Source organism: Magallana gigas, chromosome 3 (genome assembly GCF_963853765.1).
Source record: "Magallana gigas chromosome 3, xbMagGiga1.1, whole genome shotgun sequence".
Classification (NCBI taxonomy): domain Eukaryota; kingdom Metazoa; phylum Mollusca; class Bivalvia; order Ostreida; family Ostreidae; genus Magallana; species Magallana gigas.
In genome coordinates, this window is record NC_088855.1 from 27,939,355 (window position 1) to 28,011,443 (window position 72,089).

At 33.3% G+C, this 72,089-nt stretch overlaps 4 protein-coding genes and 1 long non-coding RNA gene across 9 annotated transcripts; 3 read left to right on the forward strand and 2 right to left on the reverse strand.

The window, feature by feature from the left end:
* Positions 1 to 1,266: 1,266 nt before the first annotated feature.
* On the reverse strand, positions 1,267 to 8,196 carry LOC105325209 (vacuole membrane protein 1). 3 transcript variants are annotated; one of them, XM_066079115.1, is made up of 12 exons: positions 8,097 to 8,196; positions 7,255 to 7,499; positions 7,039 to 7,129; positions 6,701 to 6,811; positions 6,405 to 6,484; positions 5,869 to 5,956; positions 5,331 to 5,471; positions 4,287 to 4,367; positions 3,922 to 4,038; positions 3,738 to 3,799; positions 3,438 to 3,540; positions 1,267 to 3,202 (listed from the first exon to the last, which is right to left on the reverse strand). In XM_066079115.1, exons 2-12 carry the CDS (start codon positions 7,461 to 7,463, stop codon positions 3,062 to 3,064), a joined length of 1,224 nt encoding a protein of 407 aa, XP_065935187.1. In that variant the 5' UTR covers positions 7,464 to 7,499; positions 8,097 to 8,196; the 3' UTR covers positions 1,267 to 3,061. The 3 variants fall into 3 exon arrangements, with proteins under 3 accessions (XP_065935187.1, XP_065935189.1, XP_065935188.1); XM_066079117.1 differs by having other exon boundaries at positions 7,975 to 8,109; XM_066079116.1 differs by lacking the exon at positions 8,097 to 8,196 and adding an exon at positions 7,857 to 7,989.
* Positions 8,197 to 10,519: 2,323 nt separating this feature from the next.
* On the reverse strand, positions 10,520 to 19,407 carry LOC105325198 (forkhead box protein J3). The gene is made up of 9 exons (XM_011424657.4): positions 19,042 to 19,407; positions 17,435 to 17,509; positions 17,240 to 17,323; positions 16,847 to 16,969; positions 16,423 to 16,555; positions 15,622 to 15,744; positions 14,664 to 14,804; positions 14,134 to 14,252; positions 10,520 to 13,834 (listed from the first exon to the last, which is right to left on the reverse strand). The coding sequence occupies exons 1-9, from the start codon at positions 19,387 to 19,389 to the stop codon at positions 13,715 to 13,717; spliced, it is 1,266 nt and encodes a 421-aa protein (XP_011422959.2). The 5' UTR covers positions 19,390 to 19,407; the 3' UTR covers positions 10,520 to 13,714.
* Positions 19,408 to 25,662: 6,255 nt separating this feature from the next.
* On the forward strand, positions 25,663 to 31,908 carry LOC117692977 (ninjurin-2-like). 2 transcript variants are annotated; one of them, XM_034482712.2, is made up of 3 exons: positions 25,663 to 25,792; positions 25,961 to 26,108; positions 31,115 to 31,908. In XM_034482712.2, the coding sequence occupies exons 2-3, from the start codon at positions 26,010 to 26,012 to the stop codon at positions 31,466 to 31,468; spliced, it is 453 nt and encodes a 150-aa protein (XP_034338603.2). In that variant the 5' UTR covers positions 25,663 to 25,792; positions 25,961 to 26,009; the 3' UTR covers positions 31,469 to 31,908. The 2 variants fall into 2 exon arrangements, with proteins under 2 accessions (XP_034338603.2, XP_065935190.1); XM_066079118.1 differs by lacking the exons at positions 25,663 to 25,792; positions 25,961 to 26,108 and adding exons at positions 29,409 to 29,565; positions 29,781 to 29,930.
* A 751-nt stretch (positions 31,909 to 32,659) lies between these two features.
* Positions 32,660 to 38,613, forward strand: LOC117692978 (uncharacterized). Its single transcript, XR_010711992.1, has 3 exons — positions 32,660 to 32,796; positions 37,526 to 37,614; positions 38,182 to 38,613. It is a non-coding gene; the product is annotated as an uncharacterized lncRNA (long non-coding RNA).
* Positions 38,614 to 41,489: 2,876 nt separating this feature from the next.
* On the forward strand, positions 41,490 to 43,318 carry LOC105325179 (ninjurin-2-like). 2 transcript variants are annotated; one of them, XM_011424632.4, is made up of 3 exons: positions 41,490 to 41,502; positions 41,787 to 41,898; positions 42,960 to 43,318. In XM_011424632.4, the coding sequence occupies exons 2-3, from the start codon at positions 41,806 to 41,808 to the stop codon at positions 43,311 to 43,313; spliced, it is 447 nt and encodes a 148-aa protein (XP_011422934.2). In that variant the 5' UTR covers positions 41,490 to 41,502; positions 41,787 to 41,805; the 3' UTR covers positions 43,314 to 43,318. The 2 variants fall into 2 exon arrangements, with proteins under 2 accessions (XP_011422934.2, XP_011422927.2); XM_011424625.4 differs by having other exon boundaries at positions 41,491 to 41,502; positions 41,757 to 41,898.
* The last annotated feature ends 28,771 nt before the right edge of the window (positions 43,319 to 72,089 follow it).

Sequence of the window (72,089 nt, forward strand, 5' to 3'; positions counted from 1 at the left end):
ATTTGGAATCCATTAGTGTGTTTGATGTAGGAACAAAAGCTCATATAAGCGCATCTCTTAAATTTTACTAATTGTCACTCATCCATGGCACCTGGCTCTAATTTTGTTTAGAGTTCCGAGTTCTGCTCCTGTTTTTGTATTTCTCCTTAAGACTTTTGAATACTATTCGTTATCACCTCATGTCATTTTTTTTCAGAGATTTCTTTATCTTCGCTAGCCAGTGTCTGGTTTATATGAGAATGCATGTAACAGTTGCGTAGCTACATTGAAGCATTGTAAACCTGTTCTTATACATGTAGTAATACACTTTTCGAAATATTGACTGCGCTTCAATCCGTATCAAAATGAAAGAAGCAACATTGCTTTTGGGTAAGCCACAGGGGCATCGTATCCGCTCTACACTCTATGGCATATATATATATATATATATATATGTCATAGAGTGTAGAGCGGATACGATGCCCCTGTGGGTAAGCATCTCTCCTCCAGTTTTGGAGAGAGAAATCCAACTTCCAAAAACGAAGTTTAGCCAGACCTGTTAATTGGAAAGAAGATTGCCATAATGCTATGAATTTCAAAACAGACAATAAATACGTTTGTGTTGTCATATGGTAACCGTAAATTACAACTTTTATTCCCTTATTATACAAGTATACCAAATATATAAAATTGCTTGAGAAATAAATTTAGTAACTAGTAATCTAAAAAAAATATAGACTCTAGTCGATCGTTAGTCCCGCATTCAACGTCAGTCGTGGTTGTCTCAAATAATAACTTTGACATATTTTTTTTTAATGTATTTTCTTGAATCTTTGGTATCTGTTGGTGTGTGTTTTTCAGTTTCTTAGATTTTTGCTGCAATATATTTGATTTTATGTAGACAAAAGAGAAATAGAACAAAATGAGTATCTAAGTGAGCCTTTTCTCTGAGAAAATTTAAAATATCATGGCTGAAGTATTAAATCTAAAACATACTATTAGAATAAAAATATTGCCACCGTATTTTAAAAATGGGCCCACCTTCTGATATTCTTTCATCAAGAGGAAAAAAATATAACGCCAGGTGAATGTGTGTGCAGAGTACCTACAGCTATGAGCAGAAAACCTTTACTTTACTATCATATTAAGAAAATGGTCTATGCATGAATTACATTCTCATTGACTTATCATTTTGCATCTCAATCCATATTTGAAATTAAATATGATCTATAAATATTTCATTATTTTTGTTGGGGGGGGGTTTAAAGATGAAAATCAAACAACCTCTACTCACAGATGAAATTTATTTGTATATATTCTGATAAATGTACAAATTATTTAAAACTTAAAATGAATGATTCCCAACACAATATTTTATTAAAGAAAAAATTCAGACTTTACAAAGGCCTTTGAAATCACCCCAGTGAAGCACCATACACATAAGGACACCACATTACATACACAAAGCATATGTTTACTTCCCTACACTGCCAGTACACATGTACTGAGAATCAGAACCTCTGGTACCCTAGCCTTCCCTTTAATTTATTTACCCTGTGCAGGATTTTTCAATACATCAAATTAATTGCATACAATACTCCCTAAGCATCTACCTTTGATTTTCATTGGATCTTCATTGGATTTCAAAACAAAAATTTGTAAAAAAAAAAATAACAATAATAATAAATGGGTTTTTCTGATTACATAGTATCTGTAAATCAATAATGCAATTCTTGTTTTGTTCTTGAATGTATCAAATAGAAATAACTACAAAGTATAAAATACTTATCAATAAGTGTATTATTATCAAAATCTTTATTTTGTTCCCCCACAAGTTCAAACTTTCACAAAACCATATTAAGATGCAAGAAGCACACAAACAATTATAAAAAATATGACTTACATGTAACAAATATTCATATTATTATTTCAGAGACTAAGTGAATATTATGATACTTTCAGGGATGGCAGATAATATGAATTTAATACAATGCATTAAACAGCACTGCAATTGTGTCCAAAAAGTGTTATTTCAAAGTACATGTATCATTAATTTGAAACAAAAATAAAATGCCTCAATATAACAAAACTCACTGAAATTGTTCAAATATACATCATACATGTCTTATTTACACTGAAAAGGCTATTATCTTCTTAAATAATTTGAACATCTATTGAAAACACAAATCAGACAGGTTAAGCTTAATCTTGGTGTTATATAACCTGCATTATGAAAAACTTTCTTTATACCATAGATTCACACACTAACTTTATTAAACCTGGATAATTATAGACTACAGCATTTACATGTAATACTCAGCGTTCATTTGAAATGTAAAAATTTTGAAGAAGACGGAAACATGAAGTACCTGGTAACATGAACTTAAAGTTTGATTTCTATGTACCTATCTGATCTCAATCACAACCTAGGTGTACGTTGCCAGTTAAACTGGTTTATATGTCATATAAACTATTAACACTGGTCTGCCGATCTGAACTTATCAGTTTTGGGAAGACATAAATGACAGTGATTTACATGTATTGTTAGTACATTTAATTCAAAATAGCTGAGTGAACTTGTTTTGCAGGTTGCAATTATGAAGACAATCAAATGAACTATTGAGTATACAAGATATACAAAAATCTACAGAACTTTTGTAATAAATATCTGTTTCAACTGCGACATGATATTGCAATTTCCAAGTTTTTGGTCCACATATTTCTTCAATATATACACACATCAAAATACCATTTAAAAAGAAATTTATATCAAACTTGATATAAAGGAAAAGTATATTGCATGAACTATTTTATAAATAGTGCATCAAACTTAATCTATATGAAAATACATGTACACCTTACATATACACATACATGTATATACACTGTACATATATGTAATAACTAATACCATAATATTACATTTACCTGAGACAAAAAACATGAGCAGCAATTAAAAAAAAAGAGCAAAAGAAAGATGATGTGGTTGACTATTAACAGAATAAATTATTTTTCTAAAAGTCTGAAAAAGGCATATGGCTTGTTGAACATTTACTGGCGAGGTCTCTCACTCTCTCTATAGCTAGTGCATGTATTTTTTGTGCTGTGTCTTGCAGAGTCTTTTGTGGTATTTTTGGGCCATTGAGTTAAGGATGGAGAGAAGGAAGTAGACCACCATTACTATCACCACCTTCTCGAATATCCAGCTAAGAAGATTGGCCTCCTGTAACATATGCAGACATCAAATAACAGAGGTCAAGGAGGAAAATATAACTCTTTATAATTGTGAGTCATCAAAGCAAGAACAAACTTAAAGAAGTTATCAACTGTTGAAATCTATTTTCAAGTTGTCAAGTGAGCTTTGCATGTTTATGAAAAATATGTTTTTTTAACTTGAGCTTTCAGCTCAGGTGAGCTAAAAACTCAGTAATTATTGTTAAGTTTTCTTTTTAACTTACTCCTGGAATGTTAGAGCCAGCTTTGTGGTGAAGTTTCTTTTTCTGCGCCTCTAAATATGTCTTGAATGGCGTCTGGAGAGATTCCCCAAAACTTGGAATAGCCCTTTAACGTAAAAGTAAACATCATGATGCTCTAGTTTTACATTTAGAGTTTGAAAATCTTCACCTTTTTTTTTATTATACATACTTCATACAAAAACATCATATTGTAAATTTATTTAACAATCTGAATTATTACTTTTGTGAATTTTATTAGTAAATCCATTTGACAGAATAATATTCCATAGAAAAGTTCCTTACCCTATAAGTCTAACAAGTTGTTCTACATGATGATGACTAAAGATGAAAATAACAAAGAATTTCTGGAAAATAAAACAAAGTGCACAATGAGGTTGTACTTTCATTCACACACATAGATGCATTTAACTTCAAAAAAAAAGGAAAAAGAACCTGGTAGTTTGTGTGGAACTTTTAGATAGCATACCTGTATATGCATTTTAATAATTGCCTTTCCTATTAAAGTTGCACCGAAGAAAGTCCAGAATGGAATGAGGAAATGTCCACAGGTAATGCCAGCTAAATCAAATAGTGGGTTGGGAATCTATTGAAAAGAAAGGCCAGCCACATGTGATCATTAACTAGACTGTCATGCATCTTTATATACATGTACATATAACCAACTCAAAATAAAAAAAAATTTACTTTTAAATATCATTCACATATACAAGAAAAGTTGAAGGATTGGTTTTAATGAACTGCAATTACACTTAAAATATAAATATATATATATTTTTAAAAATCATAGTACTACATGTGTTTTGGCTTTGCATTGAATTTCATTCAACTTACTGATGCACAAGCTAAAATTCCGAAGAAGCCAACTTTTTGGACAAGGTTGTGCACACCAATTTTGGCTCGCTCCAAGAAACCCTAATAAGAGAGATTTACCAAAGTAAATAAACACATGTAAAAATTAATGTCATCTGCTTAATGAATCTATATGGCATCTATTAACTTAACACTCACAAGATACATGTATTTTGTATGATTGTTTCTGTGATAAAATTAACAACAAAGGTTTATTTCACACCGTTTCATATAATTTCTCATTTCCTTTTGTGTATGAAATAATACAAAAAAAGTTTTACTTAAGTATAAACATGTGAAATTTCCATAAAAAGTAAACTCATGCTGCTATAGAAAAAAAAAAAATTAGGTTATCTGCTCTACCAGAGATAAAACTAATTCATTTTAATAAGCATTTTATGCAAAAGGAAAAATAGGGACGAGAAACAGTGATGGTAATACAAGACAGTAGTTCTGACAACTTGTTCATTGAGTGAACACGGATTTTAACAATAAAAACTGCACACTCATGCTTTTACTGGTACCTTTCTGTAACTTTTAGCCTAGGAAATTTTATTCTACATGAATTCAGTAATTCAATGAAGGTTTTCTCAAACAAGAACCCTCCTCCCATCTATTTTAAATACATCAAAAGTTAAAACATCTATAAAAATAGAGGAATGAAATTCAAGAGATATCCTCCCTTTATGACAATAAAAGTATGTGTGGACAACATAAAATAATAATAGAACCATTTTAACAAGACCTTGGACTTTGGTTAGTTGTGTCAAACAGCAATGTGACGTAGGCCTGTCTATTTCATTGCTGGCCACTAAGCCATGGCTCTTTGAAATCAACAAGATTTTTCTGGCTTTTGAGCTAAAACTACGCAATCAGTGTATATTTCACTTGATACCGCGTCATTTTTAACTTGTTTTGAGGCAAGAAATAGATAGCTACGTCCAACCGAACTGCCAAGGTCTTGTTAAACTGGTTCTTACCCTAAAAATATATTCAAGATAATAAATGATATGAAAGTTGACTTACTATTTCTTCTGGATGGCTTTGCTTTTCATGTAAAAGCTCCTCGATTTCCTCAAAGTCATCACTGTCCAGGTCTGCCCCAGACAAGCGGGCCGCACGGGCCATGAAGTAAGGAGGGAGTTCACCGATTGCAGTCCCTGCGCCCTGTCAAAATAGAAGATTTAAATACGTGTAATCTATTTAAACTGTGGATACTACAGTCTATAAACAGCATACAAATAAATGTAAAAATTCATAATAACTGGGATGAAGATGTCCTCTGGTTTATGCAATCTTTTCAATTTTTTCATATCAAAGAGAGTAAGAGAGAGATGCAATAGGATCTGCATGTACATGCATTTCAAATCAAAATTGGTAGATCATGTAGTGTAAATATACTTGCATGGTAGTAAGTTTTAAAAAATTTTCTCAAGCCAAATGAGCTCATGCTTTTATTGTTTTTTTTCTTTTATCAACATACGTACAATCTTTAGCTGGTAAAATTCATTATTAAGAAATTACATGCTACACAAACTGACAGACAGGACTGTGTAACACTTACCCACATAATGGCCTCAATTCTGACTTTACTGATGATGGTCCACATGGTTATGATATTTTTACTTGTATCTCCATCAGGACACACAATACTGAGATGAAAAAATCCAACACAATTAAAGAACAGAAAAATTAACAAAAGCACTACATTGTATTACAACCACATTATAAATCTTTTTAGAAATAGAATAAAATTTATCATATGCTAAAGTATCTTATAAGAAATCCATTAATAAATAGATTACTGTAGATTCCAAATTAAACGCGAGGAATTAATATCCGCGTAAAATCGCGAGGAGCATCCTTTGCGAATTTTAAAATATCGCCATTATTCTTTGAGAGTTGAGAACTATGAGCAATAAGGATAAAAGTTCCGCTTTCGCGATTTTATATTCTCGAATCTGATACAAAACAGCGGATCGCGGAATTAAGTACTCGCGTAATATAAGGAATTTACAGTATTAGTCAATATTTCGTGAGGTTATTTTAAATTTTTTAAAAAATAAATCATGCATTTCAGAACCAAAAGTTACAACATACTCGTTAGGATATGGTGGTTCTGGAAAGTCAATTGAATTGCACTCATAGGCTGCTAATGTAACAGCTGCTATATGTGGACCCTAAAAATTCAAAATGTCAACAATCAATGTACACTTTCATAATAGTTATATGTTAAAATTCAAAGCCTGCTTCTTTTCATCTTCAGAAATGTATGAAGGCTCGTGTTATCATGAAACAACAGATCTTGATAAACAAATGTTTTTCATGTATTGATTGAAAAATTACTGAGGGATTTGAAGATCAATCAAATTATTACAAAAATCAATAAATCTTACCAGATATAAGAGAAATGTATGTAAGCCTGTCCCCAGACCCACTGAGGACAGGATCCCCAGTCCCACCCAGTAACCCCACCACAGCAGGGTCTTCTGGAGTGTACCGATCCCCTGTATCAAAGAAAAAATATCTGTCTTAACTCTTAAGCAAAAATAATGCAAGCAAAAAATACTACAGTACTATGGCATGTGGTTCTATTGTTCTCAGTACAACTCGTATATAAAAATATGCATGTACTTGAGAGCTGGAATAATGCATAGACATACTATAGTACAAGTATATGTATTAAATCTTGAGTGATTCATGCTAAATTTAACTAAGTGAAAATGAAGATTACCTGCTGATGTGGGCCTTCAGTTTTATAGGCTAATGCTGCTAGTATGAATAAAACTAAACATATCACCACTGTCTTTTTCCATTTCAGTAACCTACAAGAATATAAGAAATAAACACTGTCACTTATCACTTTACAATTACCAGCATCAAGTTGTTTCATGCATTATTTTATATCAAAGTAATGAAATGCCTTCAATAAAATGAAGAACACCCATACCTTTGTGAAAATTCAGACGTTAGACATACAGATTCTCTGACAAAATAATGCAGTGTTGTGACTGGTTGTCGCCATAACACAATCTTTTCTCTCTCCTTCCTCTCTTCGTGCAACAAATCTAACATCTTCTCCTCTTTGCTCTCCTGTCTCAAAGTTGCTCCATTTACATCATTAGATTGATTGCGCTTCTTTGCAGTTGACTTAGTCATACCTTTTGTGTTATATTAGGAAACTAGTACATATATCTGTTAAAAAGAACCATACAATTATTACAAGTTGACAATGGAATAAATAAATAAATAAGGAATCATCTATATCAAAATGTTCTTTAAAGTATTTAAGATGAAATCATTGATCTTATGATCATTCAATGGTCAACATTTTATAATCACCAAAATGAATAATTGGACCAAGTTTCACTGTTAACAAACATTCCTTATAAAGACATTGCAGAAATTAATAACAATCAATGGACTATTATTTTGAATTCAGCCCAAGGCCCCCCGAATTCCCTCAAAACTACCACACAAATATCCCGAATTTCCTCTACAAACATCTTCATTTTAAGTATTTTCCCTCACTTCATCGCGATAATCACTTACGTGTACTCATCGCATTACATTGATCATGGTTAAATCCTCTTAATGTATAAATATCTTGATCATGTTAGATATTTAAGTACAGCCAGGCGTAAAAATATAACTGATTTGCATATCAAACCTTTATAAAGGACATGATGTAATTATCGACTCACACATCTATCACTCTTAACAAATAAAGTAAACTTTGGACTATGATACCAATTATTTGTCACTTAGAAGCTAACATACACAAAATACAACCTTGCTCAATGCTCCCGGAAGTTGTCACATCTACTGAAAGTGACGGAATGTCGATCCCGGCCTTACAAACAAGAGGCCTAAGGACATCATTGCTCACCAGCAATAACTCTGATCACTGAAAATCATTTTAGGATAACAATAACAAAATATCATATTTTAGTATAGTAGATTTTATTTCCATAGAATTTTAAATTTTGATAAGTTAAACACTGTTTAAACCTTTTGTGTTATTTCAGTTTTTGAGAAGTTTTTTGAAACAATTTTCTCCATTCAAACCCCCTTCCCCCATTGCTGCCCAAGCCTAACCCAGGGGATCACGATTTAAACAAACTTAAATCTACATTATATAATGCTTTTACTCAGCTTACCTAGCTGGTAAAATGGTTTATGAGAAGATTTTAAAATATGTCTTTTTTGTTTATATCTAGGTAAAAGAATAAATCACATGCCCCACCCCTTTTGTGGCCTAAACTTACCATGTGAATCATGGTTTGAACAAACTTGAAACTACACTGTCTGAGAATGCCTTTACACTAGATTAGGCTTTTCTGGCGAAATGGTATTAGAGATGAATTAATTTGAAGAATTAAATAAAATGTCCACAAAATTTCAATAGTTTTTAATTATCTCCCCTTCATTTTCACAAACTTCAATCAATTATTTTTACCAAGTTTGTTTAAAATTGGCCCAGTGGCTGTGGAGAAGAAGTTAAAATGTGAAAGTTTAAAATTGGCCCAGTGGCTGTGGAGAAGAAGTTAAAAATGTGAAAGTTTAGAAACACACTAAGACGATTGCATGACATATGGGACAAAAATGATCAGAAAAGCAAGTTTGAGCTTTCAGATCAGGTGCTCTAAAGAGTAATAGTTAAGTAATGATATTGAACCAAGGACGTATTCTACTTAGTATATATACTGTGTATGTCCCTGATTAAATTTTCAACTACCCCTACACCCCCTCCTCCTCCCTTCTCCCAAACTCAAGAAGCCCATGGGCCTATTGCTCACCAATTATGTCCTCTACAATGCAAGTAAATGTACTATATCTCAGGTTCCCGATCTATCACTTTTTCCTCAATATTTGTATAATTGGTTCCCATCCATATTTATTATGCAAGATAAAAGACAATGATTTCTGTGCTGAAACACCAACTCTATCTTGCCTCCAGGCCTTTTAGCTCACCTGTAATTAGGCACTAAACACTCACCAATTTTCGTTAAAGTGCCTACAATTTGTGGTATTGATTTTTAAAGTGTTTTTAAAAAATGCATGAAAACCCATAAGCATGATTGTATTAAAACATGAAAAAAAAAAAAAAACAGTTCAAAATGTGTTTAAACATATTTCTTGCCATTCAGATTATCCATTGATCTCCTTAAATTCCTGGGTATAAACATTTTCCTCACTTTCAAATACTATGGTGTCAGTTTCTGTATACATGTATAAGCAAACACCAAATGATGGCATAAAAGTCAGTCTTTAGTGGCTACTTTTCGTTAGATATTAAGAAAGCTAGGCCTATATCTTATCATATTACTCACATTGGTCCTTTTTATTTTAACCCCAAGAGTAACACTGTTAGAAATTCTGAGCACTAGCTGACAGAGTTTATGATACATATATCTGGATTGAACTACACGAGTGCCAGAAACTAAAGCTTTAGTACAGATAACCATCAAATTCCAACAGTAAGCCACATATGGCTTACCGGTACTTTTTAACCACCTTTCATTCAATATATCAAACACCTGACCAGGTTTGTTTAAGCAACACCTTCATAGTTCAAGATGCTTTGAATATGTGGAGGCATAAAATTACAAAATAAGGCCACACAGTATTCCCATGTATCATATCCATCACTAAGTCTGATTGTTCTAGACTTCCCATTGATCAGGAGCTTGCACAAGTAGAGTATTTATCCATTCATAAATCATAAAACTTCAAAATGAACTATGACCTTTTTGGGGGTCACTGCACAACTTAATTCCTCCTCTGATGTATCAGCTAACCAAGATTGATGTTCCTCATAGTATAACAATCCTGTACACAATGTGTGTGTATAGCCAAAAGGGGGAACAGTGACCAATTTCGGGTTCATGACCCACTTTCCCCATCAAATGCATCAGCTGACATAGTTTGATTTCAAAGTACTAAACTCAATACATTTATGAAAATGATTTTTTTTTCATTACAGAACTAGTACCGTACATGTATGCAGAGTCTATATTCTCATGCATCAACAAAACCTTAGTTTGTTTGTTTGATTTCATAGTACCAAACTCAAAACATTTAAGAAAATGATTTTTTTTTCATTACTAGTACATGTATGCAAAGTCTATTCTCATGCATAAACAAAACCTTAGTTTGTTATACTGACACAACAGTGTTCAGAAAAAAAATAATGAAAAACATAAATGAACAAGTTTTTTCCATAACTTGATATTCAACAATTTTATTGATGAAAGTTGCAATGACAACTCATTTGCCATATAAGAATAGAACTACTCTATCCCTTAAAACACTCCGACATGCACAACATACAATGAATGTGTAAACTTGATTCAGGTGGCAAACATGAAAACTTGTCTTCATCTTATAACAACTAAGGGATATTGATAAAATCATCTCCAAGAATGCATAGTCTTTTAAAATCATATCCAAAACTTCTGACATTATCAAAAAAAAAATATTATTGGTCAAGGAAGGAAACACACTGCAAATAAAGAAAACTTGTATTGTAAATAAATGTATTTTGTTTGCTATGAATAAATAAAGCATCTCCCAATTTACAAAGCAGAAAAACTACTTCATAGATTTAAATATTAAATATCTATGCAGAAAAGTATTTTTTTTTTCATATGTACACGTACATGTATTCAAGATTTAAAAAAAAAACCAACAAAATTCTCACACATAATAGGATTACTTGTATCACATTTCGAAACCAGTAAAAGATTTATACTATAAAACACCTTAATTTCAATCAAAGGAGAAAAAAAACCTTTTCAAATAAATTTGCATTTTTCAATTCTTAAGAAATGGTTTATTAATTAGAGCACAAACATAAACGTTCCATAAAAAAGAACTTAAGACATGTAACATGCAGTTTTGCAAACACTGCAAATACAAGTTGCATTTCAGAGAAAAATATATGATATGGACGGCCATAAACCTGAATAAAAGTGCCTTTAAAAAAGCAATAAACGGACATTCTACACAGAGAACATTCCATACAGAAAGATAGGAAAATAGTTCCTTTATATATCAAAGGCAATCCTGTAAATAGCTTTTCTGGGGGGAAAAATAGTAACAAAATTTACAAATCTTATGTAAATACATGCATTCACACATCAATTAATGTACAAGTACATTATTGCATAATAATCAAATTCTCCATCACAATTTGTGTCATCCTCAAATTTGAAGCCTATTCAGGTGCCACAATACCAAAAATAAACAATACACAAATTGATGACCAATTCTCTTACATGTACATCTGATTGGTTACTTCTAAGCTGCCAATTCACTCAAATTCTAACTAAACATGCATTTTTCCTAAGAAAGCAACAAATGTGTACAACTGTCAGATTATATGTCAGATAGATGCACAAAACATTCCATTCAAAAGCAACCAGCAAGCAGATTTGTTATTTACACATGTAAACATAGATTTGAAGTCACACCACAAATTGCACATTTTTGTCATTAATTTCTACTTCACTAAAAGAAATCATCTTGTCATTCATACAAACATGAAAACCTTTCCCTTTCTTTTCTAAGCACGCAGCATGATAATATGTCCGATTCTTTAATAAAAATGAATGCAATTCTATAAAACAAGCTTAAACTTGAAAGAAGGGAATTTTGATTTTACCTTTTGCTCAAAATAGATCTGAATAGAGAGAGAGAGCAATAGATTGTTTGTACAATTACATGCCCATTCTATAATGCTAGCTACAGTATGTTACACAATGCGCATAAAGGGAAAAAATCAAGAAAAAATTATTCAAATAAAAGGTAGCATTGATACTCTGAGCAAGTGAAGTCACATTACAATAACTAATGAGCAAATACAGAAGTAAACCTAATAGCACTAATTTAATTTACACATAAATGTACACATCAATGTCAAATCTATCTATCAATTCATCTGAAGAAATTCGCTTCCATATGTAATTGTTTGTTTTCTTATACAAAGTAATACTCCATGTTAACTGCTTGAACCAAATGGTTTTGTAAATATTACAATTGATTAAAAGCAGGAATAATACATGTACATATTTATTGAGTGTGTAGATTGGATCAATGAAAATGAGAATACTTTAATCTGAAATGTAGGATTATTGCTGTATTGTTCTAATTTAGGGCAAACATTCAACAGATGACCAGCATTAAATCAATATATAACATATAACTCAAAAAATTTGTTATCAAAATATGATCATGTACACTTTACCAAACAATTCAAGGTTTCATTCTTTGCACGATTGTTAGAAAATTACATTAGATATTTACTAATGTATAATTATGATTTTTCATCATTTTACTTGCTGGGAAAATAAAGAAAAATTAAAAAAGAGAACAAATTCAATGTTGATGTAAAGTACAAGTACATCTACCTTTGATTTTTAACAATTTTTGGGGGTTTCATAATTTTCACAGACATTTTTTATTACTTCAAATTGCAATTTCAAACCTCTAAAGACTAGGAGAATCTGAGCCTGCAGTTCAATACATCAAATAAATAAATCAACAGCAGATACACATAGGGAAAGAAATAAACAAGAAAAAAAGAGTCACCCTGCATCAAACAATGTATAAAACAGTCTAACAACAACTCTCAAAAATATAATAATCATATATAAAATAACAATATTGCCATCAGCATCCAATGAGATAAAGAAGTTAGTAATCATTACATAATAGTATAGTGCACAGGTTCTTTTCTACAAAGATGAAGAAGCTAAAAGCAAAAATATCATGAAAACAAAGTGAAAGTGAAAGTTGATTTTTGTGTTTTTTTTACACAACAGGACCACCCCATGGTTATTCACGCTGTCGCTTGATTGTCTCTTATCAACATAACTGGATTTATTTTTTATTTATACTGGTTTTCAAGAGAAAAAATGATAATTTCGTCCCCCCCCCCCCAAAAATAAAATAAATTCACCCATAAATCTATGAAAAATCCCGAAGCAAAACAAGATAATAATACTGTTAAGTGGATTTGACGAAAAAAATCAGCATATTGTGAATCACAGGAAAATAAATAAGGGATTTATGATAGATCTCTTCATATATATTAGAAATATACAGAACATTGCCACATTTGAATGCAATGATGAGTATTCACTACACTGCATGCCAACAAGGAAGTTTTGTTGTCATGAAAACTACATAACAATTCATATACATATATAAGCATTTTTTGTTTTTTCTGATTCAGAAAATAATAATCTTCCAAACATGATATATAACTCTTATGCAAACACAATCCGCAACATTCGTAACCACTCAACTTTCATCACATAATTCAACTGGTGTGCTTGGACAATACATAGTTGCCACAATGATGGATGATGATGATGATGATGATGGGTTTTGCTGCTGGTGGATGACTATAGAATCCGCTCCCAGTTGAATTCCTCGTCGTCATCTTCCACATCATTTAGGATGTATGAAGCAGTTTGTGTGGGTTGAACAATGACATTCTGGGTTGGCTGTGGACTAAATCCACCCTACAACACACATCAGAAATATTAAACATTCCTTGACTAATCATTTTTCACTTTTTCTTCATATTAAAGCAATTACCGATATATTTAACCAATACCAGTAGATAGTGTTTTCAGCTTAAAGCAAAAATGAGTTTAAAATCAATGGTTGTTATGATGAGAGTTTTCACAATATTTGAAAGAAACAAACGGTACTGCAGTGGGTTGTTATAAAATGACCATTGACAACAACCGAGTCAAATACACAGTTTTTAAAGCTTCTTTTTATTTGCTATAATATTTTCAAATTCGGTAGAACTTACTACTGTTGACGTGGGACTCAGGGAGGGGCTGATGGAAGATTGGGGGACTGTTAAATGTGATGTGTTGTTGCTCAATGTGGTCAAAGTGCTTGCACTTGTTGATGAATAACCAGTGTTGGCTGAAAAAAGAAAGAAAAATCTCTATGATTACGAACGAATCCTGTTTAAATATATGCATGTACATGTTGTAAAATCTCTGCAAAATTTTCCCCGTCTTTCAAACATCATTCTTTCCATCTCCCACCAGCTTTCCATTTGTATTCCAGAGTATTATTCTTCATTTATATTGAAACCAAAGTTTCCATCTGTAAAATCATGCACATGGCAGTGCATTCTTTCTCAAATGGTGATGTTTTTCAACCATGCAATGACAAATACATTTGTACATACATTTCAATGACAAGTTATGCTACATACATGTACAATACTCAAACAAGAAAATTTGTGTTAAAAAACTTTAAAACATTTTCTACATTTTTCAGCTTGACTTGAATTACAGTTTAGAAGAGAGCTAAATCGAGGGGCCTTACTTGTGGTGGTGGGAGGGGTGATGGAGGGTACGAGGCCTGACTGGTTGAAGAATGTGCTGAGGGAGGAGGCCAGGTCAGCAAACTGCTCGTGGTTCAGACACCAATTCGCCTGGTCAGCATTCTTCATAGTGTCCATCAGACCTGCTCATCAACATATTTAATTCAATTTATTTACCAATTATTTGCCCACAACAAGCAATAAGATGTTACTCAAACACTCACACAGTGTCATACACATACAAGAGTGAGGAGGCGTTTCATAATTGAAAGAGACTTACACATGAAATGTCACAGATATTCCATCATAAAAGATGAATCAATGCAGAAGATAGCAGTAGGAATTATTCAAGTATTTTATCTTCATATAATGGCAAAATATTTGCTAACCTTTACATGCTCCTAATTTATATGTATTAAAATAATTCAATGATGCAAATAAAAGTGAGAACGAGAGAGAGAGAGAGAGAGAGAGAGAGAGAGAGAGAGAGATAAGAGATAAGACAAATAAGAGACTTGATGAATGATGATATAGATCTTTGTAAAACATTTTTGCAATGAGGAAAGTACCGGTAAGCAGATTGGCTGTTTTTTGACAAATTCATGATATTAAACAGTACTATTTAATTTTATTTACCAGTACTTCAGTAAAATAATTTTTCTAAAAAAAATTGTTATCTCTGTAAATTTGCAACAAGTCTCTTGGGCAAAATAGAACAATTTTCCCTTTCATTACTTCTGATGTGCCTATCCTACCTAATCATAATATCCGTGAATTCAAATTCTACCAGCTTAACACTCAGTTATGATTTTCCATTTATATTAGTACGAGACATGCAAGAAATGTAGAACCAAATAACAAGAATCTCTATATTCTCTAAATATCAGTGTCAGAGCCAGTTGAAAAAAGTAGCAAGTCAACCAATTATATGCCTTGTTATGTACACACTGAAGATTGTACCTTGAAACTGCGCCATGTCAACACTGTTCAGATCTATGCTGCCAGAGCCCGCCAATCTCAGACTCTCTTTTAATGTCTCTACATTCTGTAACCAGTCTGTGCCTGGTAAACTGGGGGCGGGTCCTAAAAAATAATGCAGGCCTTTACTTCTCTCAGTCAAAAGCAAAGATAACATAGGAAGTTATCATCTTTAGAAAATGAAAATTTCAAATTTTTATACTGCAACTGAAATTGTGGGAACAAAGCGTTTGTTTTATTCATTTGAAGACCTAATAGCAAGAATTTGTACCTTTATCTTGATACATTCATTAAAACATCTTTGCAGACAAAAGGCTGTATGTTTTGTTTGTGAATTCATCACTAAAAGATTTACTTGTTTATAATCATTTTAATCAGATATTGTTACTTTGAGTTAACGTCATATAAAACCAATTCATTTATCAAAACTACAGTTCTAAACTGTGCACCAATAAACAGCAATACTGCATCTACTCCCAACTCATTTTTGAATTTCGAAAAACAGAAAACCTCTTAAACAATGCGTGCAGTCATGAATATGATTTCTACTCATTCTAAAGAGAGTAGGTTATGGCTAATCAGAAGATCATGGAGCAAAAAGGTTTGTAAGAGGGTTAAAGAAATTTTTTTTTTTTTCAAATTCCCCCCCCCCCCACCTTTTTTTAACCAACGTGAACAAATAAAATCATTAGGTTTTTTTGGTGTTTTGTTTTTTAAATCTTAATCAAGAAACTTTTGTTTTTAATTCTATTTCTTTGGTCATTGCTGAGAAATCTTTCGGACCTGCTGGATTGGTTTCAAACATGTTCTTGTAAATGGTTCTAAATGAAGCACTGAGATCGTCGATTCCTATGTTGTTGTCGATGAACGAGTTTCCAGGCTGCTGGGTGTGCTGGGTTGGCATCTGGATCTGAATCTGCAGTTAAAGAAAATACCAAATTAAAATCAATTATCCATATCAAATTTTACCTACACACTGATCAAGAAATGGAAAAATACATTGTATCATCAGTTTTTCTAATTACTTTAGAAATTAAAAGAGTTTAGTATACCAATACATGTATAATAATACACCAGTTATTCACTCCTACCCTCATCCCAACCCCTGCTAACTGTAATGGTTTATGCCCTTAATTTAATTGCAATCAGATCAGAAGAACATTTATTTCATGGCCATAAATCAATACATATTAGAGATGACAATGACCTGATTTGCTGGCTGGGCTGGCACAGGAGACACCTGGACAGTGACTGATGAAAGAGGGGGGTTACTTAGACTGTTGGAGTTGTTCAGGTTCAAGCCAGACTCCGGACTATAGGGTGACGTTGCCTGAAGGAAAACAAAATAGCATGTAGAGATATCATAATACATGTAATTATAAATACCATATGATTTTATTTTTTTTGACAGGGTGCTATTTTTTGCTTAATTCAGTGGTACATGTATCATCTCATGTACCATACAAAAAAATTAATTACCAAAACACCCTTCCAAAAAAAACAAACCCAGTTACATGTATATGGCAGAGGTATACATTAATTAAAAATTGTTGGCATTATGGATAATAAGATATGTTTGAATGACAGTGTATAGACTTACAAATTCCCCGATCAGCTTCCGCTTCTTGTGTCTAGATGGCAAGGAATCATCCGGCGGATTATTGTCTATGGCCCAATATGACCCCTGAAAAACGGATACATGTAATTATGACCCAACCAAAAATTAAAAAAGTTTTGTTCAATACAGGTTGTCATGAAACGGTAAGTAGCTTGCATATGCAGTGCAAAGTCTTACCTTTCCAGGGTCATCTTTTGATCTTGGTACTTTTAGAAAACATTTGTTCAGAGATAAATTGTGTCGTATTGAATTCTGAAATAAAAACAAAAGCTGTGGTGAGCTAGCTATCACAATTTTCTATAAAGACCTTCATTTACCACACATTTATAATTTTTTTTTATCAATTATGGAGCAGCAGACTGGATGGTTTTGGCCATTTCCAAACTACAATGTATATTAATCTCATTGAAAAGAAAAGCTCTGTTTATAAAATGATATAAAAAAAATATTCATTGGTATTGGCGGTATATCAATAAAATAAACAACACATTGCCTTATTGGATGACTCAGAGATAAATAAACCTAATCATTGCAGCAGGGACGTATATACGTCCCTCATTGCAGCAATGCTATTTCAATGTCATATTTACAGGTCCTTGAGACTCCATGACTTTTACTTGCTATGACAGTACATTGCAGCATAGCAGTTTCAATTTATCGTGTAAATGCCTACACCGCCATATTTTTTTTTTTTTTGTACACCGCCATAAATGATAATTGGTTGTCTAACTAAGTAAAACAATGGGTATAGATTCGGACTACTGACCTTTAGGTCCTGAGTTTGATTACAGCAGTGACTTTTGTTTTTATAAATAGCAACACATTTTCAATAATAGTTTATTCCAAATTAAAATAAAAAATAAAATCGAAATTAAACTGAAAAAGACAATATTAGAAATAATGCTTCGCTTATTTTTTTCAAAGTGACAACTTATTTCTGAACATTTATGGCAGCAGTTCATGTTATTAATAAGCAGGTTGAGACCAATCACTCAAATAGATCATTAAATCAAATAGAGCCATTTTAGCAAGAGATTGGAGTTTCAGTGGGATGTTTAATACATCTAGTTTGCTCATCAAAACAAACTGTCAAATATTGAGTACCTTCTTCCTGATTTGCAAAGAGAAGGTACTTATTCATAAAATACTCATACATGTTTACTGTAAAATTTGGAAAGTTTTTTTTTCAAAGTCTGCTCTACTGAGTGAAATCCGACACTATTTTAACTGAAAGATACATCCCTGTACAAAGTGAAACATGTAATGTTGCATTGACTGTATTCATATCTGTACGCGATTGACTGGACAGTTAAAGACCTTCATCAAATTGGAATTTGACATGAACTGTTCAAAATATATATACATGTATTTACCCATTTATGCGTAATAAAAATTAGATAATTACCATCCATGATTACCCTGATTTATCTGTACACAAGAACAAAAATGAAATAAACAAGGCTTAGAATGGTCAACACATAGATGAGCAACTTTTATTAGAACAAAACCATTTGAAATATCCTGATAGCCTTCTAAGTAAGATATGCCCTAAAGCGTGGGAGGGGGTCCCAAAGGGGTAAATTTGCAATAAAACACTGTGATACAGATCTTCGTGCAGAATTTTTTTTATAGGGAATATAATAAATATTGCAATTAAAATATTAATGTATCTACACTGAATAATATTACTTTCTTTAAGGACTCTAAGTAAATGAACGTAACATCGAAATGTGATCAGAGGAATCTCGGACGGTGTGTATTGCACCAAATTGCACACTCCATACCTTCCAGCCGTTTCCTGCATCTTTGTAGTAGGGAAACTCGTTACAAATCCACTGATATATCTCACTTAACGTCATTTTCTTGTTTTTCGAACTGTTTATGGCAAATGTTATTAGATTAGCGTAACTGTAAGGGGGTTTTCCATCTCTGTGATTCGACGCCTCTTCTTTATCGAGGGTTGCACTCGTGTCTAAGGGTGAATTCGGGGCTTTTCTCATTGGCACTTGACCCCCGTGAGCTTTCGAAATCTGATTTCCATCTTTATTAGCGTTTCCTCCTGCCATAGCCCCTCCAACGGACAATTCATGCAGCCATTTCATATCTGTCAACGAAGCACCGAGCTCCGCCATCTTGAATTTCTGTTGAAACTTAATATAATGCGGAGTAATATATCAGCTAATATGAGTATACTTAATATTTTCATATATTCTGGTCAAATTTTGTCATCATTCGAAACAGAGGATGAGTAAAATTATAAAGATCGAACTTGAAGTTAATTAACTACAAATCGAAGATACCTGTTAAAAATTATTGCAGATCTATTTTGTTTTGGTGTAGTCTTAAAATCCTAGCACTCAGTCCAGGCTTCTTTACCCCCAACGAAGTCGCATAGCAGCAAAACAGTGCCCCAACAAGGCTTTTTGCCGCGAAATTTAAAATCTTGTAACACCGACCGGGTTGCTCAAACACTGGTTACCTTTAACCACTCTTCTCGTGGTTAAATTTTGACCAGTAGATAAACTCTGTTGCCCAATAGTTAAACACTCCTTAAGGTATCCCACTCCTCAATGTTGTTGTATCAAGACCTTCCTGAGAAGTATATAATTGAAATCTGTAGACAAAATTTTCTTTAAAAATACAAAGATAATAGTGGTTCAGTATTCATTCCTCTAAGTAATGACCCATATATTTTTGACCTTTTTCATCTAAAATGCAATTTCAGACTGATTATGATTTGTTGTCGGTATTTTTGATCAAGCAAACTTATTTTGTCAGCTATTACGTTTAATTATGCACAAAGCCCACGGTCACACTGAATAGAGGGATTACAAAAAAATAGACACGAAGCTGTAATAACTTTTTATAACAGTTACAATTTGATTTGGACTAAAAACTTTTCGATTATCAAAAAATTTATAAGAATTATCCACTTTGCATTTAATTGATAATTATGTATTTATAGCAGTGATAGTATCATTTTGACATAATAAAACATTAGTGATGTCAAATTTTAGATATCGAGCTTCAAAGGTAAAATTCGTGAATTTTTTTTTTTTAAATCCAGATATTTTATCAAATTTTCATGATTTTAGATGCTAACCGTCTATCAATCTCTCAAGATTTAATTTTGTACATGTCAAACATAAAAATACATGTATAGAATATGTGTTACAAACTTATCAAATTTATGTTAAAAATGTGAATAATGAATAAAGTGTAATGAAAAGAAAAGTATATTGAAAATTCATAGTAATGCTTGTTTCTGTCATTTTCGTCTAAAAAAAATCTTCCGCACAAAAAATAGTTCCCCCAAAACTTGTTTGTTTCTTGAATTCCAATGGATTTTCTTAATGTTGTATAATTATGAAATAGTTTTTTTAATTTTTCTGTGATGATTAAAAAATAAATAAAATCTTATCATTTGCACAATGAAATCAAAACTTGAGGAGTGGGAAACCTTAAATTGCTTAACCAGTGGTTAACTTTTGGCTAAAGTTAACCATTCTGAACGGCCGCTATTGATAAAAATAACGCGGTTAATGTTTCTATTCGAAAATTATACGGCTATTAGCTGAAAAATTTGCCGACATAGTAAGTATTTTTTATTTGCACACTGAACAAATACTCATTTATTCAAATATTTTAGCTAACTAGTGTTGTTTGCAACCCTTCTGGGAAAAACACAAATTCTAACACTAAAATATCAGTCTATTTTACTATAAAAAAAAAAATAAGGAATTAATTATCGAATAACTATCGTTGATTTGGGCACATGTCCAACCCAACTAGTCTTTTGAACTTGATTGCGTCATATTTAAAGACAATTCTAAACATCTGATGCGACAGGTTACTTGATATTAGTACTCTGTATTTGCTGGTCAGAATTTCCCATTTTAATCGTTTGTTAATGAAATATAAAGATTTTACTTTCAAGAACTTATATTACTGCTACTATTAGACAACAACACCGGTTTCTATCGGAAATTTGCAGTTCTTTCTTTTAGTGAAGTTAAATTACATCTCTGTAATGCATGAATTAAAAATCATGTTCAGTGTTTCTATATTCTATTGAATATATGATCTATAAATTATGCATCAATAGATTTCTAAACTATTAAAACTTACATCTACCATACAAATTGTATGTATATGTTTTTGCTGTCATTGTTAACGATTACCTTGTTCAATATTTCCATCGTTTAGTAAATTTTACTTTTTAAGGAAATAAATGGTTTGACAAGAAGTTGGTTTATTAGTTTTTTACATGTACATTCAGTGTAACGGAGAGTTAAATTTTTTTCCATTTAAAGCTATATTTTTAAATTCGAATAAAATGAAATGCCGTAGTATTCATCAGACCATAAAAATCTAAATAATTGAAAGCGTGATAATATTCTGTGTGCGATGATTTTAATCTGTATAGCTGAAACTGCTTTAATTAACTGCAATTTGTGTTCAAAATAGCTTAAAATGCCCATTTTTCAATACTTTGCTTCCATGGTAACCCGTCCCCATAGCAACCGTTTAAGGTGGTTTTAGATCTTTATGAACCAAAGGGTATCAAAACACGAAATATGAAGAAAATCTCTGACTATGCGTGGTCACCGAGTTTGATATTTACAGAGAATTAATCTTTAAAAACATGCGGGAATGAAAAAAAATTAAATTTGAACTAATGATTAGGGATCTTATGGTTTTTTTAATGTGTTTATTAATGGAATTTTGCTATCTTTTGTTATACTCAATCTGTGAACACATTTAAGTAAAAAAATACACTAAAGTCTGGAGGATTTTTTCCTGTCATTTTCAATGGTCAATATACTGTAAACGTCTTATATTTAGCGTGTGCGATATTTGGCGGAAAATATTTTTTCTACAGGTTAGCATGGGTTTAAATTGGCGTTTTTCTGAATGTTCCAACTAATACATATGAATGGCATTTAGCAATATACTTGACTTAGCGGAAGCAGCTTTCGCTAAAAACGCTTAAAAGAATACAATTTATGAATAGTACCTGTTTGGGATGGTAAAAGTTGAAATTGACACCCCGAGAAAACCATTGTCAACCGACGCGAAGCGGAGGTTGACAACTGTTTTCGAGGGGTGTCAGATAACAATACTGGTGAGACAAGATTAGACACATCTCCTTGCACGTAGCTTGGATATCTTTATACTGTGCACCTGTCAAGTGTATGGTATAGTATGGTATGGTATGGTATAGTATAGTTTATTACCTCAAAACCGCATGGTTTATAGGCATTTGTATAAATACATTATCATTGTGAACAATTTTTTTTTTTTGCAGTACACAAACACATCTTCCATTATGAGATATTACCACAAATGTACAATGTAATAATTACATAAAAAATAGAAAAGAAAAATGTACATATATGTATTTCATAATACAATGTACTTAAATTATCACTTTAGGACGATAATATACATATTAACTATATCATTTTTATACCCTGTGGCTTTCTTAAGAAAAAAAAACAGTTTGTTTAATTGTTTCTTATTTCTCGAACTCTGCAACTGAACAAGCTTGAAGCAAGAAGGCTTTTACCAGTAATAATTTTTTATATTAATACACCGTAAATGACTGTAGTTTTGACATTCTAGAATGAAGTGATATTCATCTTCAATCCTGTTAAGAGTACGAAATCTACAAAAGCGACGCGAGCGTACAGTTTGATTATACCGACCTTGTTTTATTGCTAGTCTATATGCAGACAATCTATATTTTGTCAAATAGTGAACAATATTTTCTGATATACATTTTTTAAGATAACACTGGAGACCAAAAGGGTCGTACAAATATTTATATACGTAACATTTAGAGGAACATGCAAAGAAAGCGTCTCTTAATTTCTGGATAAAGACATCAAATAGTTTTGCTTAATATCTAAAAACAGTTTCTTTGATTTGGAACAATTTGTGCATACCAAACATTGCTAAAACCAGCAGAGCACAATAAATCTTTTACCATAAAAACCAAGAATTTTCACATTGGGTGAAATGCATATCCTCATATATGTTTTTAATATAAAATTTTGTGTATTTAAAATATTTTCACCCAATATTTCAGTATTTTTAACTTTTTAAAAATAATTCAGGGCAAACGACCCAGTTCCGCCAAGTGTAATCATCTTTAAAATGCCCATCTATTTCAAAGGAGGACTGTGCTTGATAAATTAGGAAATTTTTGCAAAGATATGTGTTATCTATATTCAAAATAGAAATCTTAAATGAAGCGTCTTTTGAGATTAATTCAAAAACGAAAGTATGGAAGAAAACAATAAGGAAACCATGTCGATTGGTCGGAAGTGCGTTGATGGAATATTGACGTGTCTAGATAAAGATTGTTAAAAACATAACGTAAATAGGCTCGTTTCACACTTGAACACTATGTGTTAATATTGGCTGTTAATATAGTTTGGTTAACATTTCCTGACTAAATAAAAATATAATGCAGGGTTTCTCGAATTAAAAACAGGCGAATTTCAAAGGACAACTCTAATTTGTTGCTGTTTAGTATGAAAGGCAAAGAAAACAGCATCAACACCCATTATAAACAAATAAATTATCGTTTATGACTACAATAGTCTAGACGCCTCACCTATCCGGAGGACTGGATTTGGAAACAAAAGCGTCCGGATAACTGAGGCTCCACTGTATATTGCATCTGACAAATAACGAAATGTGAAATACAAATTATCTTTGAACTGAACTCTATCAGATACATGTAAACTATTTCCTAGTTTGAGCGTGCAAGTTAAATATTCCTATTAGTGTCTATCATAGCAATGCAAAAACATTTATACTAGATGATACTAGTATTTAATGAAACAGTGCAGTTTTATACTATCTTTAAAGGGATGATAGATTCTCCCGAAAAATAAAACAAAAATTGAAGAAAATGGGAAAGGAGGACAAAAATATATATATTGTAACAAACATGTACTATAACTTCCAAAATTTAAATTATTTTAAGTAAGTTGGTGGGGTGTTAAGGTAAGAATTAATGCTATTAAAAGAGAATTGCTCAGCGAGAGCAGTATAGGTTGTGGGAAAATATTGTAATCCTTTTTTGTGATCTAAACATTTACACATGCTTTCACAGGTTGAGTAAAATGGACATGATTTGAGAAAATGAGTTAAGAAACTCAAAACAATGCGATCTTGAAACAGAATTTAAGTATATTTATGATTTGCGTACTTAATAGGAAATATATATAAATGAAAAGTGTTATAAATACGTATATGATATTTATTTTTGTACATGTAATATACTCAGTATACGAATTCATTTCTACCATTTCCCCTCAATCTGGGAATCTGGTCTCTGGTGGTCTAGTAATATTTTTTTTAGCTTTTTAAAGATAACACTTACCCCTATCGACCATGCAGCTTTTTAAATGTTTACTCCTTATATGTTGGTACCGTGATAAAACTATATTCAGTGGTTTCCCCTCATGTCACTACATATTGTTTTGAATAATCTGATATAAATAGTACATTTTTATTCATTTATATTTTCAATATTACCGGTGTCATATGATATTTTAATACCACGAAATATTGAACGAACCCGGGTTCAATATATTATGCGATATTGTGAACCTGGGTTCAATATATCGCTGCGAAATATTGACCCCCCCCCCCCCCCCCTAAACTATTGAATCCCGGGTTCAATATATTATGGCGGCGATATGTTGAATGCCCTCTAATTTTCATTGCTGTTGGAGAGAGGGTTCAAAATGTTATGGTTGAAAAATATGGAACCACCTTGATGATTTTCATCGCTATTGGATAAGGGGTTCAAAATATTATGGCTGGAATATATTTGACCCCCCCCCCTCCCATTTCAAATTTTATTGGAAAGGGGGTTCAAAATATTATGGCTGCAATATATTGAGCCCCCCTCCTTTTTCAAATTTCCATTGGAAAGAGGATTCAAAATATTATGGCTGCGATATATTGAACCCCGTTCAAACTTCGTTTGCGTCACTAATGAACTGTATTGAACTATACGTTACCAATTTGATTCGTACTGTACTGTACTATAAAGAAAAAAACAAAACAAACTCGAAAACTAAATGAATGATAAAGGAGATCAAGACTTATACGAACATGTATATATGTTGAACCACCGTACGCGTCCGGAAAGGATAGGACCATAATCTGCTACTTATATATTTAAAATAAAACAGAGAGAAAAATAATTATAACAGTACATGTGTAGAAACATTTTTTTTTGTTATGACTTTCATACATACATGTATTTATACCTACTATATATACAATGTACAGTAAGTGATGAAATCTAAACGTGCATGCGTTTCTCAGCTGATTTCTGGTACGACTATATCAAGCTGATTTGTACGAGGAAGAAAATGTTTAATCCTTACATCTTTGGCGTTTATTTTAAGTTAGACAAGGATCCGTTTCCTTGTTTAAAAAAAAGTTCCTATGAAAACGGATCGAATAATTCTTATATCTTTTAAAAGACTGCGTTTACTGCAACACAAGGTAATACATATTGTTATTCTCTCTCTCTCTCTCTCTCTCTCTCTCTCTCTCTCTCTCTCTCTCTGAGACACACATTCCCGCTGTTATGCCAAATTTGATTTAATTTCGAATAAAACATGAAAATAAAATTCTGTTCATGATTATCTCATTTCTTTCATTTTAAATAAGAAAAAGAGATCTCAATATTTTTGGTGAAGTCCACCTGGAGAGCTTTCCCATGGCCTCCGACAAGACCGAGCTAGTTCAGGATGACATTCCGGTGCCAGTGGCAATGGAAGCTGAACCAAATACCGTGCAGACACCCACCGACAAAGAGGTGAAAAGAATTTAATTTCGTGTATTCCAAAATATATTTTTTTCCTTTTACAAATCTGACTTTATTGGTATTTGTGATAATCCATTTCAACCTAATTCTTCACGGATGTTTGGTTTCTTTGCTGCATTTTTAGCTCTATACTGGTACTCTACCAGTTAAATGAGAGTTCGGGTTTATAACACGCGACAATCCAAGATTTTTTAATTCAGTCGTCTTTTTCGAATAAAGAAAAGTAAGTTTGCTTGAAAACTTTCTTGAATATGTTTTATACATGAGCTTAAACGATCATTGTTTACCAGTGGGGAGAGTGACGTAATAAGTTAAAAATAGAATACTACCTCTTTGTGATACGTTATTATATCCCTTCTTTGATTTGACATATAAAATCAATACATTTAACATGTATAAACAAAAGGAATTCACGAATTTCCGAGAGATTCGTAGCGCAATTGAACGCCTGATTGCACAATTATGTATTGAATAGTATACGATTTGGTGTATTACCGTATGATAATATACACGAATTATTTTATGAGTTTTGTTTATAATGTATCATGACCCCGAATACTTTAGTCTGACCTCACATGGGGCATAATTCAAACTACATTTAGCAGAGTATAAAATCAACATGAACACGGATTTTTACTATGTTATTATCACGAAGCCGTTAACTGGTACAGTAAATCGTAAAAACTCCGCAAATTCGGGGCGTGCTTAAGGTAGTCCTATACTCGGCACTAAATGGGCTCAATCGTTAAAAGCTTAGCTTTAAATGATAAATATACATTCTAGCAATACATATACAAAAGAAAATATGTATGTTTACATGCTAGTTTGTTTGTTATCACCTCTCAGACGGGTGTATCCCCTTGCGAAAATTATTGAAAATTATGAAATTTGCCAGACGTCCGTTTTTCCTAATAATAATTACAAATTTTGGGAAAATTAGAACTGAACATACAAAATAGAGTATAAATATTTATTTAAGCCATATTTCATCAATAATTTTGCGCAAATTTTTGTAAGTATAAAGTACGCTTTATGGACCTGATGTATCAAAATAGAATACAAAAAATGCAATGCTAGTATCGCGTTTGGTAATTTTTTTTACTATTTTATGGACTCAAACTCAAATTCCTGGTGTTTATTCTATAGATTGACATCTTAGAAAAAAGATTTGGTAAAATAAATTATATGTTGACGGATTACTTTTCACGCTATAAGCTCTAAACCAAGTAGACCCTGACGAAAAAATCCGTAAAAATCACATTTGGCTACAGTTTTCTGCCTAGATCTGTCCACAGGGGCTTGGTATTCTTAATTATTTGTTCCCGAAGAATTTTTTTTATTAAGATTGGTAATCTTAGATGTATTTCTGTGTATTGCATTAATAAAATACACTGAAATTCCCCGTTTCAGTCATGTTAAAAAAGTGTATTCAATGTACATTAAAAAAAGTAAAGGGACGACACTCGCCATCTTGGATTTATAGGGGGTCCTCGTTTCAAGCTATGTTTTAAACAAGTTATTCCGTTTCTCCAACGGTTTCTGGCGAGATCTAGGTTGTAAAATGTTAAAATTACTTATTCCTATCGTCTGACTACATCTGTACGCTGCATAATAAACACATCGTTCCGAAATGTACTAGATACTCGCCAAACTTATCGAAAGCAACGGAAGTTGATGCAAACTCTCCATGTAATCACTAAGATCCGAAAGCATTGGATAAACCAAGAGGAATATCTTTTCGCGGAATTTTTGCTCTCTCTCGATTTATCATACAATTTCGGAACATCTCAGTGATTATATAGAGAATTTACGTCACTCAAAAGTAAACTTCCGTTGCTTTCGATCAGTTTGGCAAGTATAAAAGAAGATATAAGCATACCCGAGATCCTGGTTAATAAGAAACTTCGTTTTTCATTTTACTTTAACAGAATTGAGTTTCTCAACATTAATCATTTCTATCTCTCATAGAATACATATATTCACTGGTTTTAAGCCGATATGCGTACCATTTGGTACGCATATCATAAGATGGCGACGACCTATGCAGGTTCGTAAGTTTACACAACTCTTTTTATTTATTCAGATCGTATTTCAGCGGGTAAAACATCAGTGTTTGAAGGGCTAGCGAGTCTTCACATGTAGCAACCTATAAAATAATCCAAAACTGCATATTAATTGATATTTTCTTCGTTAATGAAAATCCCGATGATATGCGTACCTACAAAAACAGATATACGTACCATAAAACAAATAAGAATTTCTAGATATGCGTACCATCGGTAAGATATACGTACCACTAATATACAAATTGATTTGGTTTTTTTTTTCAAGGGAATTGTATCGTAAAATAAAAAATTAAAACATCTTGTTAAATGAAAACTATAAATGAAAAAAAAAATATCTAAAAAAGAAATACAGGTGATTTAGATTGTCTGATATATAATCATCAGATTACCAAAATCTCACTTTAAGTCCAAATTCAACATTCAAGTCCGAATGATACAGATATTTAGAGTCCTTCAATTTCTTTATCAAAAAAAATATTCAAAGTATGAAAAATGATTTTGTTTATAAATACAGTCAAACTTCGTTATCTCGAACAGGGACTGTTTATAACTTCGAGATATCCGATTATTCGAGATTTTGTGGGTACGATACTTCAAAAAATGAGTGGTTGTTAATTACAAATCACTTCGACATATCCATTGTATTCGAGATATCGGTGTTCAATATATTAAAGTTTAACTGTATAAAATTACGAACGAATGAAACAAAAGACAAATAAAAGAATATTTTCAAAAATTTACCATTTGATGTTGAATTCTGTTTAAATGATAAAGCATGAAACAATTAATACTCAGCGTATCTATCATTTTAAAACAATTGACGTTAAATAGGATAATTTCTTGACAACTATTTAAATATTATCTACTTACATGGGATTCATCCATTATTGTTTCTGAATTCTCTGAAAAAAAGTATTGCCAGAATCGAAGTTCAGTATTAAGCGTATATCAAAACCAATTGAACTGACCGACCGAAAACAAGAGATCAATTAGTATGATATATTGAAAATATGAATGTTTATTTCCCGCTACTATAAAGTAATGATGTCCAAGTTCTCAACATACTGACGCTTGGGGATAATGATAATAAAACAATATAATACAAATGCATTCAACGTCTCAAAACCGCACAGTTCAATGAAAATAAGAAAACACAAAATATAATAGGAAAGTAGCTGGTACCCATATCATCAAAATATGGTACGTATGGTACGACTATATCAAGCTGTTTTGTACGAGGAAGAAAATGTTTAATCCTTACATCTTTTGTAATTATTTTTAGTTAGACAAGAATCCGTTTCCTTGTTTTAAAAAAAAAGACCCTTTGAAAATGGATTGAATAATTCTTATATTTTAAAAGACTGCGTTTACTGCAACACAAGGTAATACATATTGTTATTTACTATTTTTGGAAAGTCTCTCTCTCTCTCTCTCTCTCTCTCTCTCTCTTTTTTTTTCTCTCTCTCTCTCTCTCTGAGACACACATTCCCGATGTTATGTTATTGGGAGCAATGCCAAATTTGATTTAATTTTGAATAAAACATGAAAATAAAATTCTGTTTATGATTATCTCATTTCTTTCATTTTTAAAAATAAGAAAAAGAGATCTCAATATTTTTGGTGTGAAGTCCACCTGTAGAGCTTTCCCATGGCCTCCGACAAGACCGAGCTAGTTAAGGATGAGATTCTGGTGCCAGTGCCGGCGGAAGATGAACCAAATAACGTGCAGACACCCGCCGAAAAAGAGGTGAAAAGAATTTCGTTTCGTGTTTTCCAAAATATTTTTTTTCCTTTTACAAATCTGACTTTATAAGTACACATAATATTGGTATTTGTGATAATCCATTTCAACCTAATTACTCACGGGTGTTTGGTTCCTTTGCTGCATATTTAGCTCTATAGAGTTAGAGGTTTTGGTGTTGGTCATTGAGGTTCCATAGCGGACTCTTTCAAACAACTTACTAGTGCTATATAGTGTATGCAGCATTTTTTGTGGTGTAAGATTGAGGGTGTAATATTTTCGGGTGTTGGAAAATATATAATCAGAGCGAGGATCAAGGCATACTCGCAATTTGCCAGAACCGGGTTTTTCAGTAATGGCAAGAGAGTTGACCCATTTAGTCGGCTTCTGTGTGTGTGTGTGGGGGGGGGGGGGTGGGGGGGGGTGCGCTAACATAAAGCCATTGCCAACCATTGCAAACCAGGGGCAACGTTTCGGTGTGTTCCTATTTCGCCTTAACTGTGAAATACAGGTGAAAAAGGGACAAAAATAGTAAGGCGAAATGGGAATTTCTTAATAAAGATACTGTAAAAACAGAACTTCTAGATTGGTGAGATTTTTTGATAATGATAAGTTAATTACTTAGAATCGGAAAAATGAGGAGAAATAAATCTTTAATATATAAAAACGAATAGTGTAAAATGTAGATGATAGAATATTTAATTCATTAATGATTAAATTTTCAGTCATTCCATATAAGAAATCACATGAAACATTGATTAATTCAAGAATACATTGATTAAATGTTGGAGATTCTTAGTCATTTTGCATTGGAATAATTATAGTTATATATATAAATTGAATTTATTTAATTCATTAATACAGCAATCTAAATGAGGTAAATTATAAATATTATAGCTTTTTGTAGTTTGGTGAGGATAATCCAAATTGTCCATTGTTGATCAGCTTGCTTATATTATCAAAAGGTTTTATATCAATAAGTCCCAATTCTAACACATCATGACACATACAACTACTTGTATTTAAAAATATTTGTTTTTACATCTTTATATCAGCTTTTTCTTCACTATATTTTCACAAACTTACTCATAGTAACAATTTCAGATAAATGGTAAAACTGTATTTTAATGCAAACGATTTTTCTGTACCTAATTAGATTTTTCGTTAAATGATTGACAATTGCATTGTAGGATACCACTGTGGAAGTACGAAGAAAATCGACAGGCATTTATTCCCAGGGACTGATCAACATTTCCTTGCTGTCTGCTAACGCCACTCAGTTACGTAGTGCCCAGTCTGATGACAAGTACAAGTACCAGACGACAGTTATCGCTCTGATTGCAACCTCCATCTTTATCCAACTTCTCATCCTGTTGTGTTTGGTCGCTCTCAGCATCATGCCGCGAAGAAAACTGGACCATAATGAACCGTACTTTGTTTTTAAGTGGATACTCAAGAAGAGAGTTAAATCCATCACTTTATTGCTGGTATCAGTGCTGACAGCGGTCAATATTTTCATTTCGACCTATCATCAAGCGGGTTAGATTGTTTGCAAGATGGTGGCATGTACACGCCCAGTAGCAAAACTATTGTCATTTTGACATTTTTTCCGTATCTGAAATAGTAACTGCAATATGGCTTATTATGGCAAAATTTAGCATATCACAACTTTGAAGAATCTTATATAGGATGCATGAAAAAATTACTTCTACCTGTGATGAAAAGCTACGTCGGCATCTTCGATAGCCAAGTTCCTACTGAGGAGCGGCACGGATAAGAAACCCTTGGTTTGCGAGGTGCTATGTCGGCGGAAAAGATACTTTCCTACTCAACTATTCGAAAATGGTGTTTCCGAAAAGATGTCATTAACATAGACTTGTCTTTGTTATTCTATTGTTTCTTTTATAAAAATTATACTTTAAAATGATTACGTCTATTTTTCTTAAATATTAGAATTACGATATATAAAATATCAGATAACCTGCTACTTTTAGCTTATTAGTTTACCCATTTTAAATGATGAATCAAATTAGTTTATCGTATTTTCTACCCATAATAACTTTTCAAATTTTGTATCTCCATTTTCAATGTGAAGAATGCTGAATTAACATTAGCTAATGTTTTATTAAAATATAAATGTCAGAAGTTGAAAATAAACAAGTTTAATTTTAGTTTACTTGGGTAATATATTCATTTGGTAAAATGATTGCTTTTAAATCATATCATACACGTATTATCTTCAAAGTTTATTGTACACAGGGTTTAATAATACCATCCTATTCAGTAAAGTTTAAAAACCGAATTTGATCGATATTCACGCAGATCAAATCTCATAATATGATTATCAGTTCCTTTTAGATTATCTTCCTTATTTTGTAAGGAAAAAAATACAGCAACATTATGAAACGTTCTATTTTTTTATGGATGCGGTTTCTACATTAAAAAAAATAACGCATTTTTCTTGTACTGATAGTACCATCAAGTTGTGTTTGTGTGAGTGTTTTCATAAAATCTCTTGATTGAAAGTGAAACTTTGATTGTTCATTCGATGAGTACATGACAGTAATGACAGGTGGGAATAAAATCTAACAACAATAAACTGACCATCGCAAGCGACAGATTAATCTCACAGTTCCCAGTAATTAGATAGATGCCATTTAAGACAATTAAACAATTTAAAGAGATCAAACAAACATCAAAGTTATTTAAATAAACAATAAGGGGGTAATTAAATTATTTTCGCAGTTGAAGGTAAAATTTACTAATTGTCACTCAAAACTCGGTAAAAAGTGACAAGATTATATAAGACCTACAGAGGACAATTGTAGTTCCGAGCATAATTCTCTGTGTACGAACCACCACCTGGAACCACGTAAGTACATGTTTGCCTTTGTACACGATCTAATATTGAATCAAATTTATATACTGTGTATTTTTTTTTGGGGGGGGGGGGTAATGTTTATTACCAAGAACCATGCGATTATTAATGTAAATTGATGTGTAAATTTGTGCGTTATCAATATAGAAGATACGTTATATACATACTCTGGACAATAATTTTTAGTTGTTAGAGGGAATTATTAGTTGTTAAAGGGAAAAATACAAATATTGATTATGTATTTACAAAATATACTATATATATGTTTTTATGTTAAGATTTAAAGTAATTATCTACAAATGTCACAGAATAAAAAAGAACCCTAGATAGTTGCTTCGTAGCTGTAAAATTGGTTGGGATATAAATGTTCCCTATATTCTTTACGTAATACCCGAAAAAAGCGTGGAGGGGGGGGGTGTTCGTGAAATTTTTTAAATATATGTATGTGATTATACGAAAAATGTAGGTCCCCTCCCCCATCGTGCCCGTGGGTACGTTTCTGTTTATCATGTGTTCGTTAATATTTTTAAAGTTTTGGATGCAATCATTGTAATATCGATTATCTACTATGTCATATTTTAAAAGATTCTTTTGATTTCCTTACATCAGATTTTTCCTGAGGAAAATGAAAAATCTCTCATGTATATATTAATTCGTTTTGCTTAAATGAGTTGGTTCGATTGGCTTGGGTATTTTTGTTTTGAAATAATATAAACTTCTCGGATAAGTCGGATTCCGAGAAAACAGTCTTCTATTTTAACTCAATAGACAATTTAAGTTGTATGAAAAGTCAGAAATTTTCTCATTTATATATCAATGCATTTTATTTAAATGAACATAACGGTATCAGTTGGTTCGATTGGCTGGGGTTTTTATGTTTTGAAATAAACTTCAGAATCTCAGATTCCGAAAAAACAATCTTCCATTTTAACTCAACAGACAAGACTTCTTTCAATGACAACAATTAATGCAGTGCATTGTCATTAGAATTATTTTTTAAGTCAGACAAGTTACTAGCAACCCGGAAAAAAACCAATTTTATTTTAAAAAGTCAATTTTATGAAATAAGATCATGACATTGTACCTCCATATCACTTACATATAGCGTTTTAAATACTACATGTAGTATGTTTATTGTTTTTGGGTTTCACACATAGTAGGAAACTACGGTCAATATGTACAAACCTCTCCTATTTTGGAGAAAGCGATGCTGATTCCTGTCTGTGACTTGAATGGAGAGTCAGACGATGCATTTTTTACCTTTAGCGTTGTTGCCGGTGTAACGAAGAATATTGACCCGGGTTGAAAAATGACCCCGGGGGGTCAATTTTCAACGTTGAAAATTGAGACCAAAATCGTGAAATTTATACCCGGGGTCATTTTTCAACGGTATCAGAAAGATTTTTCTAAACTCTGATGACCTCGACCCGTTGAAAATTGATCCTGTTGAGAATTCACCCAAACCTCAGAGTTTTGATCTGAACTGGGGCTTACTCTACACGGTTTAAATGTACAGTAATGTTTCATTTTTAAAATGTACATACTGTCCGATACATATGCGGACGTGGCTAATTTCGTTTAGGCTGATATGTCCAATTAAACATTAAGTTTTTAGATTGAAAATATGATATCTATTTATTATTACAATACTATATGTATAAAAGCTAAGAAGATGACTGTTTGCTTCGGAATGGAGCAGGCGAGTAGGACTAGAATACTTTTTGACATAGATGACATGGTTTTCATTCCCTCATGTGACAAAAATTTAAAGTTTAAACTTGTCACAATCTCTGATAAATATATCTAACAAACATATTGCCCGTTATCGTCACTTTTAAGGCAATTCAACAGAGCTCTATTCGAAAGGCACCTGACGTTGTATATTTTTCTAATAATTGAAAATATATAACCTCTATACTGCTTTATTGGGTAAAGGGTATATATATTTATATCAAGACAAAAGGATATAATGTCAGATACCTATGCTTAATTTGAAGAAGTCAGAATATTTCACTGACAAAATAAATGATTAGTTGTCATATTTTTATCCTTTTTCATATATACTAGGTTTTTTTTATACGTATATATATTGCATATACATAGTTTTTAAAGTTTTTACGACTTCAAAATAATTTTTCATAAACTTGTCTGATTAACTTTATTGAAGCACCATCCAATTTTCTGCATATACAGTCATAGTTCTTAAAAATGCAATTTATTTCTATTATTTTGAGTTTTCAATTCTATTATTTACCTGTAAATTAGAAACACAGGCAACTGACGTGATATATTTTCTCAAAATTAAAAACATATACCCTCTACAGCAAAAATGTTATCAATTTAAAAAAAAGTAGGTTTGCATCTAAATATACAGTCGGAGGATTGTTGATCTAATTATATTAATGGTATATACATAAAAAGGTATGCGAAAAGTATACAACTGATAGATATGTTGTTTGGAGCAGCTGTATCAAGGAAAAATCCGAATTGCTTAAACATGTACAAATTGAAGTAACCAGGACAGTTACAGAGATCAGAGTTAATTCTTCTAAAATAATTTTATATAGTGAACTTAATTTGGAAACCTTGAAATCTCGAAGGGATAACCATAAACTAATTATATTCTACAAGAATATAAATGGTTTAGCACCACAAGATATGTTAGATTGAATTCAATCATATTTTCTTACTAAACATGCATATAATCATAGATCGAATTAGCTTTTTTACTATCTACCACTGTATACTTATTACAATAGCTTTGCTCCGTCTACATGTAAATTATGGAATAATCTTCATGCACAAAGGAAAATTTCATCAACTCTATCTTTCTTTTAAGTCAAAACTTAAAAAACAAAATATACATACAGCTTACAAACCTTTCAGTTAAGACAATAGGAAATATTATTTTACGTCAATTACAGAATAAAGCTAGTAAAGCTTACTTATTTAAGGATTTTTTTTATCTGATGTGAGTCGATGTTTATACTGTGGGTCTGAATCTGAAGGAAATGTGATTTCCCCCCTGGATATCCAAGATACACTCAACAAAGAGACGAACTTTTTAAACAACTTTTTGAAATTAGTGTACCATTTTATATGAACTATATACTTTATGGTAGTTTTGATTTTTCATATAGATAAAATTGTACATTTCTTTCCCATGTTTATACTTATATAAGATCTCCAAAGCGTTTTTGATTCTCTTAAGGTACACTGTTTAAACCTATTTAAGTATTATACCTGTATATTTACTTGATATACAGTTCCCTTTTATTTACTGTTCTTTTCAAATGGGCTGGATCATGAAAATCTCATTCTTATGTTTGTATCTCTGCAGGTATAAATGAAGGTGATATGTTTGTTAATATAGGTGTGAGTGAACATGTCTACCAACAATATGTCATACAATCATATATGATAAATATTCAGATAATTATTTAATATTCAAGTATACCTCATGTCTTATATACACATATTATACACATTTAACACGTTTAAATTAAATTAATAATGTAGGTGGCTGTGATAGGAAGGTCAATCATCTACTCCAACGCTGCTGTATGATCTTCTACTACTTATTCCTATTCAAAAAATGCAATTTACCAATTTATTGACAAAAACAATTACTGTTAATAAATTTATGATAAATTTTTGTGATCAAAGCAATTTAGAAACTTTAAAGCAGAATTCTATTGTCATCCTGTACAAAAATTAGGTTGCTAACTTGCTACAGATTCCATGAAGCAGAATTGTTAATGCCTAGAAAAATTAGCGATTTGATGATATTTAGTTACATCAAAAGTTATTCTAACGGAACAAATAAAAAACACCAAAAATCGGTTTTCAAGATATAGTTACTGCAGCATTGTTCATGAAAGAGTACAATCATGTTAGCATATCATCATTTTGTAAACTGTTATTGGCTGGATGGGTGTGAATGCAAAATTCAGATAATCACAGTTTTAACAAACTGAGTGGGTGCAAACACAAAAATCTCAATATGACACACTGTAATTTTTTTTATTTACACCCACTCAGAAAATTTACAATAAACAATATCAAAGTTTCAATTTACTGGGTGAACATAAAACCAAAATTAAATAATATGTCATTGACGTATTGTAATTTTTTAAAATTATTTATGTTTGTACACTTCTCCAGCAAATTAAAAAAAAAGCGTTTTACTGAATTGAATATTTTAACGTGTAACCATGTATACTAATATTATTAAAAAACATATGTTTCTTTAAAAATATATAGATATCACACACACCAATTATACGCGAAAAGTTTAATATGAATAAAAAAGTTATTACATGTACATATTTAAAGGGATACTATGTAAATTCAAAAAATAATTATTTAAGTATCATTTTAACCCCCCCCCCCCCCCGTTGAAAAATGTAAACATGTAAATCTAAAGAATAAATATATAAAAACTGATAATTTTGAATTAAATAAACTCAAGTTATAATATTGATTCGTTAATTTGTGCTTCTTTGCTGTTGAATTTTGAACCGGTTTCATGATCAAAATTCCACGATGCGGGTCAATTTTCAACGGATTAGGGTCTTTATTCAACACCTTTGGTCTCAATATTCAACGTGGAAAAATGACCCCCGGGTCAATTTTCAACCCGGGTCAAAATTCTTCGTTACACCGGGACCAGAAAATGTTTAATACAACGAACAACCTTTTCATGTAATTACATGCTTTGTAGTGAAAATGGCAATGGCATCCAGCAGTGATGTAAAAATAGCAATAGCCGAGACGGAAGAAAACAATGCGAACAAAAAAGACTGCAAAGTAGTGAGTATAATTGATTATTAGACAAGAACGTGTTTATTCGAATAGACAATGTAAGTTTCAAATCGTCAGAAAAAACTATACAATATGGGCCTTATATGGCCCCCCAAAAATGAACATCATCAATTACATGTAATTGTAATTCTTTGCTTCCTTTGAACGGATATGCAGTGTACATGTGAATTTTTTCTTCATAATTTTCATTTTGAAATGATATCTAAAAGTTATTACATTGTATAATAACCTTTTTCCCACCATTTTCGCATTTTAAGCTTGAATCGGTTATTTTCCAAGCAGTTTTTCTTTCAGAAAAAATTGACCCATTTTTAAAGCAAACAAGTAATGTAAAGATTCATTCTTGAAATCATGCATATGAATCGATGCTTCATATAGAAAATTGTCATATTGTAAATTTTGAATTTACTGGTGGGTTGTAAATACATGATTTGCAACAAGACAAAGTTTTCATTTTGTTTTTTTTTTGTATTAAATTCAAATTTTACAACACGACAAATGACGGTGTTTAGAAAAACCCATAGAAAATAAAGTCCTTTATATATCATTCATTAGGAACTTCCGGAGAAAGGTGAACAAAATGCTAGTGAATTCGCCGATGCCAGCAAAACGTCAAAGGGAATTTACTCTCAGGGCTTGATCAACATCTCCTTGCTGTCTGCTAACGCCACTCAATTACGTAGTGCCCAGTCCAACACGACTTACCAGTACCGAACCACGGTCATCAGTCTTATCGTAGTCTCCATCGTTCTCCAAGTTGTCATTCTTGTGCTGTTGACAGCTTTAACCATGGCACCTCGAAAAGGAAACAATAAAGACACCATTTGCTTCGTCTGGAGGTGGTTGGAGAAAAAACGACTAAAGTCCATGCTATTGTTCTTGGTATCTGTACTGACAGCTGTGAATGTTTTTATTTCTGCGTACCATAATGAATGAAATCAGAAACATGCTGTGTGTGTGTGTGTGTGTGTGTGTGTGTGTGTGTGTGTGTGTGTGTGTGTGAGAGAGAGAGAGAGAGATTTATTTATTTATTTATTTATTTTGTCATCATGTTAATGACGTTTTTATAACGCGTCACAAACCATTTTCCTGTGCTAGCAAACAAATCACAGAGCAGGGAGATGTATGGCAGAAGATGCAGAGAGTTTACAACGATGGCAAGTACCAATAATGAAAAATAAATACATCAATTCCTTTAATTTCCAACGAATTAGAGATTATTTAGATCCCCAGAAGAATAAGTGGTGAATCATAATAGATTATAGATTGTATGATACCGGTATGTACATGTGACATTTTTCTTTTAAATTTCAGACTCCTTCCAAAGAAAACAAGCTAGCTTGGCCGGCGGTTTCTGAGATTACTAGGACCCAGAAACACAACTTTTTAATACATTTTGCTGGAAAATAAAAAAAACCCCATCTTCCTCGATTTCAAAACGAATTTTATTTTTGCGCTTTATGCTGTTAAATTCAACGCATTGCTTACTGGGAATTCTCAAAAATTGTCCATTTTCATCGTTATAATCTTTTGGTTTTAATTTAAACATGCCAATTGTCATTATGCAATTCACATTTGGTGGCATATTTTATTTTTGAGGTGCCATCTTTTTGCTGGTTTTGTATATATTGTATATAATTTTGAACAAAATATTGTTTTTCTGTATTTTAAGGGGATCAGCATATTGAAAAGTTATTTAACATTTTGTGTGAACAGCTTTGGGTCTGATCCCCTACTATGTTGTTTATATTTTTCTTTACTTTCGTCATTTTTAATAAATGACATATTTCATCATGCACAAGTGTTGAGTTCATTTATCAGACAGCAAAAACCGAGCTGCGGTGGGGTTGTGCAGCATGAGAAAACATAAATATTTTTCGGTCACCTGAGTCACTCGTGTATTAACTTATGTAAATTTATCAATATTATTAATAAGAGAGTCAACTCTCCAGGTTGATGTGTACTGTATACACTCTTGCTTTTTGTATAATAGTGTATGAATTGTATATTTTCTCTATGTTTTATACAATATGAGAATAAATAAAATGAAATGAATAATCATTTCCATTAATACAAGACATAACACCAACAGGAATTAAGCAATTTTTAAACATTGACCTTGAACTTGTCGAAATGACCTTGGGTCTAGGTCATGTCACACCCTCAGATCATAAGCAATCTTTGTGTGAAGTAAGAACTTACAATGTTTCTCCACAAGAAAGGTATAATTATTATTAATTAAATTTTTAATCTAACTTGAGTCATTTTGCTTTAATACATAGATGTGAAAGACCAACAAGTTTCGAGAATATCAATTCCAAACAGTACTTACATAATAAAACAAGAACTTAATGATGAGCATATGACAATTTATGTTCTTAAAGAGCAGCTTCAAAATAGAAACAACAGCATTTCGATGAATTTTTAAAGCTGGAGCAAACTTGGGAGGCACATTTTAAAAGAACATTATATTTAATGTAAGGTCAATGACAGCAATACTTAGTAAACTCCGATTTTCATTTAATACTTCTACACAAACACATAGAAAAGTAAACTTTGGAACCAGATGGTAAAAAAAAAATTGATCTTCCCAATCACACTATTTAATATTTTAATATTCTCCCTGGAAAAAAAATTATGGATCCGCGCATGAAAAGGATACCTTTTCTCCAGTTTCGTTTCATACATGGTACGATTTCTCCAATCTCGGGCCTTTTCGGCAGAGCTCGGAATTACCGGAAAGGCCCGAGAAGTTGCGATTGACGATTTCTCTTGATACCTCTTTGCACGCCATCTAGCGTTTATTCAGTGCATGACTGTTGGTTTTGCATCGGTGATCGTTTCTATTGCATCGGTGTCTGTTGATTTGCAAAAGAGGCTGTTGTTTAACTTTTTTTTAAGCTGGTCCGTTTCGTATATAAGTATGTTTGTAAAAATAAGTTGTTCGTTTTGCATAAACGTCTTTTTTACCCCTTCCACCGCCCATACAGCTGTATTATTGACATTTTTAGGTTATATTTTCATTTTGTATAATTATGCAAAATTATGCTCGCGCCCCAACACTGCGTCATTTGCGTCACTAATGAACTGTATTGAACTATAAGTTACAAATTTGATTCGTACTGTACTATACGCAAAAAAAAGAAAACAAAACAAAAAACAAAAAACAACACCCCCCCCCCCCCCCCAAAAAAAAAACCCCACCCCCTCCTTAAAAAGAACCAAAATAAACCCTGAGTGAATGGTAAAGGTGAGCAAAGAGACATCTACAAATACGGTGAAATACGATACTAAGTTTAAGAGGATCTACTGCAAGAGTGGATCTCTGTAAGTGTTGATATTATAGTATGTAACTTGAAAGTCGAGATCCAAATTTGGGTTACTCATTAGAAATGTTTTCAAATTCCATTACAAAATTGTCACGAGCTTAATTTTAGCATATCAAAAAAGAATATATATGTTGAATCATCGAAAAAGATAGGCCCTTAATCTACAACTTATATATTTGATATAAACAGAGAAAAAAGCTATGATATATCATAAGTAGAAACATTTATTAGTTGACTTCCATACATATTTATACTTACTATATATACACTGTACGGTAAGTGTTGATTTACTATATATACACTGTACGGTAAGTGTTGATTTAAAAGGAATATAAAATATCTTTGAATAAATCTTCATGTGCATGCGTTTCCCGACTGATTTCTGGTACGACTATATCAAGCTGATTCGTACGGAAGAAAATGTTTTATCCCTAAATCTTTTGCATTTTGTAAAAGTCACACAAGGGCCCGTTTCCTTGTTAAAAAAAACTTTTAAAAAACCCCGAATAAAATAATTTTTATATATTTTAAAAGACTGCAACACAAGGTAATGCATATTGTTATTTACAACTATTTTTGGATGGTCAAAATCTCTCTCTCTCTCTCTCTCTCTCTCTCTCTCTCTCTCTCTCTCTCTCTCTCTCTCTTTCTCTCTCTGAGAGACACACATTCTCGGTCTTATATTATAATTGGGAGCATCAGGCATCATGCCAAATTTGATTTAATTTTAAATACTAGTAAAACCTGAAAATAAATTTCCGATTATGATTATATCATTTTTTTTAAAATTTTTTCTATAAGAAAAAGAGATCGTTATATTTTTTGGTGAAGTCCCCCGTAGACCTCCCTTATGTCGTCTGACAAATCCGAGCTAGTTCTGAATGAGATGCCAGTGGCGGTGGAAGATGAACCAAATGCCAAACGGACACCCACTGAAAAAGAGGTAAAAAAGAATTTAGTCTCGTGTTTTCCTAAATCAACATCTTTTTCCCTTTATAAACCTGACTTTACATGTACACATACATTTGGCAATTGTGATAATCCATTTCAACCTAATTCCTTACGTGTGAAGTCTCTTTGTTGCATTGCACAGCTTTATATTTACATCTACATATATTACATTACATGTAATATATGTACTTATAGTATATCCTCGATATTTTTAGAAAAGAAATCTTTATTGAGGGGCTGACTTTATTAAATAGCGAGCACGTACAGAAAAAAGAGTATTGTCTTAATTATTTCTTCAAATGATCAAATCATTATGGATTGTCAAAGGTTGTATTACAAATGGAAAATTATAGCATGGAGTGCATTAAAAAAAATGATAAAAAAACCCAAAAATAGTGGATATTGAATGAGAGTTGTTGGTTTGGCAATAAGAAAACCTGTATAAAAGATTTTTAAGAAGTGACCCGAAACGGCGACGAAATTTTCATTAAAACGTAGAGTTGTGCCCAATTGAGCGCTAGAATTGAAAACAAGATGAATGCAAACCACAGCTATGGTCGTGGGACCCACCACGAGTGCTAAAAACTTCTCTTGTTTGCGAAATAATAAACATGTCTATATGTAATGTTTCAAACGCCACCCGAGCGAATAGAACTTGTAATAGCCTATACCAAATATCAACCTTTGTTTGAAGATTAAATGGTATTTAGATTTAATTACTATATCCAATACTCAACTAAATTTGCAAAATTGATTACCGGTATGATTTTTGTTCTATTTATGATATTACATATACATACATGTACATACGTTGACAGATTTAAATAAGGGTATAATGGTTGAATCAACAAACAGTTGATCAATCTTCAAACTGATTGATTTTTTTCTTCCAGAATTTTTGCTCACACGATCGATCTTCTCAAAAAGCTTTTCTATATAAATACGTGGAAAAAAATCTGACTTGGGGGGAGGGGTAACCATAAAGCCATTGCCAACCAAGGGACAGATCTCTCGTTAAATGATGTAGTATAGTAATTGTGAATTCCTTTGTAGGATACCATTGTAGAAGTGAAAAAAAATTTGACAGGCGTTTATTCCCAGGGACTGGTCAACATCTCCTTGCTGTCTGCTAACGCCACTCAGTTACGTAGTGCCCAGTCTGATGACAAGTACGAGTACCAGACGACAGTTATCGCTCTGATTGCAACCTCCATCTTTATCCAACTTCTCATCCTGGTGTGTTTGGTCGCTCTCAGCATCATGCCGCGAAGAAAACTGGACCATAATGAACCGTATTTTGTTTTTAAGTGGATACTCAAGAAGAGAATTAAATCCGTCATTTTATTTCTGGTATCAGTGCTGACAGCGGTCAATATTTTCATTTCGACTTATCACAGCATGGTTTAGATTGTTTGCAAAATGGTGGCATGTAGCCTTGAACACGCCCAGTAGCAAAACTATTGTCCTTTTTTATATATTTTGTTTCTAGAATAAGAACTGCAATATGGTTAATTGCAAGATTTAACTAGTGGGTATTGTTTTTTTAACAAAAAAACCCACATGTCTCCCCTTCTCCCCAAGGATTGTAATATGGGGCAAATTTAACAATTGAAAAAGAATGATGTCAGCTATATGTTACCCAGACCCAGATAACATTTTATTATCTTTTTCTTTATTTGACCTTGGTTAAAACATGGTCAAAGTCATATATAAATCAATAGTACACCTAAGTGTATTATTATTGTTCTTTGTTTAAAGTTTGAAGTCCTTCTGTCAAAGTATATTCAGGAGTTGAACAAGGAAGTTTTTTTCTAATTTGACCTTGAAATAAAAATTCTAGGTCAAGGTCAAAATGTTGGTAAGGTTAAACCAGGTTATATACCATCTATCCATGATACAAGTTAAAAGTCTGTATGTTAAAGGAGTCTTGTGTTATGGTCCGGACAATATTTTTTATGAAAAGCTTGACCTTGAAGAACAAAATAGGTCAAGGTCAAAACTTTTGGTGGCGTGCACTCCTTCTCAATACCATCTACCTATGTTTAAAGTTTGAAGTCTTAATGTCAAAGGGTATTTAAGTTACGGCATGGACAAATTTGGATGAAGAAGAATAAGAAGAAGAAGAATAAGAAGAATAAGAAGAATAAGAAAGTCGACAAAAACAATATGTCTCCCCTTTGAAAGGGGAGACATAATATATCACAGCTTTGAAGAACCGTATATGGAGGTTTGAAAAATTAACTCCTACAAATGATAAAAAAATATGTCGGCGGAAAAGATACTTTCTTATCCAATTACTCGAACACAGTGTACAGTGTTTCCGATAATATGTCTCCGACATAGACTTGTCTTTATTATTTTCTTGTTTCTTTAATAAAATTCTACTTTAAAATTAATATGTGTTTTCCCCTCAGATATTAGAATAAAGATATAAATTATCAAATAACTTATTATTATTATTAGCTTATTACTTAACCATATTTAAATGGAGGGGAGGGGGGGGGGGGGGGGGTCATAACAAGTGGCCCATGGGGCCACATCGCTCACCTGAACAACAATGGGCGTTCAAAAGATATTGTGCCATATGGCCCCTCGGTAGAATAACAAAAATTAAATATTGTAAATTAAAGTATTCGAATTTTAAACTTATTTTTGCATACACGTAATCTTTGACATTGTACCTTTATTGAATACTATTTTAACCCAGAATAAGAAAATCCTACGCAAGATATAAAACTTAACATTTGGTAGGGGTACACTGTTAACTTTCAATTCCCCATATTTTCATTCTGCCCCCCCCCCTCCCCCCTTTTTATAAAGCGATCAAAATATATGAGAGCATATAGGTGTATTTTCTTTCTCAACTAGTTACTTTTTTAAAAATATAATGTAATAGTAATTGTATTTTACAGTCGTTTTACCGGTAACGAATATTTGCCGGTATCGAATAATTTTTACAAAATGTGTTAAAGAAAAATAAAGTAAGAGATTTAAAAATACCTATCTATGTTATTATTATACATGAATGAATATTCTATCCGTGTGTTATGTTGCTTCACACTTGTACCTTTATTTCCCACATTGTTGACAAGTTAAAAATGTAACCTAGATCATAGCGGTCGGAAATGCAAGGCAGCGAAAACGAAAGTGGAAAAACAATTAAGTTAAAATAAAAAAAAACATGTGTGTTATCAAACCTGATTTAGTAGGTAAGTAGTATTTAGGATATATACTTTAGGATTAAACATCATAATTTACGATATTTGAGGTTTGGATGAAATTACGACTACCCAACGGAACACGTGTACTGGTTCAGTTCGAAAGAAGTGTCATTTGGCGGGGTGTATGAAAGAATGCGGACATTATAAACTTTAAGGTGATTTGTAAATTATTGACCTTAAACTATGCATATGTTAATTATAATTAGTAGATTGTCTTTATTTATTGAATATATTATATTGTAATTTGTGTTATAATAGGGCTAAAGCAATCGAAATCAATATTGAAAGGATGGTAATTTTGTTATACAGTGAATGATATTTATACAGCATTGTAGACCTACACTAATGACATGCTATACAATATATCTGTGCTGAAAACAACTTACTTTTTACAGTATTAAATCATCTAGAGTACCTGTATTTAAATTTTTATAAAGGGAATTTGTAAAGGGAAGTAATATATATATTATATGAAGGAAAACAATTTCATAACTTATGTACATTCACCTGAAGAAGGATGTAAATCCAGAAAGCGCTAATGAATAGAAACTTTGGAACTGTTCATTTTCTTTTTTGATTATTTATACTGAGTGATATCACCTTTCACTCATTTTGGATTTGTTTAAATTATTTGTGTGTTGTTGTGACTTACTTGTTTTATTTACATGGTTTAATAAATCTTTTTATTCTATTAGAATGCAGACTTGTTTACTTTCGTTCGGACTAACCGCCATGCTTGCGGTATATTACGGAATTTGAGCCCGATGTTTAAAACTATTTAAACTCTTTATAACAAAATAATGACAATCGAAATGAACAATAATAATTGATGTTATTTAACTTTATTAATGGTAATTTTGTATTATAATGTTAAAATGTTAAATGTCATGTATTTTATGTCGGTACAACATTATCATATAATTATTATGAGATAAATGCTCCAAGTTAGTTGACGCTTATGACGTTGTCAACGTCTCAGCATCAACATAACAAGTTAGGGCATAAAAACGGTGTTTTGAAAGCAAAGTTCAGTTGACAGTGAAGAGCAACTCGCTTGACAATGGTATGTATTGACATTACCAAGTCTTTTTGCTATTACTAAAGTAATACAACTTTTGTATTAGGGCGTCCTGGATTGGTTTGTCGCTATACTTATAGGAGTTAATAATGTTGTACCAACCGTACTGTATAATAGTAATAATTATATGTGTTTTATTTATATGGAACCATTCGTTCGTTGCAATAAATGGTAAAAACTTTATACGGAGTATTTATATTAAGTTACGGCAAATTGAATATAATAAGTGAATCAACGATTTCTATAAACTGTGACCAAAGTTAATTCTTTTTGAACCTTGACGCAAGATAATAATTAAACAGCGACCCATAATTAAGTTTAAGCATTTACCCGTACCCTCGGTTCGTTACATTGGTGGCAGCGGTGGGATCAGCTGTTTAAAAACTGCAACACATTTACAATTACGACGATGTCAAGGAACGAAGAAAAAGTTATGGAGGAAAACGATCATATTGAAGAGCCTCATCAAGGACAATTTATTGATGGTACACCAAGTAGAGAAGTTCTTTTACAGGTCAATAACAATAACGACCACAGCATAATAGGCGATAGTACCAGTGTAAACCCATGTGCGCAAAATAGTTTACGCGTGATTCTCGACGAAATAAAATCTTTGAAATCACAAATGAACTTGTTACAAAATCGAGTAAAACCAACAAGTGATGACAAGCGATCGACAGACCAAAATAATGGGCGTTTTGGCATCAATACCATGTACGAGGACGAACATACGCACAATGCATACCAGCCGTACAGAACCACATCTATGCCAAGTTCGTACGATGAACCTCGTAATTATGATTATTCAAGAACAAGTTCGTCATATCCAATGATATCAAGAAGTTCTATTAATCACGGAACGACGAATTTCGCCCAATCATGCGTCCATTTGAAACCATTCAAGAGAGAACGCACGATCGTTATGAACACGACGTACCTTACGATGGCTACTCAAGACGAGCACCGGAACCTGAATTCAGACGAACACAGGAACTGAGAGGAAGAAAACCGGCAATATTTGATGGTACTATGAATTGGAACGATTACATAGTACATTTTGACATGATCACTGAACTCAACCTCTGGAACGACGAAACTAAAGCACTAGCGTTAGTTACGAGTCTACGGGGACCGGCATTAAGCGTTCTGAGTGATCTAAGACCAGAGTATCGATATAGTTTTCGTCACCTCGTGTCTGCACTATCGGCAAGGTTTGAACCAGAAAATCAGAAAGAGATTTACAAAAACACAATTAAAGAGCCGAGTACGGAGGAAAAATGAATCTATCACAGAATTGATGCAAGATATCAAGCGACTTGTAAGGATGGCTTACCCATACGCACCCCTAGATTTCCGCGATCAGATTACCAAGGATTCGTTCATTGAAAGTTTAAATGAACAAGAGATGGAATGGTCAGTGTTCCAAGGGAGACCTAGAAAATTAGAAGATGCAGTACGACTAGCATTAGAATATGAGACATTTCAACAAGCTCGCGGAAGAGGAAACAGAGTCGCGGTACGGTTGCAGAGAGAAGAACCGATGGATGCAAACATCAGAAATGATGCACACCAAATAGCTCTCATCAGCCAGAACACAGAAAAGAAGTTCAACAAGAAAGGTCCATGTTTCTACTGCAAGAAAGATGGTCACATCAAGAGTGTATGTAGGTTACTACAACGACACCTGGAAGCAGAGAAAAACAAGAGTCAAAGAAAATCGGGTCACACCAACAGCGTAGTGACCAAAGTACCAGAGAACCAGGAAAACGTGCAGTAGTTGACGCCAGCGACCTAACGTCAACTACACAACAAAAAGGGCCACAAGTTTTAGAAATAAAGGGATCAAGTAATAACTCATTAACACTTGATGTCTTTGTTTACAATTTGAAAATAAACTCTATCATTGACACTGGTTCGTCTATCACAGTTATTCATCCAAAGAAATATCATGAAATAGACAGATGTATGAGACCAAAGATAGAACAAAATTACAGTAATTTAAGAATGGCAAATGGTGACCTTGTTGTACCAGACGGTCAGACTGTACTACAATTCAAAATCAAAGGGGAAATAATTGAACACAGAGCAATAGTTGCTGACATTGATGCACAGATGATTCTAGGCTTTGATTTCCTCAGAGAACATAACTGTCAGTTACACCTAGGGGAAGGAACTCTTACACTTGGTGACCAGAAGCTAGTATGCGACACTGCCAGTGATCAAAGTAGTGTGTTTAAAATTTCTATGCAAGAGACTTTATCTATTCCCCCAAGAAGTGAGATGATAATTGAAGGGAAAGTTCACCCAAATTTAAATGATAAAGAACTCCTCATAGATGGAACGAAACGTGACCTTAAACAGTCCGGATTATTAGTTGCAAGATGTCTAGTAAAACCCAAAGAATGTAAGGTACTCATTCGTGTCATAAATGTTAGTGACCAAGAGCTGAAAATTTACAAAGATACTTCTGCAGCTATAGCTGAAATAGAACCAAATGTAAGTGAAGTACAAACCAAGAATGACACCAACATAGAGCCAGTGTAGACACAAGCTTTACACATTATATGAAACCATTATTGGACTCTTGTACCGAGAACCTTTCTAAGGAACAACAAGAACTGGTATGGGATCTTTTGCAGAAGCACATTAAAGTATTCGCAAAATCAAAGACAGACCCAGGGAAGACAAATATTGTGTCCAACAAAATTAACACAGGAGACGCAAGACCAATCAAGCAACAGCCTAGACGGATACCTCTTCATAAGAAAGAAGCAGCAAGAGAGGAAGTGCAGAGAATGCCTATAACAGGAATTATAGAACCATCATCTAGCGCTTGGAGTGCACCAATCGTATTGGTAACCAAAAAGGATGATAGCATTCGATATTGTATCGACTACCGGAAACTCAACGAAGTAACGCAAAAAGATTCATACCCTCTACCGCGTATAGATGACTCACTTGATGCATTAAGAGGATCACAATGGTTTAGTTGTTTAGACCTAGCAAGCGGTTACTGGTAACGATGGACCCTAAAGATAAAGAAAAGACAGCATTTGTTACCACACATGGTTTTTGCCAATTTAAGGTCATGCCATTCGGCTTATATAATGCAGCAGCCACATTTGAGAGACTAATGGAAAATGTATTAGCGGGTCTGAACTTCGAAATTTGTCTCTTATATATCGACGACATAATTGTTTTTTCGAAAGATTTCCACAGCCATGTAAATCATCTAGATGCAGTACTGCAACGATTACAAGAAGCTTGATTAAAGGTTTCTCCCAAGAAGTGTGATTTCTTCAAAGACCAGGTAGCTTTCCTTGGTCACATATTTAGTTAAGAAGGGATATCAACCTCTCCAGATAAAGTGAATGCAATTAAGGAATGGCCTGCACCAAAATCAGTCACAGATGTGCGAAGTTTCTTGGGTACATGTTCATACTATCGAAGATTGATAAAGCAGTTTACAGATATAGCCCGACCTCTACACAAACTGACCGAGAAAACAGAAAAGTTCAGTTGGACCCCTCAGTGTGACAAAGCATTTAAAAACCTAAAGATAGGTCTCACTTCAGCACCTATCTTAAGGTACCCGAACCTGAACTTACCCTTTGTGTTAGACACAGATGCTAGTGCATTTGCTATGGGTGGAGTTCTATCTCAGATAGAGGATGGAATAGAGAGACATATCGCATACTTTAGCAAGTCATTTAATAAAACAGAAAGAAACTACCGTGTTACTAGACGAGAACTTCTGACAGTTGTGAGTTCAATAAAACATTTCCATCATTACTTATATGGAAAAGACTTTCTGGTCAGAACCGATCATGGAGCATTAACTTGGCTCCTTAACTTCAAAAATCCAGAAGGACAAGTAGCCCGCTGGCTAGAGGTACTAAAAACATACAACTTTAAGATTGAACATCGACCAGGGAAACAGCATGGTAATAGTGATGGACTAAGTCGTCGTCCATGTTCACCTTGTAATCACTGTGATAAGAAAGAAATAAATTACCAGAGCATAGAACCTGAAAGTAATACAATACCGAAGTTAAGAGAAGATCAAACGAGCACTCAAAATTGGTACATGACCTACAATGATCTACAAAAAGAGCAGAACGCAGACCCATCATTAGCCAAAATCATCAAGTGGAAGTTGGAAGATAGAAGACCAACCTGGCAGATTGTTGCAAGAGTCGACAGAAGTTGAAACATACTGGTCGCAATGAAAACGCCTAATTATAAGAAACGGCGTGCTTTACAGGACATGGGAAGAAAACGAGCAAACCTATCACCAGATAGTGGTACCAAGGGCCTGCGTCACTGAAGTAATGAAGTTAGTGCATGACAACACCACAGGTGGACACTTGGGAGTAGCCAAAAACCACCGAGAAAATCCGAGAGAGATTCTACTGGGCATCCTATAAAGAGGATGTGGTGAAGTATATCAGATGCTGTACTATATGTCAGGCACAGAAGTATCCGTCAAGAGCAGCAAGAGGAAAACTTGGTCAGTATCTAGTTGGTGAACCTCTGGTGAGGGTAGCCATAGACATCCTTGGTCCTTTACCACGGACTGAGAAGGGTAACAAGTACATTGTTATCATATCTGACTACTTCACAAGATGGATAGAGGCATATCCGGTAAAAAACCAGGAGGCAATAACCATTGCAAGGGTTTTTACAGAAGAATTTATCTCGAGGTATGGAGTTCCACACTGATCAGGGCAGGCGATTTGAGTCAACATTATTTCAAGATTTATGCAAGATGTTGCGAACAGAGAAAACAAGAACTACACCATACAACACTAAGAGTGATGGATTGGTCGAGCGATTTAATCGTACCCTGGTAGATATGATTAGCAAGTACGTTCAACCAAACCAAAAGAATTGGGATGAAGTTTTACCTTTAGTAATGCTCGCATACAGATCCTCTGTGCACCAAACCACAGGATACAGTCCAGCCAAATTAAATCTGGGAAGAGAGTTGAAACTGCCAGTTGATCTTGTGTATGGCCATCACCCAGGGGAAGACCAGTTATATGAAAATTACCACGATTTTGTTGAAAAAATGAAAACCAATATAGGAGTCATCCATGAAAAGGCCAGGCAAAAATTGATTGAAGTAAATCAGAAAAGAAAATATGACACCAATACAAATCAAAAGCAGTATACACCTGGACACCATGTATGGATCGCTTCTAAAGCCAGAACCAAAGGGAGAAGTCCGAAACTTCAAAACCATTAGACAGGACCTTACACAGTACTAGGCGGTGTATCCGACCTCGTGTACAAAGTCAAAAGGTCAAAAACGGAAAAACCAAAATATATTCACCATGATCAGTCGAAATTATTCCAAAGCGAAATAAAAGAAAATAGATCCCAATAAAGCGCGTTCGTTAAAAACAGTTATAATTTATTTTTGTTAAAAATTGTGCGTGAACCAATCCAGTGACCTTTGTTTCTGATAACATAATATAACTAGAGGTACTGTGAGCAAGCTCACAATTGATACCCCCCGCTAAGAAAAAAATCATAACGCGTGTATTTTTGCTATTATAGAAAATATTGGATGAATCTATTTCACTGTCCATTTTCTATAAATAACAACTGCTTTATTTTTGAAAACTGTTAATTTTTAGCTTCTAATATTTCCATTAATACAAGACATGACACAGACAGAATTTAGCTTTTTTGAAACAATGACCTTGAACTTTCTCAATTGACCTTGGGTCAAGGTCATGACACACCCTTTAATCATATGCAATCTTTGTGTAAAGTAAGAACTTCCAATGTTTCCCCAGAAGAAAGATATGGACTGGACACGAATTTTGCATTTTTTCTGCCAGTGACCTTGACCTTGCCCACATGACCTTGGGTCAAGGTCATGACACACCCTTAGGTCATAAGCAATCTTTGTGTGAAGTAAGAACTTCCAATGTTTCCCCATAAGAAAGATATGGACCGGACACGAATTTTGCACTTTTTCTGCCAGTGACCTTGACCTTGCCCAAATGACCTTGGGTCAAGGTCATGACACACCCTTAGGTCATAAGCAATCTTTGTGTGAAGTAAGAACTTCCAATGTTTCTCCATAAGAAAGATATGGACCGGACACGAATTTTGCACTTTTTCTGCCAGTGACCTTGACCTTGCCCGAATGACCTTGGGTCAAGGTCATGACACACCCTTAGGTCATAAGCAATCTTTGTGTGAAGTAAGAACTTCCAATGTTTAAGAAAGATATGGACCGGACACGATTGCACAGACAGACGGACAGACAGACAGACGGACAGACGGACGGACGGACAAGGTGATTCCTATATACCCCCCAAACTTTGTTTGCGGGGGGTATAATAAATGAAGAAAAATAGTAATGACTGTGAAGTGACAATAACTTTATTTTATTTCAGTACCAATGATGTTGTCTTGTAAGACCTGCTTTAGGATGTACCCAACATGGCGCCAACTTAGCAGGCACATCAGAGATAAGCATGACAGCCCACCAGTATTGTGCAAATACTCCCAGTATGGATGTGTTTTGGCCATGACAAGATCAAGAAAGAGCCAATTACTTGCTCATGAAGCAAGATGCAAGTATCACCCAGTCAATGGTGGACCGACTAGAAACCATAGGATCCATCCACAAGATGAAAGACAGATGCCAGGGACACAGGTCCAGGATGAGCGGCCTGCAACCCAACCTGCTGAGCTACCTACCACTCCGTCACCGAGGTCCTGCATAGCGTTATTCAAGACCACCTCACCCCTGCTTTCTCCACTAGCTGAATCGCCGCAGCCAACAAGTGCTAACCTTATTCAGGAAATGCAGGAGAGTGACGCACCAGCAACTGTGATCAGCTCAATGGACATGAACAGCGAGATGAATGAAGAATGGAGAGATCCGCAACCTATGGATAAGGAACAGGAAGGAAAAAATGTCTATCACCACCTCCATCTAGACCCTAGATTTTTCTTCTTGGGGGCTCCAGCCAGTTACAGAAAAGAATATTCTGCTGAAGAACTTATCAAGATTAGGGAGAGATCCATTCTCACGGGGACCAGAGCAGTGTCATTTTTCCCACCAACCCTGGATCACACCAGGAAGGAGGAAACAGCCACCCTACCTGATGCAACCACCTACCAATTGCGTTCCTTCTGGTATCGTACGTCGACCAAAACTAAATGTACAGCAACTCATCTTCATCTGTGAAATGTGATGCACAAACTCATTGTTCTGTCCATTTGCAACTTGCTGATTGAGTGAACCAAGTGGAAACGAGGACGTTTCAATTAAGAGGGGGGTAATGTTACGATTCCTGGGTTGAAAATATATCATCATTTGTTTTAATTATTTGTGTGTTGTTGTGACTTACTTGTCTTATTGACATGGTTATATAAATCCTTTTATTCCATTAGAATACAGATTTGTTCGGACTAACCGCCATGCTTGCGGTATATTACGGACTTTGAGCCCGATGTTTAAAACTATTTAAACTCTTTATAACAAAATAATGACAATCGAAATGAGCAATCATAACTGATGTAATTTAACCTTATTAATTGTAATTTTGTATCATAATGTAAAAATGTTAAATGTCATGTATTTTATGTCGGTACAACGTTATCTTATAATTATTATGAGATAAAATGCGCCAAGTTAGTTGACGCTTATGACGTTGACGTTGTCAACGTCTCAGCATCAACATAACAAGTTAGGGCATAAACAGACGGTGTTTTGAAAGCAAAGTTCAGTTGACGGTGAAGAGCAACTTGCTTGACAGTGGTATGTAATGACATTACCAAGTCTTTTAGCTACTGTGGTTTCATCAATATTCGTTGAATACCAATTTTCGTGGATTTCGTTTTTAAGTTGATACATGAAATTAAATGTTCATTGAAATGCAATTTCTATTAATATTCTGTATTGATGGGGTAATTGGCCACGAATTTACATATCCTTGAAACTGTTATTTTCACTTTATCAACGAAAATTGATACCCTTGAATATTAATGAAACCCCAGTATTACTAACGTAATACAACTTTTGTATTAGGGCGTCCTGGATTGGTTCGTCGCTATACTTATAGGAGTTAATAAAGTTGTACCAACCGAACTGTATAATAGTAATAATTATACGTGTTTTTAAATGGAACCATTCGTTCGTTGCAATAAATGGTAAAAACTTTATACGAAGTATTTATATTAAGTTACAGCAAATTGAATATAATAAGTGAATCAACAATTTCTATAAACTGTGACCAAAGTTAATTCTTTTTTAACCTTGACGCAAGATAATAATTAAACAGCGACCCATAATTAAGTTTAAAGCTATACACGCTATAATTTGCGTCAATTTTGAATGACAGTGAAAACGCATGTGTTTGTGTACTTATAAAAGTTATCCTTAATCTGTAAATTACAATGGTGAATTCCATCTCGTTACAAAGATATAGATTTTTAATTGTTTATTTTCCTGCCAGGAAAATATACCTTTTCATGAATATTGATGAAGGAAGAGCGAAACCGACCTCTTTGCGCATGTCCGCGGAGAACTAGGTGGTCGTTATTGTTTGCCTAATTAAATATCCAACTTGATTTTTAATATGCTTAACAGTTGTTTATTTGAAATACATACATGTATAATGAGTAAAATACGTTTGTCATTCACGATACCCTTAATTCTGCATTAACACCAATAGGATCTATAAATAGCACATATGGGAAACACACAGGTCTACGTCATTTTTTAAAAGGAAGTATTCATATCTACTCACAGGCTTGTATTTTTTTCTTTTGTTTGTACTCGTATATCGGACAAATTTATGCTTTACTGAAAATATCATTTCCTTTGTGAAACTATCACAATTATGAAGATGATGACCCTTCACCAGTTTTGGTATGATAGACTAAATTTAGCTGTCGATATCACGTGATAGATTGATATTCACGAGGAGGCATTACTTTCCTGGCAGGAAAATAAATATTTTTAATTGTTTAATATTTAATATATCTGTTACGTGATCGAATTGAGCATTATAATTAACAGCATAAAGGTAACTTTTATTAGTAATTAAACACATACATTTTCCCCTTTATTCAAAATTGACGCAAATTATAGCGTGTATAGCTTTAAGCATTTACCCGTACCCTCGGTTCGTTACATACTGTTAAAATAAAATTAACAACTTTTCAAAAATGGCACATTGCGTTCGATTCAACCTTCAACCCCCCTCTATTAATTAATGAGCTCGTCCACCAACTGAATCGCCAACGGCGTTGTGCATTCAGTTACGTAACTCATTCCACAAATCTCTACAACTATTGAATCTGAGCAAGAATATTTTGATCAATAAAACCATTTGTTTATTTTCTTTATAGAATTTGGTTTATATATAAAGGACTTAGAAAATTTAATACGTGTTTGTATAATACATATTTACTGAAATGCATGAACAATTTCTGCACGCTTTTTTAACGCATAGACCCAATGCATGTGTTCTACGCGTGCCTTCCGGTTTGAGAAAACCAATAGACGGGGTCACGTGACTTTCGTCTAAAAATATGAATACACTATCAAATTTGCTCCTTAAGTTACAAAAATGACGTAATTTTACAAATTATTCAGCAACTATATAAATCGACAGTATTTTGGTTCAAGGTATTAATGAATATATATTTACTGAAATCTATTTTTACATCTTAAGGAATATCTGAGAAAACACTGAAGGGAAAAGTAAATCCCGATCCTAAGAAAATGGTGGTGGAAGACTTGCAAGTTCTAGTTCCAAAGAAGAAACCTGGTCCCAGTAGGAAGCTTGATGACTTCCATGAAGACTTGGTGAAGAGAACCATCCATGATATGCAGTTGACGAGCCAGTTCGTTTCCCTCCGTCAACTGTCAGATGTTCTGGTACAAAAGGGGAATCAATCTCACCAAATAATCACTGGGAGACTCGTTAAGGATCTTGGGTTCAGGTAAGCACTCTGTCATGATGCAAAGTTGAAGATTCGCATACCTTTTGCTAAATAAAAGGTTTACATAACTAAAAACTTACTTACGCAGATTTGCCAATGACTCAGGTAATCTACACCATATCATGAGACTGTAAAAGCTTAGCAAAATTTACATGTACACCTGCAAATATTGATGGAGAATGGGTTGATAGTCCTAAGACATCTACCTCTGCCTTTGAGTCACATCGTGGAGGTCATGTGCGTTTTGTTCCATCCGGGAAAGGCTATCGTCTAATAATTGAGGATGCAGGTTCTTCGGCTGTGGACATGATCCCGGGATCTGCTCTCATTTTCGTGTCAAAAACAGGCAACCAGGATTATCACGACGAGATGAACTCCAAAAACTTCACGAAGTGGTTCACTGAGCTGTTGCTCGCTAACCTACCGGCCAATTCAGTCATCGTGATGGATAATGCTTTTTTATCAGAGTCATCAAAATAAAAAGAGCAACAGAAGACAGCCTGGGTAAAGTGGAAAGTAAATTTTACTACCATATTAGACAAATGCCATGTATAAAACCTGCTTGAGAAATACTGCACATAAATGCAGTCAAAAGAACCACTTTAACCGTATTGTCAGGCGTGTTTGCCTCTTGTAAAGATTTTGATTTAGATTCTAGGATGCATTTTGTTGATTTTTGGTACTACTTTCTGCCGATTTGTGTTTTGTTTTCTAAATTTCTTTGATTTTATTGCCCAAAATATTTGACTTTATATAGACAAAATAATAAAAAACCAAAATGTATATATATTAGAGCTTTTTCTGCAAGTACAATTACAATGTCATGACTGAGGTATTTTAATACTTATTACAACCTTGCAAGCAGTTTGACTGCTTGATGTCCAGGAGAAAAGAAGATTTTTGATAGATTGCATTGATTGTAATGGTTTTAGGCCCATCTCTCAGGCCCGAGATGGACAGGGACCAAGAATTTCACAATTTTAACCCCCTTTCACCCATAAATAATTTATGCCAAATTTTGTTGAAATTAGTTCAGGGGTCACAGAGAAGTTAAAAAACATACAAAAGTTAACGACCGACGACGGACCAAACAAACAGCAAGAGGTCACCTGAGTGACAGAAATACTAAAAAATATGTAAAATTCAACAAATTCCCATAGAGTCCCATGGTAATACTCCTATGAACACTTTTCGTAAGCGTGTTACAAGCGGCCCCGTTGAAAGGTCATCCGGACATAGCGATATAAACAAATTGCCTTCCGAAAAGCAAATCGACGAAATAAAAGCAAGATTTCTATGATGCATGACGTCATTCGACTGACTGAATGACTTCATTGTGATGTCATCCAAAATATCTCATGAGCAAGCAAAAATAATGATGATTGTTACAGATTTGTTTTCGTACCATATATCCGAATGGGCAGCGAAAAAATAATAATTGCATGTAAGTTAATTCTTTCTTTTTCTCGCCCCTTTTCGAATTTCAATTTTTTGTTCTTAAATAGAAAATAAAAAGTGTCTTTATTTTTAGCCGAATCGTAAAATCCAACAAACTATAATGGACAATCCTCGCATCCTCAACCCCACCACCGGCTCAAAGGGCCATAATTAACCCTTGGGATTACGGTGGGATATCTCAAACCCTCAGGACCAGAGGGCTATCATGGCCTTTCAGAATGTTCAGTTGACGTTTTTACGGTCCCTAGCTGCTTCTTTAACCACCTGGGCTAAGGTCAATTCTTCTAGATCATCATCACTTCGGAGGCCTGTAGATCTACTGCTACATGTATTTTCTTCGACATGCAGCCAAATTTCTTAGGGACATACAAAGGTTCGATTCATTTCTAGTTACTTCAAGTGTTACACAGATCTTAAAATGAATGCAAACGTGCAGCGATGTGTAAAGCACTAGATTTATTTTTCAAATTTATAAATAGAGTCTAATAAAACCCAACGTCAGATTGGACAGTGTAACTTGTATAGGCAGTGTTTATATAAAGATAACTCCTTCATAAGAAGGTACAATGCTATACATGTCATTTAACCACTTCTGTGCCACAGGGCCGATTTTGGGCCGATCACACAGTTGCGTAGAGTGCCACGGGGCCGATTTTGGGCCGATTTAAACATAAGATATTTTATACACCTTTTATGGTTTTAAAAATAACAGTAATGAAATGTTTGCCATTTAAAATATTATATACTGCAATTTTTGTGGATTCTATGTGATTTTTTCATAAATTAACAATAGAAAAAATATTTTATGTACATATATCCTACATGTAATATTGTAAGAGAATTAAATTTGCGACACATATGATTCCATGTTCATGTATGCTCTGTTTATGATACGAACGAGTATCATATTAATTGATGAAATAAAGATCAACTACTTTAAAAATGAAATAGTTTGCACTGAAAATCAGGTTAGAATAATAATTGATGAAACGAATAGACACACGAAACGATTTAAAATGACGGCATTTTACGTAAGTGACGCAATAATTACATGTGCGTGCTCGCATATTCTGCTGTTTGGTGTCTTGCCCCGCCCACCAAAACAAATGTAATTTACAGCACAGAAAAATGCACATCACTTATCACCTAATTACAACATTCACAGCTATTTTCTAACTAGAAATCTCAAAATATAGTTATTTGTCATACAAGTTTTTGCCGGATACAGTGAAAAAAATATGAAAAAAAAATGCAAGTCGTGTTTTTTACGTGACATGGTGATCCAAAACAATATGACAGAATAGAATTCTGCATGATATCAGCATATTTTGTTTCACAGGTAAAAAATTATGGTCTGAAAATTTTATATGTAGTGATTCCTGTCAATCTTTTACCAACGTTCAGACTTTAAGTGTAAAGCTAATGTTTTAAATGCGTCACAATCTCCTGAACATTCATTTTCATATATGTTTACATCTTCCGAGTATAATTCCTTCTATTTCTTACGGAAACGTATAGTTAATTCATAGCTCTATAAAAACAGCCAGATTGAAATCTACGCGCCCCGTTTATCGATTGGTCGAACCTACATCGAGTGAAACTGACAGGACTTAAATATACACGCCCCGTTTATGGATTGGTCAAAACCTACAGCGACCTAAGAGAAATCACGGACTGCACGCAATTATCATAATGATGTCAGACTCAAATTCCCATGAGAGACGATATGGCCGTTTCTTTTAGCTAACGTATTTATGTACATTAACAGTAATTTAGTGGATTTTACTTACTTTTTACAATCAATTTATTTTTTTTCTAAAGAAGGATGTAAATATAAACAGTAAAATGCTTTCTTTAATGATTCATGCAGGTTATGAAGGTAGTGATCATTGCAGATAAAAATTATGCATTTTTTCTGCAATGTTGCCACCTTCATATCCCGAATGCATGAATCACCAAAGAAGGCATTTTATTGTCTAATAAACCATTTACGTGTGCTTATATCAGTTATCACCTTTAAAATAAATACATGTAAAAACCTTTTTTCAAATACTAGTAACTATTTGCCATTTAATTATTATCACACGTAAAATTGTATTTATTTTTAGAACTTTGTCATATATCAATTTCATTAATGTCAGGTTCAAAATAATATATCCAATAATTCAAAATCTTTATAATTAATTAACTGGGACGTAAAATGCATAAATTATTTTGAAATACTTTTAAAAGATTAAATGTTCTCATAACAACTAGTGTTAAGATCAAGTAAAATCAAGTGTTAATCTAGGTGGTAGATTATTTTGACTGTTCTTTACATGTTAACATAAATTGATTGTATCCGCTACTTAACTATCTCTGTCTCTCTTGAGAGAGCAATACTTCGACATGTTATCTTATGACCTTTTTTTTTTTAGGAAGGTCGCCCTATTAAATATCTTAATATCGTTTACTAGTCACAGAATATATAAACATTTAGTATATCTGTTTGAATGGTATTGTTTCGTAGGGATGTAAAAATTGCCGAGATAGAAATTAGTGACATGGCGCTATCACAACCGATTGCGAAATTGAATTAAAAATGAATTCCATGTACACACGTTTCATGACGAACACCATTTACATGTACATCATTTCGAATAGCGGCAAAAAAACTTTCCTCTCTTCAGTGTGTTTGTCAATGAGTAGCCTAGGAGATGTTATCTGGTCGCAGATTAAAATTTGCTACTCGTTTATGAATGTATATTACCACAGATGGGATAATGAAAAGCTTGCAACTCTAGATCTGGGACTATGTGTATCTTCGATGCTCTTGACAAGTTCTCTGTGAGAAGTGATAGAAAAGGCCATAGTCTGATTGGCTGAAAAACAATTACAGATAATCTTTTGAAAAGATGAATTTTGACCAATAGAATTACAGCAAAACTCGGTTATAGCGAAGACCTATGGACCAATTGATTTACTTCGTTATATCTGTAATTCGTTATATCCGTATAACGAATTCGTCATAATAGCTATAGCGAATTCACTATGTACATGTTTTCTTTTACCAGACTATAATATTTGCTATTTGAGGCTTAGAATAAATATATATTACTTTGATACCTATAATGATCGGATTATTAGTCAAATAATTTACATGAAAATAAATTTATTCAAAGTATTATGTTAAATAGTAGTACAAACGTTATTAAACTGAAAGAAATTCGTTATAAAAGTGTTAAATTTCGTTATTATTAACTTCTGCGGGACTCAAAATCAGTTCGCTATATCCGTAAACTTGTTATATCCAAATTCGTTATAACCGTAAAATTCGCAAAGGTTTGTTAAGATTTTTACCGGGGACTCAAAAAAACTTCGCTATATCCGAGAATTAGCTATATTCGTGCTCGTACTAAACGAGTTTTACTGTACCCCAAACCTAGGCTCAAAAATCTTTTACTGGATGAGATAATTACTGACATTCCTAAAATATAATAGTGTCTGCTTGAAAGGTTTAAATATTTGTTTGGAAAAATATTTAGAATTATACATAACCGTATTTTACCAAAATAATTAATCCAGTTTTTTATTATCGTCGTTCTTTGTGTAATTTACTAATTTTGACAATAAAGAGCACCCACTGAAAGTGCTGAGATTTGCAGGAAAAAATTCCATAGTTTTCTTGTACGGAACTATGAAAATGCGACCTGAACTGTGTGCAATAATTGTCGGTTAACTTTTGATCGGTCGAACTTACTGCCAGGGTAATTAAATGTTTTTTTTCAATTTCTAGAATGGAAAGAATAATTATATTCCTACTGTCCTTTACAAAATTTGAGTTTCATTAATATCCAAATTTGTACATGGCAATTTTATAATAAAGAAAATCAAATTCAATGCAATCACGAACACCTTGATTGTTTCCAAGTCACTACGCACAAGGTATCCTATTTCTAAGGATGAATGGGTTACTGTAAACGTATAACATTTGACTGTGTATTCTTAATAGGGTTTTTGGTTGAAAACCATTTCCGCTTAATCAAGTATATCTTTAAATGCAATTGATAAACTAGTACCTGTATAAGAATAGATATATATTCAAACATACGATAATTTAGATCCACACTTACTTGTTGAAAATTATTTTTTGCCCAATATCGTACACGATAGATATAATACTCAGTACTCCCCAATTGATATTTATCCACAAATAGATAATTTAATCATTCTTCAAGCCAGTTTTACCCGTAATTTAAAACACGCATTTCTTATATGCTCAAAACCACATATATTTTCATCATCTCAACAAAAAGTACGTGTGTACAGATTGCTAAACTTTAAGTCAAGTACGAGTTGTTTATCCGATTTGCTTAAGTTTCTTCTTCATTCCGAAAAAGATTTTTTTTTTGACGTAATTAATTCCATGTAACTATATCATTGTATACGTATCTATTGTCATTCATTGCGAAGGTGTTTTAGTGTTGGGTAGTATACATGTACATTGTACTTACTGTACATGTATATACGTATAAATGGTTAGCTAAACTAAACACCACTTTCATGCTATTGTTATTGTTTCTTTTTTTTAATTCAAATCACTGCTGTTGTACATGTGGCTTGCGTCAATCCTGTTATTATTTTCATGTGTATAACTCTTTTGATTGAGTTGCTCAGCATTAAAAATTGAAAAAAGAACTATTAGCACGCAATGACAATATTTTTTTAGTCATTTTATAAGTGCTTTGACTTTCGGTGGGATGTAAAGAACTATAGTTAGCTCATCAACACAAGCTGCCGAATATTGATAACCATTTTATCTGATTCGCTACGAAAAGCTCATTACTTATTCGCATGCTTTTATATATCTATGACATCAAACATTTAAAACTTTTCTTTCTTATGCATAATTTAAAACTTCTTTCAAAACTTAAAAAGCGCTTGCATAATCAACTTGACGCCATTTATCGTACCTCTTTTTTTTTTAGCTAAATAAAACATAAATCAAAGTCCAATATTGTTCGCTATTGAAAAATAATGATAAACATTACAAATTAAGATTAGAATTAAATACAAATTTCTGCCGGTGAGCATGATATTGTAACATCATGTTCGTACTACAGACCCTCGCTACAGAACAAAAATCAACTTCGTGCATTTTATATCCATATATGTAACATTATAGAAAAAAGAATTACCAATAGTATTACATTCATCTATTTCTATTTAAATGTTAACAATTGCCTGTATCAAGTCAACTATCTTTTTATGTAAAATGTTCGTATTTAAATCACAACCGGAAATAGATGATAGCTTTTGTTTTCTATACATAATCGTTGGTTATGCGTGCGATCGATTAAATGTAGCAGCCGTGATTCAAAGACTTTCAAAATCAAATTTTTTTTTTTTTCTAACAAATTTTGACGCTGTTTTAAATAAAATATGCACCCCCAGATAAGTCTAACAAGTGCCGCTGCGTTCAATGCATTCATATCAGATAACTATGAGTATATACCGCCTTCATCAAACTGCTCACAGTCCAAGCTTTTGATAAATGCTTTGATTATGAGAAATAATTGATCGATATTTTCTTTTCAAAGTTAAATTTTCAAAACCCAATAAAAAGATACATGTATGTCAGATAAACATTTGTGTTTTTCATTTCAAATTTACATTTATTATCAAATATAGTTTTTTAAAAAAAATCTTTTTAGAATACCACGAGTAAAACAGGTGCGCTAAACGTCAATCCGTCGATTTGACGCGAAAAGCCCTGCATTATATTATAACGTCATACATTTCGTAACGTCATATACCAGTGACGTTACACATTTGGCAATTCAAACATTTACGTTGGCAGCGAAAGGGTTAATAACATATACTTTAGTCTAGTCAATATTAAAATGTTATAATACTTTCTTGAACATGTCATTATTTCGTGTGCGCGCCATCTGTTTGGAGAACCCTCATAAATCATCCAACAAAATAATTTTGGAATTTAAAAGTAACTTTTTCATCCTAATAAAATTATAAAGTCTCGGGATGAATACGAAATTTTACTAAGGCAATTTTTAATTAATCAGGAATATTTTTAATCTAACTTGAGGCAATTTGCTCCAATACAGAGATGTGAAAGACCAACAACTTGCGAGAATATCAATTCCAAACAGTACTTAGTAAAACAAGCATATGATAATTTATGTTCTTAAAGAGCAGCTTCAAAATAGAAACAACAGCATTCCGATGAATTCTTTAAACTGGAACAAATTTGCGAGGCACATTTTTAAAGAACTTTATATTTAGTGTAAGATCAATGACAGCAATAAACTCCCCATTTTTTCTTCCACCAGAAAACTCTGGAAAAAGATTAATCTTCCAAATCACAATATTTTACGTTCAGCTCTTCAAACAAAGCAATAAAATTGTTCTTGTTGGCTACTCTAAACAAGAGTACAATAGGCATGAACGGTCACCTGTCTATCATAGCCCATACCCAAACTTGTCGAGGAGTCTCATATATGCATTTAATGAAGTTTTATTCTGGAGTCGAAAAATAATAATGTAATGACAACCATATCCTATAATTTCAGTAAAAGACTTTAAGATCTAACATGAAAGAGTGCATGACCTGATACTGAAAAGGTGCAAGACTGATAGAAAATAATTTACCAATAGTAGTAAATTTTCAAAATAGGTGTTAGTATAAATTTTTTCATAGATAAACTGAAACAAAGTGGCTGGTATACATGTTTCATTTTAAACAACCTCTTATCTCCCATCGCCAGGGGCAGACAAAAAATATTACCACGGGCATTTAAACAGCAACAAACAAACAAAAACCCCAAAAAGTTACGATAAGCTGTATAATGTTACTTCTCCTGTTCCATTTTCCCTAAAGTCAACTTTCGCCATCCAGCATTTATATCATAATCATTTTACATGAACTGCTTATCAGTGATTTTGGTTAGCCAATTATTACTTTACTAATATATAAACGGTGTGACCGTTGGACCGAGCGCAGATTTCACACCGCGCGGTTTGATTTTTGTAGAACAAATTAAATTTATTTGAAACGCACACAGTAGGTTCCGCCTGGTTGCCTATTCAAATCATTAGCCAAAGTTTACTAAACGTCACGTGCTCTGTCTACATTATGACGTCATTTTTCAGACGTAAATTAAACGTAAACGTTTTGTCTTCGGAAATAGCCGAAGAGAGTTACGTTTATTATTCCGAACTTTTTTAAATTTCTTCTTTCATTGATTATCGATTTAATTCATATAAATGCCGCGGTAATAAAATTGAATACTTTATTCAGTATCTAAAAGATCAGTTCCTTGATGTTAATGTTTTTATTTTCCATCTAATAATTTGATAAGACATACATAGAACTAGTCGTGTTTCTTGATTAAAGCACTATTGGAACTTATCTGGTGTCCTTTTTTATTTCTTTTCATTCAAATAACCTTCTATTGAAACACTGGGGTTTATTTAATCGAGTTTAGGGGCAATAAACAACGATAAGTACCAGTCAATCAATGATCGAACTAACTTTTAAACAAGAGGCCAATTGGCCTTAACGGTCACCTGAGTAGCATATATCCAATACACAAACTTGTCATGGAGTCTCATATATGCATCTAATTAATTTGGTTTCATACTGGAGTAGAAAAATTATAAATTTGTAAAGACAACCACATTTAATTCAAACTGTGAAACCTATAATTTTGGTGAAAAACTAAAAGATCTGGTCTACAAAATAATGAATTCAGTTTTCCTTTCAGGTGTGTGGGAGTAAAGAAGATAATTTTTTAACGTTATATGCATTAACATCTATACATCCATTTTGGCCCTGCCCTAGAGTCAAAACCCATACCCCAGGGGACATGAACATTAAAATTTCAGTAGAGGACTTCCTGGTAAACATAATTATTAGTCGTTTTTTTTAATACAGATGTGTGAGAATAGAGAAGAAGATTTTTAAACATTATATGCATTAACACTTTATTGCCATATTGCCCCCCCCCCCCCCCATATCCTGAACCCCTGACCCAGGGGCCATGAATTTCACAATTTAGGTAAAGGAGATTGTGGATATCATAACCATGTATTCAGTTTTTTGCCCACATGTGTTGGAGTAGAGAAGAAGATTTTTTAAGATTTAAATCATTTTTACTATATGGCCATATTGGCCCCACCCCAGAGCATGAACACCTTACCCAGGGGTCTTGAATTTCACAATTTTAGTAGAGAGCCTCATGGACATCATAATCATCCATTTAGTTTTTAACAAATATATATGGGAGTAGAGAAGAAGATTTTCTAAGATTTAATACATTTTTACTATTTGGCCTGACGGCCCCATCCCAGAGCCTGAACCCCTGACCGAGGGGTCATGAATTTCACAATTTAGGATGAGGGCTTCATGGACATCATTATCATGCATTTAGGTTTTAACAAATATATATGATAGTAGAGAAGAAGATGTTCTAAGATTTAATACATTTTTACTATTTGGCCATATTGGCTCCACCCTAGAGCCTGAACCCCTGACCCAGGGGTCATGAATTTCACAATTTAGGATGAGGGCTTCATGGACATCATTATCATGCATTTAGGTTTTAACAAATATATATGATAGTAGAGAAGAAGATTTTCTAAGATTTAATACATTTTTACTATTTGGCCATATTGGCCCCACCCTAGAGCCTGAATCCCTGACCCAGGGGTCATGAATTTCACAATTTAGGAAGAGGGCTTCATGGACATCATAATCATGCATTTAGTTTTTAACAAATATATATGGTAGTAGAGAAGAAGATTTTCTAAGATTTAATACATTTTTACTATTTGGCCATATTGGCCCCTCCCTAGAGCCTGAATCCCTGACCCAGGGGTCATGAATTTCACAATTTAGGATGAGGGCTTCATGGACATCATTATCATGCATTTAGGTTTTAACAAATATATATGATAGTAGAGAAGAAGATTTTCTAAGATTTAATACATTTTTACTATTTGGCCATATTGGCCCCACCCTAGAGCCTGAATCCCTGACCCAGGGGTCATGAATTTCACAATTTAGGAAGAGGGCTTCATGGACATCATAATCATGCATTTAGTTTTTAACAAATATATATGGTAGTAGAGAAGAAGATTTTCTAAGATTTAATACATTTTTACTATTTGGCCATATTGGCCCCACCCTAGAGCCTGAATCCCTGACCCAGGGGTCATGAATTTCACAATTTTGGTAGAGGGCCTCATGGACATTATAACCATGCATTCAGTTTTTTCCTCACATGTGTGGAAGTAGAGAAGAAGATTTTTGAAAATTTGGCTTTTTTTGCATATTTGGCCCCGCCCGTGGCACCCCAGGGGTGGTAGAGCCATAAATTTCACAATTTAGATTCTTCTTACCATAGAGATGCTTCACACCAAAAATGGTAACGATTGGCCTGGTAGTTTTCAAGAAGAAGTTAAAAATGTAAAATTGTTAACGCACGACGCACGACGCACAGACGCACGACGCACGACGCACAACGCACGACGACGGACGAAGACCAATTGCAATAGGTCACCTGAGTGACTCAGGTGACCTAAAAACAAAATAGCTGCCAATATGGCGGCGCCCAGGGCTGGAAGATATTTTTTTGGGCCTTAGTACCCCTGATTCAACTTTCTTTTTTCACTGATTTTCTTATATATACGTGTTACCATTAATCCTCGCTTCGCGAGGCGGGCTTCGCCCGCCTCTCGCTGCGCTCGGTATTAACATGTCTGTTTGTTGAATTTAAAAGTTCAAAAACTGTTTTTGTTTTAAATAATAAAATACTTACATTACTCTTTCAATCAAACAACTTCTGAATTACATTTTCGCAATGTTCGCGAGAGCACGCGAACCAAGCCTAGTCGTATGGTTGTTATAACAACACAGGTCTTTATAAGGCTTACTCGCGAAATTTAGTCATCGCGAACCAGTTTGTTTTCAGTAAACCGCGACATAAAGTCATCGCGAATAAAAGTCGGTTTACAGTATTTATAGTCAATGATTAATTACTAAATATAAAGAAGCAAAGGAAGATAACTACATTATGAAGAAGCAAGGGATGATAACTCCAATAAATTCCCCTGAACTTTTTTCCCTATTTTTCCCCCAACGTTTGCGATTTTGACATGGTATGGAAGCACGTGTTTCCAGAGATTTTTAAATTTAATAGTATTTTTCTGACCGGTCAATGAAAGGATCGAATGGTTTGTTTATAAATATACATATATGTCCGAGACCACCGTCGGAAGATGCTGTAGATTGGTCACATTGGCCATCCTAAATGTTCGAAAACAGTTCATTGTTCTCCCTAGAGATGAGCAGGCACGAAAAACAAAGCAATAACATGTCAGAAGTGCCTGATCTGCTGGGAGACTTCGTTCCATCTGCATCAAGTGTATGGCATTCTGTCTACCCAACTCTTTGTCAGCAGCTTAACAACATTAATTTCCCAACCACAGCAGATGAACTAAACAGAGTAAAGAATTGGTTCTATAAGATAACCCATTTTCTAAATGAAGTTGGTGCTATAGATGGTACATTGATACCCATACAGGGCATGTCAGGAGATGATGAATCCAATTTCATCTCCCGTAAGGGATTTACCTCTATCAATCTTCAGCGAGCTGTGCATGCTGACCTTGGGTATTTATGTACTAAAACTATATAGTAAAATCATACATTATATACAACTATTAGTCTTTTAACATTTTTAACAATTTTTGAGAAAGATTACACCAACCAACTTATCAAATCCCAATCTAATTAAAATAAGATAGTTGTGCACGTATAACGATCTATTTGGAGATAAAATGGCCGCCACTTCGGCCGGGGCCGGTTATTATTTAGATATGTTCGTGTCTATACTTATTATTACGTTTGATGACGTATATGTATCATAATGTTGCGCACGCTGCCGTTGTAAAGATTACTTTCGGAACGTTTCTGATTAAGTCGTAATTTTCCAAGCATCCTTACCGATGATAATTCGTATGAAGACATTATTGTCTGCTGTTTCATCTTCGCTATAATTCATAAACGCTAACACAATAAGAAGACAAGATGCCTGACGCCCATGGAGGAATTATTGCTATTGAATCATACTGTTATACAAATACTGCACACATTTGCAATGACTTTATTGTTTCGATACTGTATAGTGCAAGAGGGCCCATTTAATTTTTTATACTATAGCAAGAGTATACTGTATGTCCCATATAAATGTTTCTCATATATCTCTATACTTATCTTTGAATGCATCTTTAAAACCATTCCTTACATCCCAAGAAAACAATGATTTTTTTAAGTAGACATAATAATAACCAACTGTAATTTTATTTGACTACTGTTTAAATATGGACGCTTAACTTTAAGTTTTATTGAACTGAATTATTTTTGGAAAAAAAATCTTGTTGAAGCTCTAAATGCATCAACGAAAGAGTGAGCAGCACAGTTAGTTTCAGTCAAGCATTTTCTCAGAGCGTTTATTAAAGACTATCATTCTGTATTCTTCTGATGCTCCTCCATGTCCAACTGTACGATGAAGGTGTTTTTCTACCGCACAATTTTTCATTCAATATGTTGATGTCAAAAGCACCATGTTGATATTGGAACTTTAATTGAACTGGTTCATAATGAGAAAAGATATACTTTTGCAGATTTTACAAAAGCGCACGTTGCTCGCGTTCAGGCTTACTTTCGGAAAGTTTCCGTACTTGCCGTTTTATCTAACACATAATAGAATAACCAAAGATATAATATAGTCTACTTTTGACTTGAAATAAAAATTTAAAAAACAAGAAAAAAGATGCTTATAAATAAGGGTTGAAAGACAGTTAAGTTTATGGCGGTAATTTTTTTCTTGCAACACGAGTTTTATTCCGATTTTATTGCAAAAAAGGACTTTATTATTTTTATTATATCTACAGTATACATGTTTATAATATCTACGTAACGTAACTTGAAACCGTATAACGTTAAAATCTTTCCAACCAATTGTTCTCTTTCTAAATTTTATCTTTAATACAGTATTGTGAAAATACATTGGCCTACTCTGAAAACACAGAGTTGAAACTATACCTCATCCTCAGAGGAACCACACAATTACCATATTTAAAACTTCCAAAGCAATCCAAAAGAAAGTCAAATTTTAAAAGCACTAAGACCATATATAACCACCTGGACATAACACTGCATGATTTTAATCCCAAATTACATCACCAACGTTTTCTTTGCCGTCTGCTACGTATGATGTCACTTAACTTTGACAATGACTTTTGTATAAATACAAACAGGTACCATGCCATTTTAGATCCAAATGAATTAACTCCTTATACATAGAAGGAACAGTGAAGTCATTTGTGTAAATCTGAAATATCAAGAACCATTCACATTTTTAGGTCACCTGAGTCACTCGGTCTTCGTCCGTCGTCGTGCGTTAACAATTTTACATTTTTAACTTCTTCTTGAAAACTACCAGGCCAATCGTTACCATTTTTGGTGTGAAGCATCTCTATGGTAAGAAGAATCTAAATTGTTAAATTCATGGCTCTACCACCCCTGGGGTGCCACGGGCGGGGCCAAATGTGCAAAAAGAGCAAAATTTTCAAAAATCTTCTTCTCTACTCCCACGCATGTGCGGAAAAACTAAACTAAATGCATGGTTATGTTGTCCATGAAGCCCTCTACCAAAATTGTGAAATTTATGGCCCCTGGGTCAGGGGTTCTGGCTCTAGGGTGGGGCCAATGTGGCCATATAGTAAAAATGTATTAATTTAAAATCTTAGAAAATCTTCTTCTCTACTACCATATATATTTGTCAAAAACTAAATGCATGATTATGATGTCCATGAAGCCCTCAACCTAAATTGTGAAATTCATGACCCCTGGGTCATGGGTTCAGGCTCTAGGGTGGGGCCAATATTGCCAAACAGTAAAAATGTATTAAATCTTAGAAAATCTTCTTCTCTACCCCCATATATATTTGTTAAAAACTAAATGCATAATTATGATGTCCATGAAGCCCTCTACCAAAATTGTGAAATTCATGACCCCTGGGTCAGGGGTTCAGGCTCTAGGGTGGGGCCAATATGGCCAAATAGTAAAAATGTATTTAATTTTAGAAAATCTTCTTCTCTACTCCCATATATATTTGTTAAAAAATTAAATGCATTGTTATGATGTCCATGAGGCCCTTTACCGAAATTGTGAAATTCATGACCCCTTTATTAGGTGTTCAGGCTCTAGGGTGGGGCCAATATGGCCATATAGTAAAACTTATTAAAATCTTAAAAAATCTTCTTCTCTCCTCCCATACATGTGAGCAAAAAACTGAACACATGGTTATAATGTCCATGAGGGCCTCTACTAAAATTGTGAAATTCATGACCCCTTTGTTAGGTGTTCAGGCTCTAGGGTTGGGCCAATATGGCCATATAGTAAAAATGTTTTAAATCTTAAAAAAATCTTCTTCTCTACTCCCACACATGTGGGCAAATAAATGAATACATGGTTATGATATCCACAATCTCCTTTACCTAAATTGTGAAATTCATGGCCACTGGGTCAGGGGTTCAGAACATGAATTGGGGCGGGGGTGCAATATGGCAATATAGTGTTAATGCATATAATGTTTAAAAATTTTCTTCTCTTATCCTCACACATCTGTATAAAAAAACTGACTAATAATTATGTTTACCAGGAAGTCCTCTACTGAAATTTTAATTTTCCTGTCCCCCTCAAGGATTGGTTTTGACTCTAGGACAGGGCCAACATGGATGTATAGATGTTAATATATGCATATAATTAAAAAAATTTTTTCTTTACTCCCACACACCTGAAAGGAAAACTGAATTCATGACTTTGTAGACCAGATCTTTTAGTTTTAAACCGGGTTTTCCAACGGAAAAATCCGGTTATTAAAATGGTGAAAATGGCGGGCGGCTGCCAAAAGGGTACCCTCATTGTACGGATAACTCCTCCTACAGTTTTCAAGATAGGAAGTTGTTCTTTTGCAGATCAATTGTACATATATCAGAGGTGTGCATATTGCTAGGATTTTGATTTCCAATAATTTTTCGAAAAAATACCAGCTTTTGAACTTAGTCATTTTTTGGCAAAATATTGCATATAGGGAACCCTCATTGTACGGATAACTCCTCCTACAGTTCTCAAGATAGGAAGTTGTTCTTTTGCAGATCAATTGTACATATATCAGAGGTGTGCATATTGCTAGGATTTTGATTTCCGATAATTTATGAAAAAAATATCAGCTTTTACACTTAGTCATTTTTGGGCAAAATAGTGCATATAGGGAACCCTCATTGTACGTATAACTCCTCCTACAGTTCTCAAGATAGGAAGTTGTTCTTTTGCAGATCATTTGTAAATATATCAGAGGTGTGAATATTGCTAGAATTTTG

Bases quoted from the DNA above. Each gene is read 5' to 3' on its own strand.
- LOC105325209 (XM_066079115.1), bottom strand. From the start codon at position 7,463: ATGACTAAGTCAACTGCAAAGAAGCGCAATCAATCTAATGATGTAAAT. The intron at 6,812-7,038 runs GTAATCTTCATT...TCTTTGATACAG, and splicing joins CTGAAGGCCCACATCAGCAG to GGGATCGGTACACTCCAGAA. The intron at 5,472-5,868 runs GTAAGTGTTACA...CTATTTTGACAG, and splicing joins GAATTGAGGCCATTATGTGG to GGCGCAGGGACTGCAATCGG.
- LOC105325198 (XM_011424657.4), bottom strand. From the start codon at position 19,389: ATGGCGGAGCTCGGTGCTTCGTTGACAGATATGAAATGGCTGCATGAA. The intron at 17,324-17,434 runs GTAAGACTTTGC...TCCGTTTTTCAG, and splicing joins CAAAAGATGACCCTGGAAAG to GGGTCATATTGGGCCATAGA. The intron at 16,556-16,846 runs GTCATTGTCATC...CTTTAACTGCAG, and splicing joins CAGCCCAGCCAGCAAATCAG to ATTCAGATCCAGATGCCAAC.
- LOC117692977 (XM_034482712.2), top strand. From the start codon at position 26,010: ATGGCCTCCGACAAGACCGAGCTAGTTCAGGATGACATTCCGGTGCCA. The intron at 26,109-31,114 runs GTGAAAAGAATT...ATTGCATTGTAG, and splicing joins AGACACCCACCGACAAAGAG to GATACCACTGTGGAAGTACG.
- LOC105325179 (XM_011424632.4), top strand. From the start codon at position 41,806: ATGTCGTCTGACAAATCCGAGCTAGTTCTGAATGAGATGCCAGTGGCG. The intron at 41,899-42,959 runs GTAAAAAAGAAT...ATTCCTTTGTAG, and splicing joins GGACACCCACTGAAAAAGAG to GATACCATTGTAGAAGTGAA.